Genomic DNA, 72,089 nt, shown 5'->3' with positions numbered 1-72,089 from the left:
TCATTTTTCTATCGTTTTATTTCATTCATTTCTTATGCTGGTAAGAAATATCCCTAATATAACTTAATTCATTTAAGGTTTAAAGGGAAAATATCAAAATGTATTTAGAATTTAGCGTAATCAATAGGTAGCGTAGGTGACGGGATACTAATTCATGCTTTTCACATTCAAATTTCGTTGAAAATTCTCCGACGATTCCGCTCTCTCCAGGTTGCAACACTGCGAACCAAAGTCGCCACAGACAATGGAGTGGGGAAATGTGATGTGAGGTGCGCAAACAATGGATTGCAGCGTCTTGTTTTTAAACTTGTCAAGTTATACTAGGGGGCTCTGTATACTGGGTTCTACTCGTAACGGTGTTTTCACATGTTGACTCCCATGCTAGCCATTCATGAAAGTCTGTGCTCTTAGTAGGTCATTCCTAATCAGTGACATGAATAGATATTGATATTTTTTAACATTAAAATTCAAGAACCTATTTTCTAATGAATAATTTCTTCCTTTGTAGTTTATATTAGGTGTAGTTATGTAATAATTATAATAATTGCAAAATTATCATCATTGAAAAAAAGAGAACCAATTGCACGAGTTTTACACATATTTTATCATTCTCTAAACCTCAAAATAAAATGTTAATATTGAATCAATACTTTTTCTTGTTCACATCACATCACCATCACCTCCAAATTAGCCGCGATTGAAGGGTGTTTGAAGATCTACACATCGTTTTATCTAGTCTGATAGATAGTATGGTCATTGTTAAGAGGTAAAAGAAAGGTAAAGTGCTTCCCAGGCTTAGCACTACGCCATGAAGGCGTATAGGGGGTGTGGGGGTAACGCCCCACTGTTAAGAGACTAAACAAAATGCATAACTAATAATTATATATATATATATATATATATATATATATATATATATATATATATATATATATATATATATATAATCTGATTCTAATTAATTACTTATTTGCCACATACGACAGATGAAATCGACATAGGAATTCGAAGCCGAATTTATTGTGCTAAGAAAATGAGTCGACCGACGTTTAACAATCATTACGTACTTAAACTTTTCCAGGCAGTCATAACCGAGATATACTATAAAACAACGTCTCGATTATAATTCTGTTGGTTAAAGTTGGATAATTTTTCGTAAGTAACGAAAACGCTTTGTTCGATTCCGAATAGAACCGTTCAATAAACAAATTGATAGATTGATCGAGTTCGTGTTTTAAGTCCACTTTACATACAGTATAGTTAATCGGGACTAGACCTACAGTTTAAACTGGAATCCGAACCGTTTTATGACTCAACTGGTTATCGAACCCTCCGGGACCCCTTGATTACAAAGCGACGACGTTACCACTACGCCAAAAGGGAGTACCAGTAACCAACACACACACACACACACACACATATATATATATATATATATATATATATATATATATATTATGAGTACAAAGAAGAGTAACAGTGTAAAATTTATTTTCTTTGCTCTATTAGACACCCGATATTAACACACTTTCAAACAACATCTTGTACATATGAAGCAAATTAAAAGTGATATATGAGGGCATAGGAGTGAGCACGGGGGTTGCCAGTGGTGCATGAACAACTCCAAATGTGTCCACAAAAAATTAAGAATGTAGAATCAACCATTATAATAATAATGAAAACTATGTCTCCAAATTTTAATGGTCAGATCTTTCTAAAGTTAAAGCCAGAATTTGAGACGACTTGCAGCCAAAGCTATCCTCTTCTCTAAATTTAAGCTGCTCTTGCCTATCGTCTTCTCTACTCTGCTTCATAAATAATAAAAGTGTCGCGAGGCTAACGCTCTCTTTATTCTCGTCAGTTAATTTTTGAACACCCTGTGCACTTTTACTTTTCCTTTTCTGACAGCGTGTAGCATATCTTGGAAGAAAAACATTCTTCTATGCAACTCAAATTTCGTAAATTCTTCTTCGCTCATTCCCGCGCAAGATTTATGGTACAACTTTTTACAAAATCTACATTCTATTGTCCCCTCATAACAAAGTTATTTGCCGCAGCATTCAAGTATTTTATTCCAGCCTATTTCGGCTGTTTCGTCCTGAGAAGGAGAGATCGACGTTCGAACCATGTTTGTACCACTGACCTACTTATCGCTATCTCGCTAATCCCTTAATCCCTTATAGCTGCAACGGAAAAGTCTGCTACCCCTATCAAACAGTACAGTTTTTTTTCCCACTTTCTTATGTGAAACACAAATATTTTACACACAAATAATCCTATCAACTTATTATTAACAAGATTTCTTAAGACCCCTTGATTACAAGGCGACGACGCTACCACTGAACCATCGGGGAGACGGTATTGTGCCAGAATATTTTAAATAGCAGGTATTAATTGTATTTTTGACTGTAAACACGAGAATCTAATAAAAATGTTCCTACATTTTCATCACGTTTTAATGAAGTCAAAAATACAATGTTCAAACTTTCTTGTAATACTTTTCTAGATATCCAAGTTACAAGATGTTGTAATTTCTCAATTATAACTTTGTTGCAACATTAATATATTTCTGTCATTCTAGTCATCATTTCTCAGCTAGGGTGTAGTAAACGTTCATGCAACTTCCCACTCTTTAAAATTATGCACTTTTTGCATGGGGTCCGCCATCATAAATTAGGAAAAGAAACGGATGACACGCTCACTCAACAAGAGGCCTTGCATCAGTGGTGCTTTCAAATCTGGACCGAATAACAATTACAAGAGTCAGAACGAGTTTACGCCATAGATTGAGCTGATGCACTCGTATCCGGACTGAGATTTTCTGTGTCTTCTACAGATGACTGCAGGCATAGCAGCTTCGTCGACGGACAATATTTTCCAAATAACTGCCCTAAATCAAGAAATGTTCCAAAATGGTGGTATATTAAGTGAGATATAATATGTGCACCTTACAACTACATCCATGCAACACTGTAATGCACTTTACTTTACCCTTGCATGTTTCACATTCATATTATTTATTAGTATTTTTTGTGTTAAGAACTCTACACCTTTCCAACGACATTAAAGTCTAAAGTCTTAAAATACCACCATAAAATAGAGATTGTTCATTGTATGCTCGAAGGCTTGTGGCACTACGTCGCTGTGTATTAGTAGCGACATGTTTTGAGCTGCCATTGGTTGAAAATGTTCCGTGTGTACGTCGATCCAAATTGTCTCTTTCAAGGTTAGTTGGTAAAACTACACACAATAATAAAACTAGACCGTATATAATGGAGACAGTTAGCTTCTTGTGCTTTTGTATTTGAGTCTATGTTCTGCCAAGACGATACCGTCTACTTTTTATAAGTAATTAATTGAAAGCATTTCTTGTGACTAAGAAATGTCTCCCTATGTTGCTAATATCGGACTCTTGAGATAACAGAGCAGAATAATGGTGTGTTCGTCTCTACCTCACTTTGGTGAAGCCACTTGTTTTATTGCGACATGTTATGAGTGTCTTTTAGTCGACATTCGAAAAAAATGTAACTCAGCATCAGATTAGGGTTGTGCTGTCACGGACACTTCTGGGTAGTAATGATTCCATTGAAAGTCAATAGTGTTGCTACAACACAGAAGTGTCCGTGACTCTACGATATGATTATTTACCAATAATATACTTCTCCCAACTCGGCCTCGAGAACGTTGGTTCTTTTCTCTTTCTTAATCGTGGTTGCGTATTGCAAGGGTGACGTGTTTGTGATATGGAGGTAGCAAGGTGATAAAAAGGGTTATTTTTTATCCTGCGTTTGAGACTGGGTAACTACATGAAGACGTACGATATTTAAATTTCTTGACTGTATGCTTGCTTTTGGTGCAGGTGGAACTCGTTTGTTTGAGTTGGTGTTTTAAGTCCGCTATATGTACATTAAGGCTAATCGGGACTGGACCTACAGTTTAAAGTGGAATCCAAACCACGAAGTGCCTCCACCAGGTATCGAACCTGGGACCCCTTGATTACAAGGCGACGAAGCAACCACTATGCCATTTTTTTTTAAAGAATACCCCTAACCGGAAGTATCCCCCTTTTTTCATTATATTCTCAAGATTTTCATTTCTCGGTTATTCTCAATTTTCATTTTTTCTCATTTGGACAAACACAAATACCCATGCCTTACCCGGGACTCGAACCCGGAACCCCTGGCGTCGTAGCGCGCTGTGATAACCACTCCGCCAAGGAGGTCGACTGGGCCATCGGGGAGGCCTTAGGTGTACTCGTACCCCTCCTACTTGACTAAGAGATGAACTACCGAAGTAAGAAAGAACTGGGCGTCCGGTAAAAAAGGCGCGAAAACGAAATGCTTGTGGTCTAGGTGATAGGACGCAAAGATACACCAGCAAACTTCACGGGTGACGTGGAAGTAGAGGTCAGGTGATGAACAGTTACTGTGATTGGGTGGTTGCAAGGAATGAGATTTATAAAACTTTTTATTGTTCGCTCTATTCGCGAAACAAACATTTCTGTACGCCTCACAACAAGTTTATACGTCAATCATTCATTATTACAATTATGCCCTATCTCAGGGGATCCCAAACTTTGTAGTTTTAAATTTTTTCCGCGACGCACAAGTCAGAATGTAGGCATAGGCCTATCTAAAACTTGCAACGCTAAGTTAGTGTTGTTAGGTTGCTTACCTTATGTTAAAAAATAAGCACATATTTCATATTCAGAAACAGTGTTTATGTAAAAAGGACTAAATAAGGAAATGTTTGGAACAATCATATCTAAAACCATCAGTACACTAACAAGTAAGTGACATTTCAGTGAAATTATCGCACCCCGGGGCGCCAAGGAACACACTTTGGGAACCACTACCCTATTCAATATTGAATCAGTTTGTGAAGAAAGGTTTAATTAAAATGTCCATTAAGACTCACACCATTATATGCTTGGATAGTTTTACCGTACTGGACTTGTGGTAAATTAGCACTTAATTCATATTACAAATAAATTAAATAAGTTACTTTTCCTTTGCTCCTTTTGTTCAAATGTACAGTCTACATGGAACAGCCATCTGAAGCACCACCCTCCTCCCCCAATCTAATAACTCCAAGAGAAATAACTTTTTTGTCGACTATAGTCTGCAAATTCTGTTCTCAACCGGAGATATAAAATCGTAACAATTCTGTTGCGAGTGACCCTTCACAACGATGAGGAAAGTGAGATCCTACTTCCAGCGAATAATTCGTTTGGGCCGCTTCAGTAGATTATAGTGCACGCTGAGTGTGCACAAAAAATATAGTTTCAAATATAATGAGTGGCTTCGCAAATGATCTGCGGAGACTGTATTTGTATAAGCATTCTCTTCCTTCCCTGAGGAGAATTGAATAAAACAATGGCTTGGTGTAGCTTTCAGAGGCGAGCGGCACTTGACACGCTTAACTTGCAAACCAGCATTTAGAAAGCGACAGGACAAGTTGCATGTGTCGCTCTGATTAGGCAGTTTTCTCAATACCGTGCTCTTGTTAGCTCATGCGCGGTGAATGTTTGAATTTAAACTAACTGTGCTAGTGTCGCTTGCAGCTTCTGTGTGAATTCTCCGTGTCGCTTGTCGCCTGTCACTTGTCGTCTGTCGTTTGCAGCTTTTTTGCTTTGTAAGGGAGATTTCACACGAAAGCGACAACCAACACGTGCCCTTTGGATGCGAACCAGCAGTAATGAATTGAACCCTTCGAACAGAAGCGACACGACAGGATGCAAGTGTCGCTTGTAGCTTGCGTGTCGCTCTGATTGCCCAGTCTTGTTAATACCGTGCATCATGTCGCTTCGTACTTTTGTTCGCGCATGCGCGGTGAATGTTTTGCCTTATATTGAATGGTCTAATGTCTCTTGTCGCTTGTCGCTTTGGTATAAAATCTCCATGTCGCTAGTCGCCTGCCGTTTATGCCGTTTAAGCAGATTCCAGACCGAAGCGAAAGCGACAAGCGACAAGCCTCGGTAATCAATGCAACGTTTTGAACTGATACAGCACGGTAAGCTGCAAATATTGCATGTCGCTTGGTTGTGTCAGTCAAACTGGCTACTTTATCAACGTTGTGCATCGTGACGCCTCCACTTGTTGTCGTGCAGGGGCGGTGAATGTTTTAGTCTACAAGACAAAAGGGACCCGTGTCTCTTATCGATGTGGAAGCACACTGTCGCTTGTCGCCTCGATCAGAATTCTTCCCCTGGCCCCTTCAAGGAGACTTCAGATCGAAGCGACAAGTGGCAGGCGACAATCGACAGGCAACACTAACATGGACGTCAGCAGGATTTTTTCCAGGGAGGGGCAAGGAATATATTTTTTTCCAGGGGGCAACTAAGCCACATTTTCCCCAATGTTCTCTCAAAAAATATTGCTTAAATTTGAATTTATCAAGTTCGTGCATTAATTAACACATATTATTGTGGCTGAAATGAAATTATATGTGTGAAATATATAATTTTTGGTTGATTTTCATTTTCCAGGGGGGCACGCCCCCCTTGCCATCCCCCTTCCGGACGCCCATGAACACTGGCAACTTCAATCTAAAGCAAGAAATTCAAAGCTAATGCGCGAAAATCCTAATGCATCGAGCCGAAAGCGACATGTGCAGCTTCCCTGTCGCACCGATGTGAAAGGTCGAATATATTACTGAGGGTTCAATTCAAGCGATACGTATCTCTTGTCGCTTGTTACCTATTGCTTTTCGCTTGGTAGCGTGCCAATAAAGTTCACACCGTTGCGGCATGATAGGCCGCACAAGTCTGCTTTGATTTCTGAAATCTTCAAACAACACAAAAAAGTATGCAAAGTAAAAAGTAAGAGTCAGCAATTAAGGTAAATGTGATTATTTTCTCAATTCCACACTGGGGCAAAAAACCCTTAAGTACGCCACTGACTGCGGAGCAGTTAATCGCTTCCTAACTCCGCCGCGAAAGGAACTCTTTCTTTTTCCCCTCCCCCTTCCGAATGCTCTGCGCCGAGACAGATACGACGCTGTAAAGCGCGTTTCACAACTTATTGCCCAATTCGGTATGGAACGTAGCTGCTTACACACAGGAGGAAATCATGTGACCTACAAGAATTGTGATTGGTTGGACGGGTTTTGCAATATTGATTGGTACCCACAAAGGATGCAATTGTATTAAAAATTACAACACGTAACTTAGACAGGTGATATTGGTACCAGGTTCCCACAAGAATAGTAACCATTTTTTCGTGAGGAAAACTGCATAAATGATAATTTTCAAAAACCACGGTGGTATTTGTAATCACATGCATGGTCTCGACATTTTAAAATGACCTTCATTATGCTAATTTATCAAATTATAGTGGTTCCCACAACATATGTACACTCACTCGGGCCTTATAAGACCACGTTTACACGTAGGTGTGTGTGTGTGGGTGGGTGTGGGTGGGTGTGGATTTTACGAGGATTTTGGCTTAATTTCAAGTGTATTCAAAACAATATCAAAAGGGGCATATTTTTAACAAGCTTATGAACAACAATCTGGCTGATGCAACTTTTGTAAGTGTGGGCAAATCAATCTGAGGGGGCTCATCATTTGTACACTGTAGTTTCGGGAAATTCCCGAGGGCATTTTTACAAAAATCTTGGATTAGACAGGGTTCCACACTTGAGCAAAAAGCTCATATGGGCATGTTGAGCTAGTTTTAAGTGTAGCCAAATCTGCCTGAGAGGGGCTCATCATTTGTTGTCCTTATAATAACACCAATACTACTACTGAGAGTGTAGTGCACCGAAAGCTCTTTTACACACGGAGTTTACGTGTTCTCTCCAGGTAAGATTATTGTTTAGCGTAATTTCCAGATTTTTAACCGTGGTAGAGAGAGGCAAGTGTTTATCGTTGACCGTAAGATTAGGGAAATTTAATTCGTCAATTCTGTTCAGAATCTTTGGGGAGCCTACGAGCATACACTGGGTTTTGGTCGGGTTGGCGTGCAAGCCGTGGTCTACAGACCATTTGTTGATTTTTTTCAGGTCGTTGTTTACACGTTCGGTTGCATTCAATATTTCTTGAGTAGGGAAAGAAAAGTATAATTGAAAGTCGTCGGCGTAGATGTGATACCTACAGTGATTAAGCACCGACGGGAGGTCGTTAATATACAGTGTAAACAGGAGGGGGCCCAGTACGGTGCCTTGAGGGACGCCACAGGGGAAGCTTTTCCAGGATGATCTTTGATGTGGGTCGACGACACATTGTTGACGTCCAGACAGGTAGGAACGGAACCAGTTAACCGTAGAGTTCGAGAAGCTGAATAGGGATGATAGTTTTGTGAGTAAAATTTCGTGATCAATGGTTTGGAAAGCTTTGGTAAAATCGAGAAGAACAAGGATTGTAAGTTGTCGATTGTCCATGGCTAACCTCATGTCGTCGGTTACGTTGACGAGAGCCGTGCATGTACTGTGGTTGCTACGGAACCCAGATTGAAAGTGGTGTATTAGGTTATTTTGTGCTAGGAAGTCACGGGTTTGACCACTAATATGATGTTCTAGAGCCTTAGACAGAGCTGGGAGGATGCTGATTGGTCTAAAATTGTTTAAATTGATTTCGTTGCTTGTTTTAGGTATAGGGCGTACCAGTGCGAGTTTCCAAAGCGACGGAAATGTGTCAGAAAGCAAGGAGAAATTGAATATGTTCGTGATGGGAATAAGGACATGGTGGAGGATTTTTTTTGATCATGAGAATGGAAACTTCATCTACTCCTACGGCCGACGATTTTATCTTAAGTAAAGATTTTCTAACGTCTTCCTGTGAAATCCAGGAAAAGGAAAATTTTGAAGCATTTGTGGAGTGCGTTGCGATGTTCCGAATAGTTTCACGTTTAACACTATTTTCAATAGTCGGGAGGTCACAAAAATGATTATTCAGTACATCTGGTGCAAACTTAGGAATGTAGTCGTCCTTTTTCTGTTTCCCAACACCTAGAATTTTCAACTTTTTCCATAGAACGTCCGGTTTATTTTGGTGGCAATTCGTATGCGAATCGGCGTTTGGCTTTTCTTACCTCCTGATTGCAGCGGTTCCTCAGGGTTCTATAATTTTCGAAGCTGCATGTGCTAGAGTCACCTTTTTTTACGTCATTTCTGTATTTGGTGTAAGCTCTGTCTCTCAGGACCATAAGTCGACGTACGTCGTCCGTCAGCCAGGGGGCGCGGGGACGTGAGACCCGTTTCTTTCTGGGGGAGCATGTTTATTGAACAGTTCAAGAATAAATGTATTTAACAGGTGAACTTGCTCGTTCACTGTTGGTAACGTGCTAATTACGTGCCACGAAACGAGTGCAGCGTCTTCGTTCAAGCGGGTTTCGTCAACGTTCTTTATGTCCCTGTAAGATACTTGTTTAGGCTTAAATTTTGGAGCGCGGATGTTATATGATACGTGAATTAAATCATGATAGGAAATCCCAGGTACCGGAATTTGGCCATGGCTCGTTACGCGATTTTCGTCCGAGACCAGAATGACGTCAAGCCAGGAGTCTGAAGTGGCCGTGTGGTGGGTTGGATTTAGGTGACAGATTGTAAGATTTAAGGCCGAGAACGTATCGCGGAAACGCATAACCTCCTCTTTGGTGGTACACAGGTCGACATTCATGTCTCCCAAAACAATTGCGTGAGAATATTTTGGTAGAAATGTTGCGATATCGTTTTGGAAGTTTTCGAGGCGAGTGGTAGGTGGTCGATAGACTACGGCAAGGAGGAGTTTCTGTTGACAGACGGTAGTTTCCATAATTATATATTCGGAAGTTCGGTCGTAGTCGCCGGGTGATTCCGAAAGGATTTTGGCAGGAATATCTTCGCGTAGATAAATTGCCACTCCCCCGCCCCTCTTCCCGATCCTGTCTCTTCTGAACAGACGAAAACCTGGAAGGTGCATCATTTCACTCGAAAGGCTCTCCTTCAGCCACGTTTCCGGCACGAGCAGAGCATGCACGTGTTTGTTTATTTCGGCAATATTTTGGACTTCAAGGAGATGCGCGAGAATGCTTTGTGCATTGACGTGGATGACGTTGAGACTGCCCGAGGGGAGGTTCAGCTGCGGTCCAGGAGGTGGGTCGCCCATTTGTGACACCGGGGTTGGGGAGCGAAGGTCGTTGTCGCTTGCTGGGGAAATGCAGATATTTCTTAATTGACTGAAATATGCCGACATCGGTGTTGTCGGGAGGTTGCCGGCGGGCAAACAGTTTGAGGGGTTGGGAAGCGAGTTTACGGTCTGTCGCTGGGAGGGGGTAGGGGCGAGGTTATTGGCAACTGAAGAGGAGGGGGGCAGGTTTTCAAGTTATACAGAAGCACCGGGTGGGGGCGTTGCCAGATTTACATCCACCAGAATATCAGTTTGAGCCATAGGGAATGAGAAGATAATAAATAAATAAAATTAACATTTGTCGCTACGTCTACTGAACACAAATTATTGGAAATTGGAGATTCACTTACCAAGCCAGCAGAAGTGATGTATTTAGAACCTGCAGGACACCGAAAACTGGATTCTATATATTTACGCACGCATATGCACACGCACACACACACACAAACACAAACACAAACAGGCACGAGCATAACGGTTCAAGTAGTAACATAAATACCAATAACTAACATAATGCAGTCACAAACACTAATACACAAAAATAACTGAGTTTACGCAATAACGTGGCGGAATTTGATGCGCCCTCAGTAGGCAAAATAAACGTTCTGAGTGGCTGTTTATTCCCTGCACGTCCTCTTTTTCCCCTCGCCTTCACTCCACTTTGTGTAGTTCCTCCAGCGTGGTGACGGAGATCTTCCGATTGTTCTTTAGTATGACAATTCTGCCATCCTGAGTCCACACGTTCCTGGAGCCATGCTGCTCCTTGGCCTTCTGCAGCACTTTCTGCCTGTCTGCAGTCAGGGATTCGGTGATGAGAACTCTCGTTCCCTTCAGCGCCTTATTGTTCTTCCAGATGGCGTACCTGGTTCGGTAGCTGCAAAGCCGAAAGATGATGGGCCTCTTACCAGTTTTGACCGCATCCGCCGTTGTTCTCCTCCGGGGGCCGATGCGGTGGGAGCGCTCGATGTGGTCCAGGGTTACGTGCTGCAGGTGGAGGTGTTTGTGCATCGTCTGGAGGACAAGCTCGTCCGTGTCCTCGTTGGCCGTCTCAGGAATGCCGTGGAACAGCAGGCAGTTCCTCCTGGAATACATTTCCATGTCGTCGATCAATGTCAAGTTTCTTTCTGTGGTTTTCTGGAGTTCCTGGATATCCAGCCTGACAGACTTCAGCGTGTCCACCGCCTCCCGTTTAAATTCTAGGAAGGGCGCGCTGAGATCCTGCAACGCCGCCTGGGAGCCCTTCTCCGTGCTTTCAGCGGGTGGTTGCTGACCGGTGACGTTCAGAAGTTGGCTCTCGAAGGCCCGAAGCCTCTCCTCCACGCTTTCCACGCGGCTGGCAACTACGTTGATCAAAGCTTTAGGCATAATTATGCGATTTAGTAAGATTCCTTAGCTGTTAGATCACCACCGAGGTGCTGGAAGTGATGCTTTCCTATGCTGACACTAGTTTGTTCTGGTAGTAATGTATGAGTAATGTATGCGCCAGCGAGACTGGGGGGAAAATCGGGAGCTCTTGCTACACGTCCGCTACTCGTCCGCCATTTTCTGATATTCAAAGATGTAAAATACTATTAGTCACTTCCTAATTTTAATATCGTAAACATATTAGTTTAACGATATGTTTAAATTAATATTTGTGCAAATGTTATTACACTAAAATATTAGAAATCTAAAATAATATACGTGTGGAATACTTGTGGATTAATGAACAATATAAAAATGTTTGCCTATTTTCTAAGCTATAAATCAGTACGACTAACACATTTTTTACGAATTTTACCTTGAATACTGTAGATATGTGGAACACAATTGCACATCTTCTTGTATAAATCCACCTTACATTGCAACCTACAAGAACTGTAGCTGTAAGTCGGAGCCACGTCCAAATGCACTTCGTCCTTGAACACACAATTCCTTTGTTTTATCGATAATGCTTTTACATCTGGCTTACTGACTGTAACATCTAACGTATAATAATGTGATGTAGCTTCAAATTTATGAGTAGTAAATTCCATGTCTTTATCTGATGGATACTCATATGGTGAAGCAAAAAACACCTGCAAGAAAGTAATCCTAAAATGAGTGCCGGATTGATGAAAAATTGAAGTAAGTGATGATGAGTATTTTTGGCATGTTGCGTACACACAGTAAGCGATGCAAAATAGCTTTTCAAGAGTACATTAAGACATGAATAATAATTCCACTCACTAATGATGACTTTTATTCTACAACTAAGAATCAGGTTCAAGCCTTGACCCAGCCTAGGCACATGTTCCTAGCTCGACAGCAGTAGAGATAATGATATGTTTGAAAACATTTATTTTGTAATTATTCATTTTTCCCTGATTTCAGCTAAATTTCCAAGGGAAAAATATCCCAAAAATCCAAATTCCACTATTTTTTAGCATAAAAAATAATTGTTTTTTAATCAAAGTTCAACTACTCATTTTTATAGGGCAAAATTCACTTCACGAGTCTAAATCAGTATATCCTTAAGCATACATTTACAATTATCCAGATTTTAAAAGAGAAATACATGTGTTGATAGTGCTTTTGAGTTATTTGCAGTGCAGTATATGTAATTATTTCGCAAATGTATATTCTGAATAATTTACGTCTGAAATGCATATGTGTATTTTTAGAAGAAAAGCTATATATAAAAATATATATGTACGCACTTTGGTGTGTAAAATACTAATAACATATAAATTTATAATTAATTTTTATTAAGTATAAATTGTTCTTACATTATTTTGAAAAAAAGATGTGTAAAACGTAACATTTTTAAAAACAATTAAATATATAAAATCTAAAAACATTTATTTTAAAAATTTTAAATATATGAAACCTAACATTTTAAAAATATATATATCATTATTTATATACACAAATTATATAAAAAATGAATAACAAAAAAATTTAATTAAACCACAAACAAAAATTCTTGTATACCAAAAAATATACCACATCAGACATAAACGATGATGATGCCTCAGATATTCCAAATTTTGTAGCTAAACTCAGACAAAAAATTATAGATACAATTCAAAATAAACTTAAAATATGTTCTCTCAAAATATATTTTAATCTATTCTCAATGTCTACAGGGTGTTTCGTAAGTTCGTTTACAACGCTTGGGACGTGATTGAGCGAGTGAAAATAAAGTGGGCAGTTCATGTAATGAAATTCGGGAAACGGCTTTGTTGCCTAGTTATTGACGTTTGAAAACGTAGGAAAATGATTTTCCGAAGTGAATAATGGAAAAACGGGTGGAGAGAAGTCATCGGTGTTGGGTGTTCCATTAAGAAATAGGGTACGCTCTTGTCAAAAAATCACCGAGCAATGTTGTGCAATGTCGGAGAAAGTGATTCCCCAAAGGACTCGAACGAAGATGTTGCCTGGAGTGGGGTGGGTGTGCGTTCTGCGTGAGCTGGTATCTACGAAATTTGGATAGCATCAAAAAACAAAGAAAATTTCCTGAGCGAAGGGCACGATGACGTAAAAACGAAAAAAATGAACTGTCATAGATTGCATACCCTGAAAAGCAGATGGGTGTCCGTGTGCTCTGACGTTAAATACCACATTTCCCGCTAGGGGCGTCAAAGTGTCGGTTTCCTCATGTAGGAGCGCACGTGTCTGTGCCATTCGTGCTTCAGGTGCTGTGCCAGCAGCAGGTTGTTAAACATTCAAGGTTGAATGGAAAGACGTGAGGTTTTTGGACCGTAGTGTTGGGCAAACATTTGACCTAGCAGTGTTACGTGTTTGTTCTTAGCCACAGCACATCGTGTTCTGTGAAGTATACTAATGTTAACTGCCATAAACACTTGTAGCCCGGTGTAAGGGATGGCTGCATACACGTCCCAAGAGCTGGGGTACATGCATCTGATTTATGGGGAGGTTGGAGGTAATAGCCGAGCTGCAAGGCGTCTGTATGGTGCACCTTTTCCAAATAGGGTGTTAAAATCACACATCTTACTTCAAACTGTAGACACTTGACTTCGAGTAACAGGATCGGTGTTGCCACATCGTCGAGAAGTTGGACGACCGCGAAGTGTGCGAACACGACGGTTTGTGGAAGATGTGCTAACTGCAGTGATGGATCATCCAGGCACCAGTACGCGCGCACTAGCCCACGAACGAAACACCTCCCATGTGAATGTGTGGCGAGTCCCGCCAGAAGAGAGATTGCACCCGTACAAATTGCAGAAAGTGTTAGAACTTTTACCTCAGGACTTTTGCCAATGGTTGTTCATCAAATTGAAATTATCCCCTATTTTCAGAATACGGTACTATAGACTGATGAGGCTATCTTAACGAAAACTGGTGTGTTCAATAGTAAAAAGAGTCATGTGTGGGAACATGACAATCCACATGCACAGCTAGTGGCACTTCACCAGCATAGATATCGTAACGAACTGTTGCTCGTTGTGATCTTACCAGAATCCTAACCATTATGCTTGGGTGATGTAGCTTCGTCATTCATTCATCCTCACTGGTGAGCACTCGCCCTTTGGGAGATAACTCGATGGTAATAGGCGAGAGGTTACTTTCACACTTGAAATTGCACAACACTAAGAACTTGGATTTTATGTATTCCAGTTTAGATCAACATGGTTAGAGAAGGATATTACCTGTCTATTCGAAGCTGAAGAAATCCTCGAAGAAAACTCCTAGAAATGCTCTATCCATACTCGCTCAAGCTCCCCGATCTTTCTCCTTCCTCGTACCCAAAGCAAAAGACCCCAAGTCGCCCGTTACACTCTAACTTATTCTTTCTTCCATCACCTGGCTATTGCTCTCCGATAACCGTTGATCAGCAACTTCCTTTCAATCAACCAGGAAGATAGATTTGATACTGACTTAGCATTCTTTGAATGCTTGAGAGAGTAACGGCCGACGAAGGAGGTTATTGCTTTTGGCTTGCTACTTTTCTCTAATCAGGGGAACCTGTTATGATACCTCCCTCGGGAAGAAAATTCCCAAATTGAAATTTATATTTCAAATACCCATGTTGATCTAAACTTAGAAGTTGGAGTTTTTTTATTAAAACTTAGAGAAGGAAATAAAACACAAATAAAATAAACCATATTTTCCCTGCCAAAACCCAAAAATGAACGAAATTAAAATTGAATGATTATATCAAGTGCAGATGCTGCAACAGGCCATAAGTAATGTGATAAGTCTTAACTGTTTATGTACTTAGCCGTAAAAACAAGGTAAGCAAAACAAACACACTTGTTTTTCGAAGAGATAAAAAAATGTTTTGGTAAGCGTAAGAAATATTGTCTGCGCGTAAGCAGTCTGTCGGTGTCATAATCACTGAAGGGCGGAGCCCAACATCTATGTTGTAATGGCCGCCGTGGCTATCACTTGATACACAAAGGTGGACATAATTCGAGGGCGTTGCTAGGTACACAAAGATGGCCACTAGTCACATGACTGTGTCCAAGAATGTCGATGTCGCACGTGTTTCGGGATGGCGCGCCGAAGGCAAGCGGCCTGTTTAAACAATTACGGGTTGTGAAAGTAGTGCAGGTTGGGGAGTTGAACGTCCTCTATTGGGGCTCAGGGGGCTCATGCCTTAATGGATTTGTCTCGTAAGGCAAGAGCCCCCTGGTCTGGCAGTGTTGCCAGCTGCTTACTCGAAAAAATCACCAAGGTTTTTTTTTGGGTCTAACCTGGCCTAAAGCAAGGAGCTGGCAACCTTGCTTGAGGCTTGTTTTACAGTGCATAAAGCAAGGTTGCCAACCTACTGGTACTTTTGCCATGGTTTTTTACAAAAAAAAGAGAGAGGAGAGAAGAGAGGGAGGGAAGAGTTAAACGGCCGACAGCCTACCTACAGCTTATTTTGTCTAACCTAGCCTAAAGCAAGGGGCTGGCAACTTTGCTTGAGGTTTGCTTTACAGTGCATAAAGCAATGTTGCCAACCTACATATACAGGGCAAGGAGAGTCGGCACTGCCGTAAAAGAGAGAGATGGATGGGTGGGAACACTACACGGGTTCAACGTCATCAAGTAAAAATCGCCTTAATGGTTTTTTCTTGTAAGGCACGATCTCTATTTTCTCGCGGTGTTACCAACTCCTACCTACATTTTTTTTTTAGTTGGCAAGGGCTAGAGAGAGAGAAAAACTTATAGCTGGGAACAGTAACGAGCGAATGCGCCATATCGTAATTTTCCAACTCCCCGGGGGCCAATGTTTGTATATCGCAACCTTTGTAAACCTCTCTCTCTCGGGGAGGGGTGATGTGCCACATACACGCACACACACACACACGCACGCACGCACACACATACACACGCGCATGTGCGCGCGCATATGTATTGTAACACAAACAAACAAACAAAATAATAATTGTTGTTTTTAGGAGGCCTGGCCCCTATAACCTCGCCAGGGTGCGTGGTGCCCAACCAAAAATGTAAAAGTTTTCTAATGGCTGCGGTTATAGATTACCGCACCTCTGTAGAGTTTCACGTGTTTTTTTTTTCCCCCCAAACTTCCATGAAACCCTACAGAGGACCTCCGTAATGCATGCAACGTGTACTAACGACTCTAGTGTTATTTGATGTTGTGATATTTTTGGATATAGAGTTTTATTATGAGATAGATAAAAAATGATTATGTTTATTATAATATTTTCTTGATGAAGATGGAGAATGTATGTGTGTGTTACAAATAAAGTTGCATGCTTTTTTCTAGTGTGTGTATGTGTTTTTGATGTTTCGACAGCATCTGAAACGATAAAAAAAAAATTATTGTTAATTTTCACGTGTAAAAACAACAACAAATTTTTTTGTGCAAATTTTCTGATTGTCTCTCGTGCTATAGTGCAAAAAAGATATTGTGACTGATAACTAATGAAATTAACATTTGTAAGTGATCTGAACTAGTGAAATTCGTATTGTGCCATTGTAACTGATTGTGCTAGTGCAGAAAATTTCTTATTGTGCAAGAAAATAGATGTTAAAAAACTTGTTAAAACTGCTCTGTGACCCTCTCGTTCTTCACGTCGTAGGCGAAGGACTTCTCTGCAATCAGGATGACACTGCATAGGGTATCCTCGGGCAAGGCATCGTGGAACTCGCAGACGACCTTGATGTTGGTTCGATCGTTGACCACAACCTTCTTTCTCTTAGATGTGTTGATGACGGTCATGGGTCTCCGTGCTTTGAACTCGCTGGGCGTGTAGTACATGTCCACGCTTCCCTCGGTCACGCGTTTGTAAGCCGAGAACGCTTCGTAAAGTTTGAGGTAATCGTTTTTGGTCACGTCGAGGTTGTAATTCTCGCGCGGGAACACTTCGTTGCGTCCATTTTTGAGATAAACGTTCTTGATCTTGCAGTCGTCGAACTTGCTGGAATCTTTCTCCTGATTGTTATCGCGCCCGGTCTGAAAAAGCACTACGACGAAATCTGGCATGTCGAACTGTATGTTGTTGAACTGCGTCGTCACGTCGAATTCCATGTGACTTCCCGATGCCATCTTCTGTACGCACTGGTAACCGTGAAAATGAATCGGTACCTGCGGACTTTTCAAGATCTCCGCTTTGTACTTGAGGGCGTAGTTCGTTTCGTATTCCACCACCGGCATTCTCAATTCCATGCTCCGGATGACGCACTTGGCCGCTTCGGGTAAAGTGTTGGCTATCGGCGTGGTGCCGTCCGGACCCAAAGTAGCGTATCGCATCAGTGCGTCGTTGTCGTTGGCCGCTCTTCGAAACGTGATCCTCAGTCCTCCCTTCCACATGATCTCCTTGTAGTCCGAGAAGAATCCTGGAAGCAGACGCATGGGAAAGAGCACCGTGTGACTTTTCGTCGATATTTTGGTCCCGGCTTCGAATCCTCCCGCCTGGTAGTACGCTGCGTCCGTTTTGGATAATTTCAATGTTCCCACTGCCGTCGACGTGATGCCTGGATAATCTATTCTGTCGATGACGGTGTTGTGTTTCCTCACCTCCACCTGGGAGAACAGGTGAGGCACGAAGTTGTCCACGAGTATCAAGTTTGCTGCTGCGGGAAACGCGTCTCCGCTTTCCTTCTTCACCACGTCGAATTGAAGGTAGAGGTCCGCTCTGTGAGGATGAACGAATCCGTCGCCTACGTCCACGTCGTATTCGATCTCTCTGTTCGCCTCGTTCAGATTGGCGAACGTGCGACGGTTGGGAGGGAAAGATTGCAATTCGTAACTTTCGATTTGCTCCATTTTACATGTATGGTTATTTATTATACGTTGATCTCCACGATGGCCGTCGTAGTGGCACCTGCGAAATCCACCACGTCTCCTTTCTCGTTCGTCACCACCAACTCTATGTCGTCTATGCGGTTGCGACATACTGGAAAATAGATCGGCGAAGAGGGCGTGTAGATGATCGGTTCCATGAACTCGGAACTTGGTTTGAAAGTGGCTATGATTCCCGTCTGCTTGTGACTTCCTAACAATCCGTCCGAAGATTTCGTGATCATACCTTCGGCCACGTTACAGTGTACGTTCAGAGTCTCTATGGCCAAAAATTTAGGAATGTTGGTTGCTACGTGCTTGATGCCAGCTTCGAGTTTGGTGTTGTTCTCGAAACCTAAAAGTTCTCCCATGGTGCCCAGGTCCACGGTCTCCGTAGCGGATAGGATTTCCACTCTGTGCGTGACCGAATTTTGAGAAAGGTATGTGCCTTTGGGTAATTGAGCTTGCAAAGTGGAAAGATTGTATTGTCCTGGCGTGACGACGATGTGTTCGCTTCCGACGCTAATTTTGTTGTTGTGCTGCGTGACGTTGGTTATGAGGTACATGCTGTAGAATGCACGCAGAGCCACGGATTTAGGATAGACGATGTCGTCGTGCAGCGTGAGTTTCAAGATTGAAGATTCGCTCGTGAGATGGAACACGCCCATCCTAGTGATGCTGTTTGAGGTTCCACAGTGCTTTCTGGAAATCCTCGATCGTAGGGTTATTTATTTTAGAGAGAAACGCGAGCACGGAAAGGCAGAGATGGCCGCAGTTCACGTCTCCGAAATTTTGAATGCGTTCGTCGTTGTAGTATATAGAGGTTTTGTTCGTTTTCAGATAATGAATTAAATTTGTAGGTGGAACGCCTCCGAAAGAATCGAAAACGAATGCTTTATCATCATTTTTGTGGTAACATATCCAATGCGTGCCTGGATTTTCTTGACCGTCCAAGTTGACTACTCCGCATTCTCTTCTTTTGATGGTTGAAGGTAACGAGTCGGACATGAAAACTCCTCTGAAGTGTTTGATTTGTAACGGTTCGATCAGAGATTCAATGTCTCGGTTGGTGAGTGCATCTGTTTCTTTTTTTTAAACTTTCTCATCACGCCCTTCCCCTTTTTCTCCATGGCCAGGTTGTGACGTTTCTGTTCTTCCAATTCCGCCTTGTTCTTCTTCGAGTCGATGACGGTTTTCGCGATGGCGGCACTTCCGCCGGCCAAACTTCCAACGGCCCCCAATGCTGCCAGGATGGCCGGGATGCTGAATATGAAACCTCCGATCTTTTGCTGTTTCCGCGAACGCTGCAATCTTTTCAATTGAGGTGTGCTGAGCAGCAATTTCATTCCGTGTCCTTTCGACAAGCAAGAACGTTTCTTCTCGCGTTGTTTCTTGGTGAGTAACCCATCGAGAGCACCTAGATTTTTTAGATTGGAGTATGGTATCTGGTACACGACACCCTTGGGCTTCATGTTGATGCTCTATGTGTTATTTTCACGGTATGTTATTTATATATATATTCTGAGATTTTTTCTTGTGTAGTTTTTTTACGGTATGTTATTTATATATTTTCAAGGCCTCGCAGTCGTTACACAAATTCTATTACGTGCTTCGTTTTCTTGCCAAGAAGTTCCTTTGTCCCCTTGTACACGATTCGAGTTTTGTTCTCGATTAAAATAGATAGCTTCTCGTCGGATAACATGTTAGCGTATCGATCTGGTAAAAATAGACTGTATTGTGCGTTGAGCAACAGGCGTACCTTGGGACCATACTGGGTAGAAACGATTGAACCGGAAGTTATCGTGTAAGGTTTGTCGACTTCCAATTCCTGAATTTTTACATACTCGACTGACAAATTTAGCATTTGTTTTAATGCTTGGAGATCACTTATTTTTTCGGTCGTCATATCAAAGAAAAATTTCAAAGTGTTAGAGAGAAATTTAATTGTTTTTTCACGATGTGTGTTATTTATATATACCGAAGATTATTTTTTTTCACGATGTGTGTTATTTATATATCAAGTTTTTTTTTCACGATTTGTATCGAAGATTTTTTTAACAGAGGAAGAAAGTCCGTGCTTCGGAGAACGCGAGGATATGTGTAGTGATATCTTCCTTCTCCTGCATAGACTTGTACCAATCATCAGTATACCATCTTCTTCCCTGCATCGCCTCGTACAGTTCGTCCGACCTATCGTCCAATTTTTGCCCTGCAGCCAAAAGCAGAATGTTGAGATCACCGCACCTCAGGCCGCTGATCTCCCGAAGAAGGTCCTTGAGAACCATTTCACAAGGGATGCGAAATTCCGGCATTGTTCTTGCTATGTTTACAAGTTTATTAACATCTCCGTTAACTACCTTTTTGAATATTTTAGATAGTAGCTAGGGTTGCAAATTAGTTATGCAATCCATGTTGTTTTTTTACTATATGTTATTTATATACCCCACCCCAATTTTTGTTTCGTGTTCATGGCGATGGTGGTGCCTAGTGCGGCGACCCGTTCACCCAACGATGCGTCTCTACTCACGAATCTTTCGAAAGCTGCGTGCTCTAACTTTCTGTCTGCTTCGTGACGTGCATCCAGATCCGTCTGCGTGGTGTTGTAGGCGATGTCGTGATCTTTGCATGCGGCGTCCAACGGATTCACACCCTTGTCTCCTCTCTCCAATCTTTTCTCGAGTTTGGTACCCGGTCCGCAGTACTGGTAGCCAGGTAGATGCATCTCGAAAGGTAACTTGTTGATGATGTCGTTCACGAGTCCTTTTCCTTCGGCCACGTTCCAGAATTTCGGAGGCAGCGTGTTGATGATTTTGATCAGGTAACCTATGCCCTTGTCGTCGTTCACGATGAAGTTGGAAAGTTTCGTGCTGATCATGTCCACGATGCCAACCTTCTCGTTGTAGAAATTACGGTTACCTGCATTCTCTTCGCCGGCTATCACCAACAATCGATCCACGAGTTTCCTAACGTCGTCCACCCAAACAAATTCTTTGGGTAACGTGTTGTAGCGTTTGACGCCGCTGCCCGTTTTGACCTGGTTCCAAATCGGTTTGATGAGATTCCTGTACTTCTCGCCGCTGCTCGATTTCACCCTATTCTGCGAGGCGTCGTTGTTCTGGTACAAGGCATCCGTCATGATCAGAATTTCCTTGTAACTCTGGTAATCTTCGTCGGTGTAATCTTTCGGCTGCTTTTTGGCGACGAGTTCCCACAGTCCCACCGTACCCGGATACCTGTTCCAACTATCCTTGTCGCCTAAATTGACTTTAATGTCGTCGCCTTCGAAGGTCACCTTCGATTTCCCAATCTTCCACACCACACCACCACCCTCGCTGGTTTCCATGCTGGGATACAATCCGAACACTTCATCCTTGTCGAATTTCCCCGTGCTCAGGTAGTCTCGTGCCAAAGGTCCCAACTCGATTTTATCCGAAGACGACGACGTGCTGCCTATGGCCCGACGTCGTGCCGGTGCATCCTTCAGTTCGAACGGCGTCGAAGGAATGCTCGAAATGGGTGTGGGTACAGCGTAACTTTTAGCTGCGAGCGGTACGAGTTCATTAATCAAATTTTTATTTTGTTCCGTGACACTTTTAATTTCTTTACCTAGACTGCTGATGGCATCGATCACAGGTTGATCCTGACGTTTCTTCTCTTCGTAGAATCCTCGATTCTCGGATTTCCAACCTTTGAAGCGTTTCGCGAGGTAATCGCGAAGCTTGAGATTTTCGTCTTCGATTTTTCGTTTCGTCATGACGTTATTTATATACGTCGTTTCTCACAACGTTGCAACGTTTAGAAAATCGTTGATTTTGTTTCTGTATTTTCCCTCGTTGGGTTTTCTCGTCATGGCGATCGTCGCGAATCCGAAATCGTCACCGTTCCAGCAAGTAGAGCAGCCTTCCGAAAATTGATTGTAGTTCATGTCTCCGCCTACGTAGTCATCGTACGCGTGCTTGAGGTTGGTGTGATCTTGACGAAACAAACATATGAAATTAGCGTTGTCGCGCACTAACTGTTTTGGAATTTTGGAAAACGTTTGAGCTAGGTAAAAACAATCCATTCCTTTGTGACGACCTTGCGTGAAAAAGTTGCGAATTTCATTTTGATTTTCCAGGATGGCGTCGTCGAACACAACAACTGAATTTTCACGACAATCGTCGAGTGGTTTTATTTCCGAGGCGAACGTTGCAATGTCCAGACCATCGTACAGTTTCATCAGTTGCTGGTATTTGGATTGCTCCAAACTTTTCGAGAACACGTACAGGTGCCTGTTCTTCCAATCTAACCAATTCGGTGCGAGGAGAAAATTGTCCACGAGCAGTGTCGTTTTCCCACACCCCGAAGGACCTACGATCAGACAGCGAATGCTGTCGGGAAGCAACTCACCGTTCTTTTTCTTCGTTTGACTTTCCGGATCCGGTAGACGCTTCACCACGTTCCACGTACTCACAAGATCACTTCGTCCGCGTCGATCCAACTCTTTTCCGGAAGCCCCAGCCATTTGACAAACAGTTTGTCACCTTTCCTACGCAACACTTTCTCGATGAGGTACGTGTCGGGGTGTTTCGTTTTAGAGAGTTCCTCTTCGTAAAATCTTCCTTTCAAAATCTCGCCGCTACTATCTTTTATTATATACGTGTGTCGGTTTCCGGGTAAAACTCGAACCACCGTAAAGAGTTCCGTGCTCCAATTTTTTGTGAATCCCTTCTCGAAGGTGCGTTTGAATTTGCTGATCCTCACCCGGTCTCCAATTTTGTATTTAGCTTTTTTTGTCGTGGGTGTGTACTTTGGACAGTAAACGGTAGAAATTAAACGCTGCTCGTCGGACTTGGTAACGTCGGCTGGCTTCATGCCTATCGTTCTGTGTACCGTATCATTATAGGTGTCGACGAGTTCCGGCAGGATGTCGACCCATTTGTAATTTCCCCGAAGCGTGAATCGTTTCCACATGTGTGTTTTCAAGGTTCGATTGAATCTTTCCACGATGCTGGCTTTGATGTGACTGAAGCTCGAATAATGTCGAATCTTGTGTTTTTGAATAAACTTTTGGAATACGGCGTTGTAAAATTCTTTACCGTTGTCTGTTTGCAGAAACCGTGGTCGTCTGCCACCACTTTCGCGAAAAATTGTCTTGAATGCTTCCGTGACGCACGTTCCCGTTTTGGCTTTCAAAGGTAGAGCCCATGCGAATTTCGAAAACGTGTCTATGACGGTGAGGAGGTACTTGTTGCCCTTGTTCCATTTATGTATGTTTTTCAAATTGCCGCTACTCATCTCCACGAGGTCACTTTGCCAGAGGTCGTCGATGCCCTTGGTTACCACAGCCAAACGTTCGTAGTTGCGGCGTGCAGGTTTATGCAATTCTTCGACGATGGCTTGCCTAGACATTTTTTTTAGAGATTACGTTTCAAGAGAAGCACAAGCGTGATGGGATTCAAAGAGGGTGGCACTTCGCTCGTGTTTTGAATGATCAGCTTATCGCCGGCACTCACGTCGAAAACGGTAAGATCTTCGTCTTCGTGTATTTCATATATGTTGCGCGTTTCGTTCCAACGCGCCAGAGGAATGTTTCCTGCTTTCTGGACACCACGATTCGATATCAAAGTCATGGTGGGAACGCTAGCTTTTCTGCCGTGAGACCAGTACGAAAATTCGTTTATCTGAATCGTGCCATCGAGGAGAAACTTGTAGTACGGATGATAAGGATGCAACATGTACAGTTTGTTACCTTCGACGAACGTGGAGATTCTCTGTTGATTGGGTACGCTGTTGATTTCGATGGCTTGCAGAGAATGCAGTTTAGCGAATTTAGTGTCGACGCCGAGCAGATTACTGTGAACTTGTCCGAGTTTATTTTCGATGGGCAGCAAATGCTCGACTATGGTATCCGTTACGGCAGAAAACGACGGTTTGATTTTCACTTCCACGTTCAACTGCTTGTAGTTTTCGTTGAGTTCTTGCAACTTGGCACCGAAAGAGGCCAGCGTCGATTCCTGCGTGGATTCCAGCACTCCAACTTGATCTCTGATGTTGACGACGATGTTCTGAAGGTTCTCGACTTGATTCAATTTCGAGCTCTTCTCGGTAAGATCGTTCACGATGCTTCGCATCTCTGTAAACTGCGTGTGAAGGTCGGCGACGCTCTGCGAAGTGGGCAGCGTCGACACCAGCGAACTGATTTCGTCTCGAATCTGTTCCACGTTCGCCGTTTCCGTTTCCAGTCGTTTCAGCATTCGAGATATGTTCCTTTTCAAAGTGTGCAATTCTTTGGAGGTGGGGAGATTGGCCACTTTACTCTCGAGATCGCTCAACGAACTTTTGATGTCGCCCGAATCGGATAGTGCCGTCACCGCCGTTTTCAATTTTTCCAAATCTTCGCTCGAAGGCACGCTCGTCCGTAACGATTCCAAGTCACCCTGTATGTTGTCGAGTACGTGATGAAAATGAGCGAGATTCGTTTCGACGTTCAAATTTTCTAAATATTCGATCTTCTGCTGAACCGTGCTCAACGTGTCTTGAATGCTCGTCAACGCTCTCGCTTCAGCGTGAATATTTTTAATTTCTTCGTTGATCAATTCCAAGGACGCCTGAAGCGTGGCGATGGTGGTTTGAATGTGTTCGAAATCTCGATAGGCCTCCAATTGAATTTTTATGTTCGCGACGCTTTTACCGATGACCTGCAGTTCGTCCGACGATGGTAGGTTCGTCATTGTATCTTCCAAAGTCTGCAACTTGGATTTAATTTCTTCCAACGTGGCGGTGAATTCTTCTTGTAATTTGGAAACGACGACATGCAAGCGTTCTGCGTCTATATCGTTCACGACGGTTTGAAGTTCAGAGAAATTCTTTTCTATTGCGGAAGTTCGTTCTTCGATTTCGAGTTTCAATTTTTCCAAATCTTCATTTTTCGATTGAAATTGCTGTAATTTGGCCAAATCATTTTGAAGCGAATCCACGCTCAACTGTATATTTTGAACGCTGTCGTAAGAAGGTACGTCGACATAATTTTTTATGAGCGTTTTCAGTTCGGAATCGATTTTCAGAATGGGGTCGAGACATTGCGTTTGGAGCGTAGCGATTTCCGACTCTAAACTTTTGTTTAAGGTTTCCTGCAAAGCGATCAAATCGGTCCTCAACTTCTTAACTCGAATGTCCAACATGAGAATCTCTTCTGCGTGGTCTACACGCTTGGTGTTGCCGAAAATATCGTTAGGCATTTTGTTAACGGTTATTTATAATAGGATAGACGATTCGTAATTCTACGAAGAGAGGAATAAGTTTGTCGTAATCTCCGAGGAGTTCCACGTAAAAATAATCTCCTGCAGACACATCGTACGTAATGTTAGAAAGCATCTTGTCGTGCTTGATTCGAAAAATGTTCTTGCCGGTAGAAATTATGGTTTCGCCTGCGTTTTCCGGATTCACGGCGATTTGAAGTTTCCCGTCGATCGGAATTTCGTAGAAATGTAAATTGTTATTAAAAACATAAAACATCTTGCCCACATCGTCATTCAGTTTCGTCCAAATGCTGTTGAGGTGAATGATCAACAGACCGTTGAGTTTAGGTAACACGGAAGGTAAGACTTCATGATCTGGTATGGTTTCCATAATGATCTGTTTTTTGAAACCGAACAAATTCATAGGCATGCTGGTTATTTAAGAATACGGTCAAAGTTTTTTGTAATGACAGTCAAAGTGTTTTTTTTTTGTTTTGTTTTGTTTTTATGAATCTTCTGTTGAAGATGGACATATGTTGCAGGTTTTGCTTTCTGCTAAGCGATAGTGCCCCCACGGCAATGTGTGAATACCACACTTGAGGACGCACCTCTTATCGTCGTTGGGATCCAGGGCAATTTTTCTAACTTTGTTTGTGGTCAACACATGGTCGACGCTCTGGATGCGCTGTTCTTCTCTTAGAACCGACGACCTGGTCTTGAGGCAATCGAAGAAGTCCTCGAATGTGAGATCCTCCCGAACCACCTGTCTGCCGACACCCTTGGCCTTCTTGGTAACGCTGCCCTCGGCTTTGATGGCATAGGCCTTGGCGCGAAGACCTGCAAACTCAAGAATTACATCACCGTCCTTCTCGTCTTTGAGTTTGCCAGGCACTTTTTTGTTTCGGGGCAGGATGCCGTACTGGTTCGGCTGGGGATAGCCCGAGGTGTCGAAGAGGTTAACCAAAGATGGAGCTGTGGCTATATCCCCGTACGCATCGTCCGTGCGAACGTGGTACACCAAGCTGTCCGTGTCCGTGTAGAGAAGCGAGATGTTGTGGCTATAATCTGGACGTAATATGTCGTAGTACGTCTCGAACATGTGCAGCTTGCTCAGGTCTAATACTGAGGCACCAACATAAATTGGCTTGTCGAGTTTTACCTCACCCTTCCTCATATGCACCAGAGCAAGCTGCTCGTTATAAATGGTCCTCGATTTGAATAACGGGTTCGCTACGAGCCTGCGACATTGTGCTTTCCTCGTTACCAATTTTATGTCCATGCGATTCCGTACATTCTCCATAGTTTTGCCAAACACCGCATTGTTCATAAGCTTGAAGAAATCCTTATCAAGCTCGGACGTGGCTGCGGTGCGGTGTTTGGTGTTGACTTCAATATATGGCTTCAACCATGGAGAATGCTCGAACTTGAGGATGCGGTGAACTGCGCAGACCGTGACCCCTCGCTGCATCAACCACCGGAGATTCTGGTAGTGCAGGACATAACGCTCTTTGGGCTCGAAATCCATGACGAGCTTCTTCTGGTTGGAATCGGGTGGACACTTGAACTCGGGTGCAGGGGGAAGATCGCAGAACAAATCCTGCAGCTTCTCGGAGAACTCAAGATCCACCTCGGCGAAGAACCCATGTTCCGAATCGTCGAAGCTTTCGACGTCGAAGTTGGAAGAGTCAGCCCACTCGAAGCCTCTAAAAGGGAGTGGCTGCATCATGGAGTGTCCGTAGAGGTTATTGACGTCCGTGTACATGATGTAGCTGGACGGTTGTGAGGGGTCGTAGCCGGTGGCCATGTGGTGATTGTTGGCGCGCGAGTGTCGCTGCGACACCTGGACCATTCCACCCCGCACGGCGCGTTCCACAAACAGCATCATGTCCACGTTCGAAAGAAGCTCCAGCTTGATCTTCGTCACCAGAAACATGGCTGACCACGCCAGTCCGGGGAGACTGTAGAAGTAGGCGGGGTCCAGCTTGTAGATCTTCATTGCGGTCGCACGGAACGTCTGGAACACGTCGGCGAGGAGCGTCACGTCAAGTCTGAGGTAGGCGTCGTGGTAGTCCCCGAGAGTTCGACAGCCCAGCTCGCGCCACATGGACTGGGCGTGGTGATATTCCTCGTCGGTGATGTTCGACCCTCGCAGCTGACTGTAGAACTTCGCCTGGGGAGGTAGCGTCGTCTCCGCGAACTTGGAAGGGTCTGTGATGTATTCGTAGGGATAGACCCCCTTACGCTTGAAGAGGCCGACGTCCAAGTTCGGAAAATTTCCGGAGGTAATAAGCATTTGCTCGTCGCTAAGCTTCCCTGCGAGAGCATCGAGGCTGGCCGGAAGGAACCTCAGGGAGTCGAGGAAGCGAAGCTCGACGGTAGAGTGTGATCCTGAAATTCGCACCCACTTGCTCACACTGATGTAACGCTCCTCGTTCTGCGCCAGGACGTTGATTCGCATGTCGTCGTACCCAAGATGCTTGACGAGGTGGTGGAAGTCGTATCCCGAGCCATTGTGAAAAAATACAGGGATAAATCGCGGGTCCCGGGCCATGAGGTTGCATCCGTTGCACCAAGGACCAACATACCTACCGTTAAAGTGATCATGGTGTTGGACTTTACGGTTGTTGGTGGTGTACTCCTTGACGCAGACAGGGCAAGCGATGGCCTCGTCGTGTCTACGTTGATCGTCGGGGGACAGTGGGAGTATAGATTTGGGGGCCAACAGTACCTTCCCTATCTCGTTGGCCTCGACAACCATCCTCTCGAGGAAGTGTTTGGCTGCGTCGGGACCGCGATACACGTAGGGCTCGGGGGCAATGTGCTGGTCACGTCGCACCACAACGTATGCATAACTCGAAGCCTCGTGGAGTTGGTAAGGGGTGGTGGAAGAAACTTCAGGGTCGGGATCGCAAGTGGACAGGGGTTTGAGGAAGGCTTCGAAATCCGCGATGATGATAGCGGGATGCTCCACCATGGCACCGTGCATGCGGAAACGCTCCACGGCACCAGGTTTGGGCAAGACTGCCACACCCGGCTCGTTGGCATTGCAGTAGATCTTGTGGCTGGCAAGCTTCTCTGCAGCGATGTTGGGACCTCTGATGTGCTGGTAGTCCTGCTGTTCTCGATTGTCAAAAGTTGACAAGCACCTGCGACAAACTTCTATGCTACCATGATGCTTGCTTGTTTGGCTCGACACCAACCGGGAGAGCGAGCGAATAAGAGTGTAGTGGTGATGGGTCTCGTCCTTGATAAGTAGGAGATGGATTTCCTGCGCACCATCAACGTTTACGTCGCTCACCCGGATGGGGTACACCGCATTTTCGTCAGTGAGACCGTAAACATTGATGGCCAACCGAGGGTTGTGTGTACGGGCCTCAAACTTTCGAATATCCGGGACCTCTACCGGGTAGTCGATCCCAGCCATCGCAACTTCCAGCTCAGCCTCATAGGGTAGGTAGTGGCCAACACGTTTTGGATTATTTTTTGGCTCAACTGGGTGCAACGCTGCAAGCACCGACCAGAGAAAGCACTTGGCGTCACTGTTTTGAATGTTCAGGACAGCCTTCTTTGCCGCAATGGTAGGTGGTAAGGGGACGTAGCTGGAGGCGGAGAGAGGTATGAACTTGCAAAGTTTGACGCACAGTTCGTGAGGCTCGCCACACAGCGAACCCCCCGAGCCTTTAGTTTGATGTTCTTCTTGTTTTGCCACCAGCTCATCGGCAAACTTGTCGTAAATTTCCCCAATGCTGTCACCATCCGCCAGATGCAGCGTTTTTGCTTTCGTTGCATGAAAGAAAGTGTATCTTTCATCGGTCGGCTTCTTGTATGTGCAACATAGCGTACCGTAGAATTTAGTGGAGTGCATTGCAAGCGCATCACCGAGGATGGAAATAATTTTGGCTCGCACGTTCTCCAAAAAGCTACGCACGTCGCATGAGCCCTCCGAAGTGATGACAAAATCTTCTAACAACCGCTGGAAAGCAGACTGGTTAGCTTTCGCCACAGGCTTGACGCGTTTGGCGGATGGTGGCGAGTCGGCTTCCGCTTTCCTCTTGGTCGAGCTGGTCGACGGTTGGGGGACAGGTGTTCCGACGACAACTTTGCATGATGTTATATGCCTCTTCAAATTATTAATAGTAATATGTATACCGCACCTGGGACATGGTTCGGTGGCAGCCAAATGCTTGCCTGGCACGCAGGTGCGACAATGTCTTGCAAAACGTTTGCTTGATATGGTTCTCTTGCACACAGGACAACTTTTCATGGAGCGCATCTTGTTGAAAATATTTGTGGGTATGTTATTATATATATATAGTGGAGTGCCACAAAATAAATACTGTGCAATAATTCACAATGGTGTTGGGTTTGATGGGAGTGTGCTATTTATGCTACTTCTTGCTTCTTAATGAATCCTGTAAATAATTGAAAAAAAAATAATTAAGCTTGTGTATAGAAAACACAAAAATATTATGTGTGCATAATTCTACCAAACAATCTTTTTTTTTCTAACCCTCAGCCCTCTTGGCGTATGAAGTATAAATCATAATTTCAGAAAACATAGTTATTTTCCGCTCGCCATTTTAAAAATCAAACCATAAGCATTATTTATGTTTATAGTATTCGTCGAGCAATAGCAGATAGAGCAAGAATCGTTTTCCTACAACCCATTGTTGATGAATTACAAAACATCTTAGAAATTGCATCTTGAAATTTTAATCCAAAATAACTCGAAAACAGCAGGCAGTAGTCATCACCCCTCCAATAAGTTGTAGAGTACTTCTAATTTTGTATCGAATGCTATTAAAATTTTCGAATTAGGGCAAAAACTAAGCCTGCAAATCAAGTTTCTCAAAAAAATAAAAAATTGTCTGTATTTCCGAAACTTGAGGGGGTAGAATCGATTTTATTTGCTAGTCGAATAGTTCTCGTCGAATCCTATCCAACAAACCTAAAATCATCATCCTAGCTCAATTAGGAGCCGAGAAAATCAATATCTTGGAAAACGTCTTAAGATTTTTGTCTTAAGAAAATTTTCTTGACAGACCGGAAGTAACATCTTGAGATACCGGAAGTCGACTTTCTTAAAGATTAAGATATTTGTCTTAAGACATTTTGCAAGACATTGATTTTCTCGGCTCCTATGGGGCCTAGAACCATGTAACTTTGATCTATGTATATACCAACACTTGCCCGACCCTGTGGCCGAGTGGTTAGCACATCACGCTGTGACGCCAAGGGTCCCGGGTTCGAATCCCAGTCGGGCTTGGTTGTTTGTGAATGTCCATTTCATCACTCATCCCCAATCTTCGCAAATTAGCTAAGAGGCACAAAATGCGAAGTTAAAATAAACTAAATCAATCAATCATTAAGTTCGTGTTGTAATCATGAAATTAAATTTTAATTAATTTCTTCCTATCCATCTCTCAAATCTATATAGCCTGTTCATATTTGGCATGTCGACCATTTTGTTTACGTAGCAAAAAAAATCTCAATGCTCGTTGTAGCCATAAGTATATTTGGATATAATTGTCGGATTTTATTTAACATTAGGTTTAAAAATCAATAAGCCTGCATAAAAAAAAAACTAAATATTTTAAATAAATTAGATTCGAATAACTATGTACTTCCATTAGTTTTTGCAATGGTGTAGTGGTAGCATTGTAATCAAAAGTTCGATATCCGCACAAGTGGTTTTTGAAACTGTAGGTCCAGTCCCGATTAACCTTACTGTACATAAAATAGACTTAAAACATCAAATCTATCAGTACTTCCACTAGCCTCTGCAATGGTACTGTAATAGTTTTGTAATTGAAAGTTTGATATCCGCACAAGTGGTTTTTGAAACTGTAGGTCCAGTCCCGATTAACCTTACGTGCATAAAATAAACTTAAAACATCAAATCTATCAGTATTTCCACTAGCCTCTGCAATAGTACTGTAATAGTTTTGTAATTGAAAGTTTAATATCCGTATAAGTGGTTTTTGAAACTGTAGGTCCAGTCCCGATTAACCATACTGTACATAAAATAGACTTAAAACATCAAATCCAACCCAGTGTACACGCGTCAATACTATCCACTATAAGTAAACTAACATGATCATAACTAACAGTTATGTTATTCGCAATGAAGAATAGTTTTTTTTTAAGCGCATGTTATATATGCTCATATTTTTTTGTTTAGTATAATTTTGTTGTTTAATGAAGACAACACTTTCTGTTCACTGACACCACTTGCAATTATTATTAACACACACACATGTAAAAAATAATAAAAAAAAAACAAAACTTACCTACAAAAAGCTGCTAGCAATTTAACACACACGAAACAGTAGTATAATTGCGTAAATTTTAGTTTTATAGCTGGTCAAGCTACTTGTGTGTATATAACTTATGCTGATATGGTACTCACCTGACAGACCAAACTAATTCGGTTTCTATTACACTTGATATTCCACTTGATATAGCAAACACTTTTATACGACTATCTAGTAGCAATACTCGACTGCAACTGATGTGCGCGAGGTTTCTAATAGAAACTTATACCTGCCGGCAGCTAAACTTTCAAGGTTGGTTCGAGCTATGCGTGAACCCCCTTTCCTAGAAAAAATATCGTTGACGCCCAGCTGTATTCTACCGGAAACAAGTAGAACTTGTTTCGTACAGAATTTATGACAGCTGTGTGAGTGATTGCTTCCTGTAGTCACCCAGTAGATTTGAATCTTGTGTGCCCTTTAGTGCAATCCAGGAAAAAAATATCGTTGAGTTTATCGCACAGTCTGGGTGCGACTGCAGGAAGCTGTCAATCACATAGCCGTCGCAAAAGCTGAGAATTTGCACAGTTTCCGGCAGTAACAAATAATCTTGATTTTTGTCGAGTAATGATACCATCAACTCGATGGACAGCTTCCTGCAGTCACACCCCAGGCGATTGACAGCTTCCTGTTGTGTGATTGATGGTTTCCCATAGTTACCCGCCCAAGTTTCCACACAACACAGTTGAGTTGACCACAGATTTTCAGCTTATCCTGTCAGTCACCCCCAACAGTCGATGAAAATTGTAGATAAGCTGTGATTGATGGCTTCCCGCAGTCACCCACCCAAAGTTTTTACATGGTTGAGTTGACTACAGATTTTCAGCTTGCCCTTCAGTCACTTCAGTAGATGAAAATACAGAAATAAAGAGAAGTACGTACGTATGTGTGTGGCGCATCGTTGCCGCGAGAGAGGTTTGCAAAAATCATGATATACATTGGCGCTCGGGACTTGGAAATAATACGTATTCGCTCACCACTGTTGCCAGCTTAGTCTCTCTCTTTATCTTACAGCAACATTGGCATCTCTATTTTTTTAGTTATAAGCGAGTTGCCAACACACTCTAGTTAATAATACTACATATTATACACACACACACGCACACACATACTGCGCTACCATCCATCCATCCATCTCTCTCTTTTACGGCAGTGCCGACTCTCCTTGCCCTTTATATGTAGGTTGGCAACATTGCTTTATGCACTGTAAAGCAAACCTCAAGCAAAGTTGCCAGCCCCTTGCTTTAGGCTAGGTTAGACAAAATAAGCTGTAGGTAGGCTGTCGGCCGTTTAACTCTTCCCTCCCTCTCTTCTCTCCTCTCTCTTTTTTTTGTAAAAAACCATGGCAAAAGTACCAGTAGGTTGGCAACCTTGCTTTATGCACTGTAAAACAAGCCTCAAGCAAGGTTGCCAGCTCCTTGCTTTAGGCCAGGTTAGACCCAAAAAAAAACCTTGGTGATTTTTTCGAGTAAGCAGCTGGCAACACTGCCAGACCAGGGGGCTCTTGCCTTACGAGACAAATCCATTAAGGCATGAGCCCCCTGAGCCCCAATAGAGGACGTTCAACTCCCCAACCTGCACTACTTGTGAAGAACTGTATTTCATAACATTGAAACAATGTGACGAGTGGGGAACCTGTTACGATATGTAGTGAATGTGTTGTGCGGGATACTGCATGACCATTTGATTGGAACTTACATTCTCCCTGTTCGTCTATGTGGACCCACTTATCAAGAATTTCTCAGTGAGGTTTTGCCTGAACTACTAGAGGACGTGCCCTTGACACTGAGACAAGGACTGTGGTTTCAACATGACGTTGCACCCCCACATTTCGATCGGAATGTGCGCTATTTCCTCAATACCGTATTCCATAACCAGTGCATTGCCAGGGGACGGGCTGTGCCATGGCCACATCGATTGACTGATATTACGCCCCTGGATTTCTTCTTCTGAAGAGAGATGAAACACCTCGCTTACGAAACACCTGTCGTGTCAGCCGAAGACCTCGTTCCCCGTATCAATGTAGCTGCAGCATCGATAGCAGAAAGGACGGGGTTGTTGGATCGCACTAGACAATCCTTGATTCACCGTTGTTGCCTCTGCTTGGAAGTACATGGTGGACACTTTGAAAACAGTCTATGATGAGGTTCCCTTCACATCTCCATTAAGCATACTGTGTGCCCTTCAGGGTATGCAACCTATGACAGTTCATTTTTTCGTTTTTACGTAATGGTGCCCATCGCTCAGGAAATTTTCTTTGTTTTTTGGTGATATTCAACACATACCAATTTTCGTTGATACCAGCTCACGCAGAACGCACACCCACCCCACTCCCGTCAACATCTTCGTTTGCGTCCTTTGTTGAATCCCTTTCTCCGACATTGCACAACATTGACGCGTGTGACTTTTTTGACAAGAGCGTACCCAATTTCTTAGTGGAACACCCAACACCGACGACTTCTCTCCACCCGTTTTGCCACTATTCACTTCGGAAAATCATTTTCCTACGTTTTCAAACGTCAATAACTCGGCAACAAAGCCATTTCCCGAATTTCGTTACATGAACTGTCCACTTTAAAAGAACAATACATTCATCGTACCCGTGTGTGAATTTTACACCATAATCATATTCTTTATTTGTATGATATTTAAAATAAAATTTGTGAACAACTTAAAATAAAACAGGTACAGTTCCTGGGGTGAGGTTCGGGTTGGTCACTTTGTTACACAAACAATAAACTTGAATTAAAAATAGCAGAATATGTCTCTCTTGGGGGTGGATCTAGTTATATTGAATTACCCAACCAGATGAAAAACAAGAATTCTGTAATAAATATTCAAAATAATGACAATAAATGTGTTTTATAGTGTGTCATAGCCTATTTTCATCTAGTATCTGACAATAAACATCGTGTCTCCAATTACAATTATTCTGAATATATAGCAGAGTTTAAAAAACATATGTCAGGCATAAAATATCCAGTAGATAACTCAGGAATCAATCAATTTAAAAAAAAAATAATATGAAGAATACTACAATCAAACAATATCTGTGCATGTTTATGGTGTCAATAAAAAAGATGAAATTTGTATACTGCGTCACCATCTACAAGCAGATGGTGCACACATTATTAGATTATTATATGTTACAGAATGAAACAAAAAAACACATTATTGTCACATACAGAATCTACCACGATTGGTGAGAAAACAAAAAACATCATATACATCTATAATAGAAATATGTGAGAGATGCCTGTCAAAATGTGATGGAAGAGGTGGGAAAACATGTGAACAGAGATTAGAGGAACATACTAAATATTGTTCCCTCTACCCTCCTGTGACTTATGATACTTCAGGCAAAAGTGTAAAATTTAGTAATTATAAATAATTGGTACAACATCCATTTGTATTTTTTGCCGATTTCGAAACAATACAAGAACCAATAGCAACATGCATCCCAGATTAGAATGCATCAAGTACAACACATACACCTAAACATAAAACATGTGGTTTTGCATTAAAACTCACAAAGACTTATGAAAGAAACAGTCCACCTTCATATATTTATCGAGGTGAAGATGCAGCCCAAAAGTTTATTCAAAAACGTCGAGAGTGATTTGAAACTCGTGCTCTAATCTTACATAATACAAAACTAATGAACGCTCTTACACCACAACAACACTGGGAACATGATAATAGTTTAAGTTGTAAATACTGTAAAAATTATTTTAACTCCGGTTATCCAAAAGTTCAACACCACAACCACAGATACTGAGAAAACTTGTAATTCACGTAATTTGCAAATACAAAAACCTAACTTCAATTCAGTATTTATTCACAATATGCAAAATCTTGATGCACATTTATTTATCAAAGGATTGGGATATGATGCAGAGAATATCAATATTATACCACGCAGTAAAGATAAATATATTGCTATAGTGAAAATTATCAAATTGGAAAATTGAAATAAAGTAGTTCTTAGATTCCTGAATTCATATCAATTTTTATCTAGCAGTTTGGCTACTCTGATGAGTCAATTAACCGATGATGATACAAATAATTTTTTGGTGAGGATAAGATAGAATGGTTGAATAAAAGGTGGTCTTCCAACATAATTTCATAGATGATTTGAAAAAAAAAATGAGACACAGTTACCATCAAGAGATAAATTTTATAACAAACTTCAAGATGAAGAATGTAGTGAGGAAGATTATTAATATGCACAGAGAATCCGCAAAACACTAAATTGCAAAACAATTGGGATTATCATGACAAATACTTGATTGTGGATACTCTACAGTTAGCTGATGTGTTCGAAAATTTTCGAGATCGTTGTTTCGAGAAATATAATTTGGATCCTGTATTTATGTACACAACACCTGATTTATCCTTGCAGGCTTTGCTTTTATATACAAAAAGTTGAAATTGGTATTATTGGTGATATTGACCAGATCATGTTTATTGAATCTGCTAAACGTGGTGGTATAACCAATTGCTCCTTGAGGTATGCTAAAGGTAACAATGTATATTTACCTAGCTACAATCATTTACAATCATCTAAATACATATTTTACATGGCCATTAACAATTTATATGGTTATGCGATGATTCAATCACTGTAAATTGGTAATCACGAATGGATGAGCGAGAAAGAACTTGAAGACAGGGATTTCCTAAATTGGTCTGAAAATCATACAGAGAATTGTTTCTTGAAAGTTGATTTAGAATATTAACCTGATATCCATGACGATCACCACTGATTACCTATGGCACCAGTTTCTCAGAAGGTCCCAGGTACAGAGGAAACAAAATTGGTGATATCTGTTAATATATATATATATATATATATATATATATATATATATATATATCATGTTCACTATCGATTGTTGCAATATAACTTGAAGCAAGGTTTGCAACTTACCATTCATCAAGGGTTAAAATTTTAAACAAAAGTTAAAATCTTATATTGAAAAATTACAGATAATCGAATACAAACAAATTCAAAAGTTGAACAAAATCTTTATAAATTAATGAATAAATCAATATATGGAAAATTTTTACAAGACAATATAAAGCGAGTAATATGTAATTTGGCATTTGATCCAAAAATATTTCTAAAACTTGATGCTGATCCTAGATTAACGCGTTTTACAGAAATGGTTCACAGCAATCTAACTCTTATTGAAAGAAGAAACACTAATGTAAAGTTTAATATGCCGATAGTTGTAGCTACTGCAGTTCTTGAATTGGCTAAATTAAAAATATATAAATCTCACGAAATTATGAAACTTAGATAGAAAGATAAAATTGAAATAGCATACATTGTACATATAGTTTTATATATGAAATAGAAACACTTGATTTATACAGTGATTTGCTTTCTATAAAATAATATTTTGATTTTAGTAATTATCCAGAACAATATCGATTACACAATCTCGAAAACCACATGATCCCTGGGAAAATTAAAGATGAGGCAGCAGGGTCTATAATAAAAGAATTTGCTGGTCTAAGACCAAAAAGGTATTTCCTTAATATTGTTGGCAAAAATGAAATTAAAAGCGCTAAGGGTGTAAGTCGAGCATGTACAAGAAAACTTACAATCTAAGATTGTAAAGAATATTTATTTAAACAGAAAACAAAAATATGTCTTCAAGTCAACTGACTAGCAACTTGGATGGCGTGCATACAATAATTAGAAACAAAATAGCCCTCAATGGGGATGATAATAAATTGAAAATTTTAGATTGAAATGTCCATACTAGAGAATATGGACATTATAACACTAGTAAACAATGTGATAAATGTTCAAAATTATTTTTAAATACTTTTAAAATTATTCTAGTATCTATTAAATATATATATATTAGTAATAAATACTGTAAAAATTAAAATTGTTCTATCACTCTCTCATTCTTTAAATCATATATATATATATGATTTCTCTACAATTAAAATTGCATTGCATATGGTATTTTCAGGTAAAGTTTCATGAAACTCACATATTAACTTAATATCTGTTCGATCATTAATAACTACCAATTTTCTTTCTCATGCATTTAATAAAAACAATGGTCTGTGAAATATAAACTCATCTGGATTATAATACATATCGATGTTTCATTCAGTTACCCTCTTAAATGCACTAAATGATTCATATACCTTCAAATAATCTTGAACTGCAATGTTGAAATTGTACTTTTCACGTGGAAATACCTCATTTCGCCAATTCTTTAGATACACCTTTTTAATTTTAAAATGATCAAACTGGCTGTGATCTTTTTCCTCATTGTCATCTCTCCCTGTCTGAAACAATACAGCTACAAACTCTGGCATATCGTTTTGTAGACATTGAAATTTATTAGTAATATCGAATTCAAAGAACTTACCCTCCACTGGCCTCTTTATATATTGATATGTATAAAATTGTATTGGAATTTGAGGATTTTTCAATATGTTGGCTTTGTATTTGAGAGCATAATTCGATTCATATTCAACTATAGGCATACGTAACTCCATAGATTGAATCACACATTTTGGAGCTTCTTGCAAACTTGCATCATTGGCTGTTCCATCTGGATTCAAAGTTTTGTATCTCCTTATGGAATTATGATCATTGGGTGATCTGCGAAATATGATACTTAAACCACCTTTCCACATAATTTCCTTATAATCAGAAAAAAAACAAATAGCAATCTCATAGGGAACAGTACTGTGTGATTTTTTGTTTAATTTTTGTTCCAGCCTCAAATCCACCAACTTAATAACATACATTCTCTGATTTGGATAATTTTTATGTCCCCAGTATAGTGGACGTAATTCCAGGATAAATTCTGTCAATGACTGTACCATGCTTAATAAATGAATAAAACCGTCCCCTATTGTAATGTTAAATTGAATATCTTTATTCGGTTCATTGAGGTAAGCAAATGTCCTCTTGTTTGGAGGAAATGACTGCAACTCATAACTCTCAATATTTTCCATTGGTATTTATTTATTAATTTTAAATATTAATTTCTATTATTGCCGTGGTATTAGCACCGGCAAAATCTATGATCTCATTTTTCTCATTTGTAATTGTTATCTCTATGTAATTAGCTTTATCAAGAGAAACAGGGAAATAGACTGGTGGGATTGGGGAATAGATGATAGGTTCAATAAATTCTGAATTTGGCTTAAATGTAGCAATGACACCTGTCTCCTTGTGGCTACCAACTGAATTTTCTTCAGCTTTGATAATCATTCGTTTAGCAATGTAGCAATGAATATTCAATGTTTCTATAGCTAAGCATTTTGGTATAAATATACCTATGTGCCTAATACATCACCCCCACTCACGACCGGATCAAGAATGTATGGGGCGTTACCCCCACATCCCCTATACGCCTTCATGGCGAGGTGCTATGCACAGGGGAACACTTTACTTTTTTTTATGTGCCTAATACCTGCTTCTAATTTGCTATTGTTGGGGAAACCTAGAAATTCGCCCATGGTAGATAGGTCCACTGTTTCTTTCGTAGATACGATCTCCACTCTGTGTGTTACAGAGTTTTGAGATAGCAATACAGTGTTAGGAAGTTCAGATTGTAAAGTAGATAAATTATATTGTCCAGGAGAAATTGTTGTAGGTAGTTACATTTGATATCAGATACATACAGTAGAAGGTTCTCAAAGCTATGGATTTTGGATAGATAATATCATCCTGGAGATGTAGTTTCAAGACTGAAGTCTCAATGGAGATATGAAAAATTCCCATATTTAATTTTCCACACTGCTTTTTGAAAATCTTGTAATTTGGTGTTATGTTCTTTTATTTAATATTCTAAGCATCGTAATGCAAACATGACCACATAAAATGTTATCGAAATCATAGATACGTTCGTCCTTGTAATAAATCTTAACATGTTTTAAATAATGAATTAATTCTGTACCCCTCCGAAACAATCGAAAATAAAAGCATTGTTATTTTGTTAATAATAGCATATCCAGTTGGTACCAATGTTTTCCGACTTATCCAAATTCACCACTCCACTTTCTCGTGAGAAAGGGGGACTATTTTAGGGAGAAAATCAGACATGAAAACCTCCCTGAAATGAAGAATGTTAAATAAGATTCAATGTCTTGGTTTGTGAGCGCCTTGTTTTAATTTTCTGAGTGCTCTGAACTTCATGCCACTGCCTAAATTTCCTTCTATGTCAAGATAATTACGCTTCTGATATTCTAGTTCTTCCTTATTTTTTGTATTGATTACAGTTATTGCAATAGCCGCGCTACCCCCAGCTAAACTTCCCACTGGCCCTAAAGCCGCCAGGATGGCTGGAATGCTGATTATAAATCCTCCACTATGTGTTCTAGTATTTTGCAAACGTTTAAGTTGTGGTGTACTAATTAAAAATTTTATTCCATTTCCTTTCGCTACAAATTCTCTCTTCTTTTCCAGGATATTTATATTTATATATATATATATATATATATATTGATGCGTTCACTGGTTTCAATTACTTAAACTACGGGGATCGTTACTGTCAACGCTTTAGGGGTCAGATGGTAGAGCTAGGTTACGTTTATGGTCCCCATACAATCTCGATGACAGGCTTCTGACAGGGAGTGGAATGATGTCAAGGGATGCAGACGACGTTCATCTTACCTCTCGGCCAAGCTGTTGAGTGTGGACGTCAGGCGACAGAGCACGGAGTCCTGAGTTCGACGGCCCACGGTCTTCTTGCCCGTGGCTGGCGACGAAGCACTCGTTGTTCTTGGAGTATCGGCCCTAGGAAAGGCGCCGGGACGATGGTCTGTCCGACGGCTACAAGTTGTAAGCCGTGGTGCCGAAGATAGTCAACTCGCGAATGTACTGAGGTTGCCTTAGGCGAAAGCTTCGTCTCGGTTTCCCGAGCCGGGCTGAGACCTGGAAGGTGTCGAGGTCTTCGCCTGTGTTTCTTCTGAAGGTCCTTGAATTCTGAGACTTGACTGAGACGACTGAGCCCACTGAGCCCACTGAGCCTCGAATTCTGGTGCTTAGGTCTTTTAAGCTGCTGGCAAATACTTCCTAGCTGCGTGGACAGCACTTCCGTATTTGCCAGCTGATGGCGGGCTTGAACCCGGTAGTATCGAAGAATGCCGTGTCTTCTGACGTCATGTGTTTCCGCTATTTGTGGAATGTTACCTTGTGTTGTAAATTGTCGCTTGACCGAGCACTGATGTCTGGCGAGAGATTTTAACTTTTTTTACAGAGTCTCCCTTGAATCGTTCCACATTCCCCTGCTCGTAGAGTATCCACAGGCTTGTGGTTAACCATCACCTTGAGAAAGATTATATGAGGTTAGTTTATTTGATCCAAAAAAAAAGTTACAAAATATTGTGAAGTAAGGTACCCGTTGACCGATGGATTACATAATTGATTATCCCTTCACCTGTTGATATGCACAAAAGAAATTAAAGCTTATATGGCAGTGTTCATGCATTCTTTTGTACATTAGCAAGTAAACAGATATACACCCCAGAAATTACTGTTTTTTTGTTTGTTTTTGTTGGCAGCGTCCATGTACTAGTAGTGTTCCTGACCTTGTGGCACTGAGTATATTTGTGTTGTTATTTTTGTGGTATTTACCTTATTATTACTACCCTAATTCATGAATAAAATATTTTTTACATAATTTTTGCAGTATTATTTGTTTAGAATACTGTCACTTGTTTAGACTGAATGTCGTGAGGTGGAAGTCGTTAAACTTAAAATAATTGTTTAAAGCTTAATTGCATAACGACTTGTGATTTTTTTTCTTTTCAGTTGTTGTTGACACACTGTGAATCGAAGCACTTATACACTGTTTTGAAGCACTTGTCGACTGTTTGTTCGGAGCACTTAAACACTGGTGTTTGTATGCCATGGTGTGGCATAAGATACCCTTAAGTGTGTCGCCAAGGGTGACGACACGTGGCTCCGTTTCGATGCACTGATTGAAACACAGGGTGGCAGGGGAGGCTAGAGTCCTGCCGTCGAAGATGTTGGTACTCCTCTGGGCTGCTTCCGGATGGAATGACGTCTGTCCCTTAGCCGAGAGTTGGGGTGATTATAGAAGGAGAGTGTGGGAAATATATTCTTGCGAGTAGATAGACTGTGGGGGAGGAGTGCGTTTCACTTTGAGGGTTTGGATTTGCGGAGCTGCTGATGGGATTGGGTGAGCTTGATGTGTGGGGACTGCCATAGAGATTGTTTGGGGCGGAGGGGGAGGTCGTACTAATGGGCGAGATAACGACGGCAAAGGTGCACTTATAGTCGGAATTTCGTAGTCGTTAACCTTTCGAATGGGTTTTCTACAAGTTCTGATTTTGTAATACAATTAAACGAGGATTATACAGAGCCTTAGAATAACGAATAAGGCAATTGATAAATATGACGCAACATGACTTGGGGATTGGAGGAGAACACGGGGTGAGAGAGCAATAGCTTTCTTGGGATAAAAGTAACGGAATTGAACGAAATATTAGTTTTAGCAATGTGGGATGTGTCGTTGCAGAATAATTAATGTTCACTGCCACATTCTTATTTATTTATTAATGATTAAGTTTATGCATTATTGATATTTGTGCAAAATGTTGGTGTTGTTAATACTAATGTTATTATTTCTCACTTTTGATTTGTTATTATTGTTAATAAAGAATAGTTTGAAACGAGAAGAAACTAGTATTCCTGAGCCAACAATTCTAGCTTCCTAACATGAATGCGCTTCTTTATTTATGCTTTGTGAGCTTTGTTATATTCTTCAGCCCAAAATGTGTCATACACACAGCAATTCTGGGCTGTCAGCATAATCTACTGACACAGTGAAGTGCTGACTTTCATTGGATTGATGAGTTTTGCTTGAGTCTATGCTTTTCCATACATGGTTCCCAAGGACACACGAATTCTGTGGAGTAAGCATATACGCGATGCACGCTGTTTCAACTAATTCGTATGAATCACTAGTCTGAAACAATTCATCGTGCTTTCTGTGTTGTTGGTGTTATGTCTTGTGCGCGTGTAAAAATTACTGTTTCTTGTAGCCATGCTATGCTCGGAAAAGTTTGCTATTCTTTTCGCTTCGTTATTCAGATTTGTGAGAAAAAAAAATCAATCTGGCAACACTGGAGTTGTTGTGCTATTTCTAATATTTGTTCACATTAAAATAAATGCAGTGGTGAACGTATGGGAGAGCCATGGATAAGAGAAAGGAGAATTAGTGCAGTGATTGGGTGTTTAGTGAGTTTTGCAGGAGCATGGGGGGGGGCGACATTGGAGGATTTGCCTGGTGAGTACACAACGAAAATTAGTTTTTCTTCTCTTTTAATCTGCAGTACTGTGAGAGGGATCTGTCTGTTCATCTGTGTCGGAGAGATCGCCCTCAAAGCGAGGCTTTAGTCTAGCTATTGAGAAAGTATCGACTTTCTCTCTATTTCGACCATCTTTGAATAAAACCTTGTAAGAATCCGCGTCCATTTTCTCTACTATTTTACCTCTAAACTTGTAATAGATGGCAAAAGCGCGGGGGGTGTTTGGGGCAGGTGTATTTTCGAGGATCCAAACATCTTGTCCTATCGCATATTCGGTTTTTTGAGTAATACTATCCGAACACTTCTTTTGCTGTAGAAAGCGCTTCTTTAAATTGCCGTGAGCCAACTTGCGAATGTCTTTTAACTGTTCCAGCCGCTTTTCATTTGTAGGGGCCGTTGCTTGTGGGGGGATGGGATGACTGCGTCTATCAGCAGACGTGGTTCGAACTCGTGTAACAAATAAAATGCACTTTGGCGTGCAGAATCATGGAAGCTTATGTTGTGAGCTTGTACGGCAGATTGCAAATAATCTTGCCATTTACCTTTTGTTGTGAGAACGTAGGGCTTAATGATATTCTTAAGGTAATTGAAGGATGCTTCCACTAAGCCGTTTGTGTAATGAGCCGCAGTATTTACGTATTTTAGCTGGATGCCAGTTAACTGAGCTAGCTCATGCATTAGATTTGAGGTATTTGAAGACGATTTATCAAGAACGATCGTAGCTGGGAGACCAAACCTGAGGAAAACACAATGAAAAAGTGCGTCAGCAAATGATTTGGCATCGTGATTCGGAATGGTGGTCGCCACGACGTACCTTGTACAACTATCCACTACAGATAAAAAATACTTGTGACCTTTAGTATTTGACGCAAGGGGGCCGCAAACATCTAAATGAATCTTCTTGAACGGAACTTCTTCCGGTTCGGAATGCTGTAATGTGTGTTGCCTAGCGCCAGGATGACGCTTAGCTATTTGGCATGGCACACACTTTTTCACTTGGTCGTACACAAAGCGTTTCATGTCTGGTATGTAATACCGAGATACAAGGTGCCTGTAAGTTTTATTTGCTCCCTGATGAGCGTTCATGTTCTGATTAGCGTGCACAAGTTCGAAAACTTCTTTGCGGTTCGCTTTGGGTACGCAAACCTGTTTCTTGTAACCGTTTGCGAATCTGGTAAGCCTATGGAGCAGACCGTTCTCAAGAGTGAAAGAATACGCTGTTTTTTCATACTTAGGGTTAGCTGAGGGGCCGTCTTCTAATATTTTAATTATGTTGCCAAAGTAGGGGTCTTGTCTTTGTGCGGTAGCCATGTCAAAAGACTGGGCTTGGATGGGAAATACCTGGCGCGCCATGTCTTCGGTATCGGAATCAAGTTCATCGTCGCGATTATCCGTATTTACAGGCTGGCGACTTAAGCAGTCGGCCAGTGCATTATTAGCCGACGAAATGTGCTGAATATCAAAGTCGAACTCTTGAAAAAAAATGGCCTTCCTTGCTAGCAACGAATTTTCAGCTTTGGTTGTTTTCAAATAAGACAGTGCATGATTATCCGTAAAAACCGTGAATTTAGAGTTTATGAGAAAATATCTAAAAGTCTTTAGCACATATTGCGCTGCTGTGATCTCGAGTGTGAACACATCATATTTCTTCTCGGTGTCTGTAAGACAGCGACTACAGTAAGCTATTACAGAACGCGTACCGTCTTTTTCTTCCTGGAGGAGGGCCCCGGCGATGCCCACGTATGACGCATCCACGAATACGAGCGTTTCCTTCCGTGAGTCGTAGCTTTTAAGAACGGGCGCAGTTGTTATCATGTTCATGCTTTTTCAGCAAGCGAAATAAACATTCCGCGGGGACATGGAAACCGGATAAGAACTTCCGCATGAAGTTAATAAGCCCGAAGAAACTTTTTAGATTCTTCTTCGACTTCGGCTGGGGGAAGTCTGTGATAGCCTTGATAATGTGATCAGATATTCGGGTGCCCTTTTGAGAGACAAGGTGGCCCAAAATGGGGACCTCGTTATACAAATATTTGCATTTCTTAGTTCCTAACTTGAGATTAGCTTCTCGTAGTTTGCGAAATACCTTCTCCAGAACGTGTAGCATTTCTGTTATTGTGTCGGCACTGCAAATAATATCATCTGTGTAACATGATACTTCTGAAGCTGGAATTTCACATAGTACCTTGTGCATGAAAAAATTCATTACTGCAGATGAAGTCTTCATTCCCATAATTAACCGATTATAGTGAAATGAACCAATGCCTTCGACAGAGAATGCTGTTAACTCCTTGGAACGTTGCGAGAGTGGTATCTGAAAGAAAGCTGCACGTAAATCAAGCACACTATACCATTTTTTCCGCCTATGGCAGCTAAAATTTGCGCTGTTGTGGGCTGAGTTAGGCCTAGGGGTTTTAACGCAACATTAAAAGCACGAAGATCGGAAACAAAACGGTAAGAATTATCGCGTTTTTTCACTAAAAGTACGGGGTGTCTGTAGTTCGAACCCTGTGACTCACTTAGAACACCGTCTTTGAAAAGTTTAGCCATCTCATCTTTCATTGTTTCTTGCAAATTAAAAGGAATTCTATACTGTTTGCTTATAATGGGCTTGTCGTGCGTTAACTCGATGTCATATTCGTAAGCGTTCGTGACACTAGGTGGGTCACCTTCCCATGACATAATATCAGAATAATTGTACACTTTTTGCCTGTCTTCCTGTGATAGGTCTGGATTTACGTCTATCAGTTTGGGATCAAACTTAAGCTGGCTCGGTGAAGGATTTGCGTTGTTTGTGCATGTAAATGAAAAGTCACGATTAGCCTCAAAAGTGTCAAAATTCATGATGTCCGTGACATCTGTTACTATGTTACATGATGCGATTTCGCCTATCTGTGTACCCGCTTTTAAAGTAACAGGCACATCACTTGGGTTAATGACAAGTAAAATTCCTGACTGGGGTTTTAATGTACAGTGAGGTACACAAGTACCATGAGTAAGCAGTGTTTCAACAGAGGGGGTCAGTAATACGGGCTCGTTTTCATTGTTTCGTTGGAACGAAACTGGCACGTAGTTCTTTGTACGCGGACATAATGTGATATTTTCTGAAATAACGGCTTTTGTACATCTAATTTGAATTCTGTTTATGACTTCATTCGACACTGTATGTGACGAGTGTTTCTTTTTGATATTCCAAAGTGGAATGTGTCCCAGATTTGTGATGGAAATAGTTTTTTCTTTTAATGAAATGTTGCATTTCTGAGCTGTTAAAAAATCATTTCCTAAGATGCAAGTCATGCTATTTGATTCGATTATTCTAAATGCGTGAGAGTATTTAAATTTACCTATTCTCAGTTGTAAAACCGCTATTTCAGATAAATTCACCTGATATCCAGTTACACCTTTTATTGTAGTTTTTGCTTGAATTATTTTTGCACCTGACGGTACAATACTCTTGCTACAGATGTATATTTGTGAACCTGTATCGATCATGAGCTCGATTGATTTATTGTTAAAGGTGGCCTTTAAATAAGGTAAACTGTCTTTTTCTACCAATGTTTCTTATGTTGAACGGTACGAGATCGGGTTGGCGCTTGACTCGTACCCCTATTTAGTTTAAAGAATCCTCTGGTTTATAAAAACAAGAATTTGATTCGTGGTTTCTTAATCCACAGTATTCACAAGGGTTTGGATACAATGGACGGGGATTTGCGTTTCGGTTACCCCCGCGTCCTCTTGAATTCGAACAGGTTGACCTAGACGTTCCTCTAAAATACCTATTTCCGCTAATATAACCATTTGCTTGAGGCTGATAAGAATTGTTCCCCTGCTCTAAATTGTTTTGGTGGGGAGGGGATCCTCTACAATCTATACATTTAAGACGCCTGGGTAAGTCAATACGGCAATGGTTAGAGATACGCATCGCCCCGAACTGACGTGAAATGCAATCGTCGTGGGTCTGAACGCAGCTGGGCGATGCTGCCGCTTGCTGGGTGCAGTTTCAACTAGATGCTATTCACTTCGATGTGCTTGCAGCGAGAGCCGAGCTCTGAACTGTTGGAGCTAAGTTTGTCGTGTATTGAGAACCGAGGGCGTGGTTTGTGGAAATGCTTTGTGGTGTGACGTATGCCGCGTAATGAGATTGTTGTTGAGGGGGCAAGGAAGGAGGAGGCGTGAGTGTTGCGTATATACTGGGAGCAATGTTCGCTGCAGGCGCGGGTGCCGTATGAGATTGCATTGAAGCCTGGTATTGTAAATTCTGCAATGCAGCAGCTTGGTTTACAAGATTTAATGCTTGAGTTTGCTCATAATTTTTCCTAGCTTGAATAAGTGATTCCTGTCGCTCGCTATTTTGCAAAAATGTTATAAGCTCGGAGGTGGATTCAAATTGTTGATGGCCAATCGCCTGAATATACTTACTGAGCAGACCAGAGATGAGAAATGACATTATTTGTTCATTGGTGGCTTGGGGAAAAAATCTTAAAATTAATGTTTTTTTTCTAACAATGTAGTCAAAAACTGACTGTCCCAGGGACTGTTTGGTTTCCATAAGAATTTGAGTGGGTTGGGCGGGAGAATAACTGCCGCGAAATAACGTTATCATCTCATCTTTGATCTGCTTTACAGTCAATGTGGCAAATGTGGGCCGAATTTTGATATCGTTAAAGTACATTAGGGCCACATCTGAGAGAAAAAGGGGTAGCATTTCTTTGCACTGGTTATTTGTCCACGTGAGGGCAGTAGCCACACTGTCAAATTTTGAGAAGAACTCCTCAACTCGTGAGGGATCTTGCCCGGAGAAAGAGGGTGGGTAGAGGTTAGTGGGTAGGTGTATTTGCGGTATGTGATCTAGGTAACTCGGGGTACTGGTGAAAGGAATCTTCTTTTTCCGTCTGGGAGTTTCCAGACCGCTTAGAAACAGGGGGTATGAAGCTGTTGCCTTAGTTAGGGGCGGGCTGGTGGGTTTACGTATTTCTGAAGCTAGTTTCAAAATTTCATCGAGTGACTGATCTAATACGTCATGTAGTGATGTGTTTATTCGTTACTTGTAACTGAATAGGAATGAGGTTTATGTTGTTTTGGTTGGATAATTGATTTACATGCTCTTAGCAAAATTTTAGACTTTTGACGTTAATGATATCGTTTTCGCACCCGAAATTACAGCATAAGTGCATCTCTGTCATCCGCTGATAACTAATATGAATGAAGAAGTTAATGTGGGCTGTATTGGCATGTACGGTGGAATGCAAAAGTTATGCTAAGGTTTCGCACTTTCGCCATGAATTTAAAAGCAATTTGTATGGGAGCGAATAAAATTGTTGTTGCGCCTATTGCAACTATACCATGATTCGAAACAGGGGGGGGGAGTTAAATGTTACGTGCAACTTGTACGGGAGTGTACAAAATTACAAGGTAGCCCAAAGCAACTCCACCATGATGCGTTCACTGGTTTCAATTACTAAAACTACGGGGATCGTTACTGTGAACGCTTTAGGGGTCAGATGGTAGAGCTAGGTTACGTTTATGGTCCCCATACAATCTCATTGACAGGCTTCTGGCAGGGAGTGGAATGATGTCAAGGGATGTAGACGACTTATATCTTACCTCTCGGCCAAGCGGTTGAGTGTGGACGTCAGGCGACAGAGCACGGAGTCCTCAGTTCGACGGCCCGCGGTCTTCTTGCCCGTGGCTGGCGACGAAGCACACGTTGGTCTTGGAATATCGGCCCTAGGAAAGGCGCCGGGACGATGGTCTGTCCTACAAGTTGTAGGCCATGGTGCCGAAGATAGTCAACTCGCGAATGTACTGCGGTTGCCTTAGGCGAAAGCTTCGTCTCGGTTTCCCGAGCCGGGCTGAGACCTGGAAGGTGTCGAGGTCTTCGCCTGGGTTTCTTCTGAAGGTCCTTGAATTCTGAGACTTGACTGAGCCGACTGAGCCCACTGAGCCTTCTGAGAGTCGAATTCTTGTGCTTAGGTCTTTTAAGCTGCTGGCAAATACTTCCTAGCTGCGTGGACAGCACTTCCGTATTTGCCAGCTGATGGCGGGCTTGAACCCGGTAGTATCGAAGAATGCCGTGTCTCCTGACGTCATGTGTTTCCGCTATTTGTGGAATGTTACCTTGTGTTGTAAATTGTCGCTTGACCGAGCACTGATGTCTGGCGAGAGATTTTACTTTTTTTTACAGAGTCTCCCTTGAATCGTTCCACAATATATATATATATATATATATATATATATATATATTACATACCCCATCTTAACTTTCGTTTTGTATTCATAACAATGGTTGTACCTAATGCTGTTATTTGTTCACCCATAGAAGCATCTTTGCTGGTTAATCTTCCAAATGCAGTCTCTTCCAATTTTTGATCAGCTACATGACAACCATCCAGATCTGCGTGTGTGTTGTATGCAATGTCACGTTCTTGAGAAGCTGCATCTAGATGATTGATCTCCCTGTCCCCCTTTTTAATCCTTTCTCAAGTTTTGTCCCAGGACCACAGTATTGGTAACCAGGTACTTTTAACTGAAATGGGAACTTATTAATAATATCATTTACCAAACCTCCACACTTTGATACATTCCAGAATTTTTGGAGGTAAAGTATTAATAATTTTAATTAAGTATCCTATACCTTTGGGAACTTTTGCAATAAAATGATCTAGTTTATTGCTAATCATGTCTACAATACCCACTTTATCGTTGTAAAAGTTTATGTTTCTAGCTTTTTCCTCCCCTGCTAACCAGCAATATATATATGAGTTTCCTCACATCATTTACCCACACAAATTATTTAGGTAAAGTATATTGTATTGTTTGATACCACTTCCAGTTTTTAGTTGGTTCCAGATAGGTTTAATAATATTCTTGTATTAGTCCCCGATGCTCGATTTAACTCTATTCTGACTGGCATCGTTATTTTGATATAAGGAATCAGATAGTATCAACATATCTGTGTAACTCTGATAATCTTCTTCAGTAAAATTCTCTGGTTGTTTCTTGGTGATGAGCTCCCATAATCCAGTAGTGCCAGGATATCTAGATCAACTGTTTTTCCACCTAAATTAATTTTCATGTTGTCCCCTTTGAATGTTGGTCTAGATTTTCCAATCATCCAAACCACACCCTCGTTTGACTCCATGGTCGGATACAATCCAAACACTTCATATTTTTCAAATTTTCATATATTTGTTGAATATGTTTCTTAAAACCAACTCATTCATGGGCATTATTTCTTTTGTGTTTTTATTATCGAATTTGGTATCAAATAATAAAGAACATCAAAACATAATCAATGCAAAAAACCACACATTTCTAAGTTTCTTGTTTCTCAAGATATAAGTGATTTAATAACTTAAAAGATCAAAAAAGAAGATACGGCAGTCCATCGCATATTGCTTCTCTTCATAGCATGGAAGAGCAGATAATAATCTTTTCATGTTACATATTCTCCATATTCCAAGTTTAACTTGTTTGCATTCATTACACACTACCATGTTCAGAGTTATCTTCAATCTCTTTGCATGTCACGCGAAACAATGTACTATTATCTTACTCCCTATTAGTGAGGAAAACTAAGGAAAGTTTACTGCAACAAATATTGATTAGAATGCAGTATTCGCTGCAGTTATTTTTTTAGACTTACTTGCACGCCATAAACTTGGTTGACACTTCTCAGTAAAGGAATGTTCACTTGTTAACTATTGATTGCACAAACCTGCGTCAGAAAGTTGGTTGACCCCATGCGGGACAGACGTATATTTCTTAGTAATGATTTTAACCTTCTTTCATGACATCATAATCAGCCAATCAGAGAGATTTTTTAAACGAGGAAATACCCATTGTTTTATTGTGTCCCTGAGTATAAAGGTGTTTGCATGTGCCTATCACGGTTATTTCATTTGGTATGAACTCGTGAGCAGATATGCTTTCTAAAACTAAAAAAATGCATTTTAAAAATTATATGTGCTAGAGACAGTTCGGAACTTTAACAACTTGCTCCATCAGTGCAAATTGAGTCTCCATCAGAGCTTTTGGCAGCATAGCATTAGGCTAAAAGTTTTTTTTTAATTGTGAAATTGTAACTTTAGTACAATTGAAATATTGAAATATTATATTACCAGCTTCAACTTGTAATAATTTCAAGATTCTACAATATTTTCTTAATCTTACAATTTTAAAAAACCTCTTCAAGGTAGCTTTGATACATACTGGCACTTACATTTGATATTTTGAAAGTGAAACAATTTTGATGCACTTTTGAATTGTAAAGTTCACTCTTTGATGGTGGTTTTGTGTGTGTGATTGAAATTTACCAGCTTTAACTTGTAATAATTTCAAGATTCCTCACGATTTTCTTCAAGATTTTCTTAATCTTTCAATTTAAAAAAATAACCTCTTCAAGGTAGCTTTGATATATACTGGCACTTAAATTTGATTTTTTAATCTATTTTTCAAGGTTTATTATTCAATACATATATATATTTATAAAATTAGCTTCATCACTACACACAATTTTGAAATCCGAGGTACATATATATTTTTATATAGCTTTTCTTCTAAAAATACACATATACATTTCAGACGTAAATTAATCAGAATAGACATTTTAGAAATAATGATATATACTGCACTCCAAATAACTCAAAATCACTATCAACATATCTATTTCTCTTTTAAAATCTGGATAATTGTAAATGTATGCTTAAAAATATACTGATTTAGACTCGTAAATTGAATTTCGCCCTATAAAAATGAGTAGTTGAACTTTGATAAAAAACAGAATTATTTTTTATGCTATAAAAATAGTGAAATTTGGATTATGTTGGATATTTTTCCCTTGGAAAATTAGCTGAAATCGGGCAAAATGAATAAATACAAAATAAATGTTTTTAAACATATCTATATCTCTACTGAGACCACGATATTTTCTCTCGTGCTGCTACATTTTTATTAATTTAACTACAGTAGAAAACATATTTTGACGATGTTTTTGTCGATTTTATACTATTGCAAATCTGTGTTTTTCACCTCATACTTGGTACGAGTGCAATAATTTCTTACGAGTTAAATTACGAAACATTACATAATATTGGGATGCCCCATATTAAGTTTTATCTATTGTATTTTTATAAGGGTAAATTATTTCATCATGCTTATGGAACAGGTTATTACATACATTACGCAACATTACAATGGCATCATGTTTATGCAACAGGTTATTACGCAATATTATGATGACTTGTATCTGACGTGGTGTCTTCTGTTTTTCAACATGGTTTTGCGCTTAAGTTAGTTAAAGAGTTTTCGCATTACAGATCAGAATATATCGTGAGAGTAGTTGAAGAGTACGAAGGTGTTGTTGCAGTGCTCCTCATTTTTTGATAAAAGATAAGTTTCTTAACTTATTTTAAAGCTACATACTATTTATTATTGTCTCCGGAAAAATTCTATATAAATAACGTAGCTAAAAATTTTATCGTAATTATTTTTTTTATACTTAGTACAAATACTTATTTTATTTTGAAAGTGATTTAAGTGGTTTTTTCACATAGATTGAATTTTGACTTAATTGTGCTTTTTTTGTATTTTCCCGAGAAAATTCATATATTAATACCTGAGCTGAAAAATTCTATTATAAATATAACCATTGTTTATTTTAAGTTACTTTCTATCAATTATTGTAATTATCCCATTGAATTTTGAGTCGATTGTGCGTCTTATTGTTATTTATTTAATTTTTTTCGATTTTCGTTTTATCTAGAAAAGCATATTTAAAAAATGCTATCTACCAAATTCATCAAATGTGTTATTTGTGGGAAATTAATGTCCAAAACTAATAATAGCAAACATATTGCAAGATATAGCAAAACAGGTTCAACAATAAATCGTTTGTTACCTACTAAACATTGTCCTCAATGCAAAAAAAATAATTAGCGTCGCAAATTTAAGTAAATACCTGAAAATTTCCAAGGTTTCTACCGGACATGGAACATTGAAAAGAAAAATTGATCATCCTGAAACTGAAGCTTCTACTTCCAAACAAATTAAGTTGCCTAATCAAAAGCCGATTAGATTTGCATTCAATGACCAACTCCAGGATTTCTGTTTTACTTCGAACCCACGGTGTGATGTTTCTAGTTTCTTGAGTGAAACTAGAACATCTATTATAAATATTTTAAAAAATAAACTGGAAAACAACTCTATAAAAGTATATGTTGTTCTATTTTCTGAATATGAGAAACCCAATTGAACAACAACTATTTTTTATCACAGAACGAAAAACCCAAGTTTTTTGTTTGGCAGACATTGATAATTTGAACGACTTTTATTCTAAAATTTCCAAAGAACTGGTTAAGAAACACGACGAGTTCGAGGGTGAGGGATCGGGATGGTCTCTATGTGGAAGTCCTCACCAGTTAATTATTCACGTAAGCAAATTCATGCCTTTTGCTGCTTCCAGCTACGTTCCACTTCCAGTAAAAATTCAGCATAAGAGAGCTCCGCTGAACATTCATAACACTGACAATAAGTGTTTTATGTGGTGCATTTTAGCGGCACTTCAAATAATCAGCAACAGGTTTGTCATTATAAAAAATATGTAGACTAGATTGAATATTCTATGTTAAGTATCCAGTATCCTGTTGCTATATCCTACATATCAAAATTTAATAGACAAGCAATCAATGTGTATGCCTATGCAGCAAATATTTTGATATATCCTCTTAGAATAAGTACTGTTGATAATGATAATACTATCGTCATCAATTTGTTCCTTATTAAGGATAATAAAAACTTTCACTATTGCCTAATTCGTAAACTTTCTTGTTTGGTAAGAAGTCAAACAACAAAGCATAAACAGCAGATCGAAGACTGGCGAAGATGCTTAACCATATTTGATGCTGCTCAAAACTTGAAGAACATAAAATATATTGCGGTGATAACAAGCCTGTACGCATGATTATGCCCAAACTGAATGAAGTAGAACAATTTAAGTCATTCAAAGGATTATTAGAACATCCGGTATGCATATTTACAGATTTTGAGTCATTTCTGAAACCGATTAGATATTTTGATCTGAAACAAGATCAACAACACCGTGCCAACTTCATGATGCATCAAGTTTCGGATACATAGTGGTGTGAAAAGACAACGAAAAAAGCAAACCGTATGTATACAGAGGACCTAACGAAGTTAAACATTTTCTTGAAAAAATGGTGGAAGAAACTAAGAAAATTGGCCCGGTGTTACAAAAATCTAAATCTATGTTTTTGCCATCTATTGAAGAAATTCGAGAATTTGATAATACCGTAACTTGTCCAATTTGCAATTTGCAATATACAGAGACTAATAAAAAAGTTTTGCATCACTGCCACTTCTCTGGAAAAATCATCTCGACAATATGTCAATCGTGCAACCTCCAGATTCAGAAACCTAACTATGTTCCTATTTTCTTTCACTGTTTTTCGAATTATGATTTTCATCATCTGATTAGATGTTTGGGTTACGATAAACAAAATATAAATATTCTGCCATAGAACGAGGAGAAATATATTTCTATTAGTAAGTACGTAACTATTCTCGAAACAGGTAAACAAATTGAGATGCGATTATTAGATTCGTATAAATTTCTCTCAGCTAGCCTAGACAATCTAGCTAGCAAACTATCAGATGAGCAAAAATAGGTTCACTCTTAACATGTTCCCGAATATAGATATAAAATTAATTAGACGAAAAGGAGTGCATCCATATGACTATGTTACGGAATCTTCCAAATTTTCGGATTGAAGCCTTCCTCCTAAAGAGATGTTTTACAGTCAACTTATAGAAGACCACATTACAGATAAGGAATACGAATATGCGAAATTAATGTGGAATAAGCTAGAGAGTAAAACATTTGGTGGCTATCACGATTATTATTTAACGTAACTATTCTTGCGGATGTGTTTCATTTTTTTAGAAAAACATCTATGTCTATTTATAGTCTCGATCCAGTACATTTCTACGGTCTGCCTGGTTTAGCCTGGGCACCTATTCTGTTATTAGAACTTATTTCAGATGTAGATATGTTCCTATTTATCGAGAGGAGTATACGAGGAGGTATGGTTCAATGTACAAAAAGGCATGCTAAAACAAATAATATTTACACGACTGAGGGTTCTAATTCTAATTATATTTTCTATGCTGACGTTAATAATCTGTAGGGTTATTCCATGATGGGAAAATTACCATATTGTAGATTTCAGTGGGTTGATCCTACCAAAATAGACATAGTTAATTTTGATGATGAAGAATGTGGATTTTTTGCAGAAGTAGACTTAGAATTCCAGAATGGTTTACATAATTATTTTTCACATTTGCCACCTGCACCCGAATTTCAGCGTGCACCTGGTAAACTTACGTATGTTGACTTTAGAGCCCAAAAATAGATACGTACTTTATTAAAAAAAATGAAGATTCATAACCTTTTGCCGCCCAAGCATCTCGAACTTGATACCCAAATGTAACCCTCACTGTCCCAAGCGTCTAGATCGAGACGCTGTGTCAAGGTCGTAGTTTTTACATTATAACTTTTCAATTTTTTGCTAGAATTTCGATTTTATTTTTTTATATTGTTCCCAACACATGTATTTAACAGAAATTGTTTTTTGCATTTTTCTTGTCTTCATGAAAATTGAGGGGAAAAGGCGGGAAAAGGTACTTCTCTCTTGCGTCTCTTTTCAACGTCAAATTTTTGCCGACAAAGGAAGACCGGCTTTGTTGTTCTAAAGCAATGCTTTTCACCTCCTCCTGCTAAGTGCATTCGAAGGAAGCTTGTTTATCAGTATCCAATGTTAAAATGAAAGTTTTCCGTGAGGGCGCAAGCAGGGGGTGGGGGCGGGGGAAGACTTTTGTTGAATCTGCGTTGTGGGAATGGAATTTCGAAGCGCGCTGAAGGAAACCTTTTGTTTTTTTTTGGCACAAGTGTCCACAAGTGGCAACAAGAGTTACCCAGCATTATCTAAAAATAGAATTTCAAGCAGCTGCAAGAATTGGCGCTCATTTTTCACTACGTTGTAGCTTTTCGTCCGTGAATGTTGTGCGTAGGTGTCGTTTTGTGCCCAAGTGCAAGGACAATTTTTGGGTGAAGTGACAATTTTTTAAAATAATCTTTGGAGCTTTTCTCCCTTCCCCCTCCATATATACGCCAAATTTGCATAAATTTTGCATAAATTTTGCATTTTGACATTTTGTTCGGGGGCGGGGGGAGAGACCCCATTTTTTTAAAAAAAGTATTTTCTGGGGATTTACCCCCTTTTCCCCTCCATATATACGACGAATGGGCATAAATTATATATCGTCTGAATCTGTGATTCATTCTGCGTACAACGGTATATCGTTCATATCTCCAGGGCAAATAGTCTCTGAGCTAAAGTCATTTCAAGGTACCGCTGCATTTTGAAGCTTGAATCAGTGGCGTGCCGACCATTCCTTTTAGGGGTACAACTCAAGTTACATTGGTCATATGATAATAATGCAAAATTTTTGTGTTCCTTACATGTCAGCGATAATTTGTATGTGCATTTATGAACTTTTCATATCCTTTTTTTCTGGGGGCGGCGGGGGAACTCCATTTCTTTTTAAAAAACAGGGGATTTCCCCCTTTCCCCCTCCATATGTGCGCCGATTGTGCATAAATTATATATCGTCAGAATCTGTTATTCGTTCTGCGTACAACGGTATATCGTTCATATCTCCAGGGCAAATAGTCTCTGAGCTAAAGTCACATCAAAGTACCGCTGCATTTTGAAGCTTGAATCAGTGGCGTGCAGACAATTCCTTTTGGGGGTATAACTCCAGTTACATTGGTCATATGATAATAATGCAAATATTTTTGTGTTCCTTACATGTTAGCGATCATTTCCATGTGCATGTCGACACTGTCATGTACTTTTTTGCTTGAGGGGAGGGTGGAAGAAAATTTTTTTCCCGAAATTTTGGAATTTTGAGTGTTAGCCCCCTCCCCCCGCCTCATATACGCCGAATTTGCAAAAAAATCATATAGTCTGATTTTCTGGTTCATTCCACGTACAACGGTATATCACTCATCTCTCTAGGGCAATTAGCCTCCGATCTACACTCATTTAATTGAAACTCTGCATTTTGCTCAAAATCGGCTCGGGACAGAGAGGCTTACATGTGCAAAAGGCCTTGGGCCGCAAAAGATTAATAGGTAAGATGGTTTATGTAAATCATGTTCACAAAATTCTCAAATTCAATCATTCAGAGTGGTTAAAATTATATATTGACACCAATACTCAGCATAGAACTAATGCTACTTGTGATTTTAATAAAGCCTTTTTTAAAATTAATGAATAACTCTGTATAAGGGAAAAAATGAAAAATGTAAGAAAACACATAGACGTAAAATTAGTGCCAGATAGTAATAGTGTAGGAAACTAGGGGCTAAACCCGTATTAAAGTCTAGAAAAATTTACGATGAAAACTTATAATTTTTTATAATTGTAGAGAAAAAAATTAAATTCAATAAACCTATTTATGTTTGTGCAGCAATGCTAGATTTATCTAAACTACATATGTTTGAATTACACTATAATGTAATGTAACCAAACTATAAGAATGGTATTTCTCTTCTCTATATAGATACGGATAATTTTATTTATAATATTCAGACATCTAATTTTTACGAAGATTTGAAAAATCCAAAACTGTCCAAATATTTATATACTTCTAACTATCCTCAGCCAAATTACATCTTACAATAAAAAAGTTCCAGGTATGTTAAAAGATTAAAAAAATGTCGATATTATTTTAGAATTTGTTTGATTAAAAGCAAAAATGTATGCTGTGAAAACGGAAAATGATGTTACTAAAAAAGCTAAGGGAACAAGTAAAGATAACTTAAAAAAAAACTTGTTTCTGAAAACTATGTTCAATGTCTGGAATCGCATAAATCAATATTAAAAATTCGAAGAAGATTTCAAAGTAAGGACCATGTATTAAAAAGTGGTAAAATTCAAATAGTAGCCCAGATTAACACGACGACAAAAGGTGTATTTTGTCTTGTGGCATTCACACACTACCTTGGGGACACTATTCTTTAGAAATTAGTAAGATATGCCCACAATGCACTTAGGGAAAAAATCTCACACCATCGTTTAGAAATTAATGAACATTGTAGGCAATGCAATTTAAATATTAAACTTCAATAACTATAACAACATATTCGGACACACCAAGCATGAAGACCACTTGTAGACTATTTGTCGAAACATTTAAATATTTATTGGAACATTGTAACATGTAACCTGTAACGTCGAGCTCAATGCCATAAATGTAAAATTAAGAATTCATACAAATATTATATTTTTTGTTTGTATTTTTATTTAATTTATTTATATGATATCATTATTTTTTATACATTTTATTGACTCCCTTAAAAAAATCTGAAGTAAATAATAAAATAATACAATTTTATTAAAATTGTTCTATTACTCTATCATTCTTCACATCATAAACATAAGACTTTTCTACTAATAAAATAGCACTGCATGTTTTATTTTCGTGAAATTCACATATCAATTTTATATTAGTTCGATCATTTATAACTACCAATTTCTTTTTGATTCATTTATTAAAAACATTTCTCTGTGAAATATGAACTCATCTGGATTATAATACATGTCTATGTTACCTTCAGTTACTCGTTTAAAAGCACTAAATGCTTCATATAACTTTAAATAATCTTGTTCTGCAATATTTAAATTATAATTTTCACGATAAAATACCTCATTTCTGCCATTCTTCAGGTACACATTATTAACTTTACAATTACCAAACTGGTTGCTATCCTTTTCCTGATTGTCATATCTCCCTGTTTGAAAAAGCACAGCTACAAACTCTGGCATGTCATATTGCAAAGATTGGAACTTATTAGTAAGATTAAATTCGAACCATTTACCCTCCACTGACCTCTGAATGAATTGATATGTATAAAACTCAATCGACATTTTGGGATATTTCAAAATGTTGACTTTGTATTTGAGAGCATAATTCGATTCATATTCAACTATAGGTCATTCGTAACTCTATAGACTGGATCACACATTTCGCAGCTTCGGGTAAACTAGCCTCATTAGCTGTTCCATCTGCATTCAAAGTTTGTATCTCATGATAGCATTATGATCATTGGGTGCTCTGCGAAATATGATACTCAAACCACCTTTCCACATAATTTCTTTGTAATCAGAGAAAAATCCAAATAGCAATCTCATGGAGAACAGAACTGTGTGACTTTTTGCTTGAATTTTTGTTCCAGCTTCGAACCCACTAACTTTATAATATGCACTCTCGGATTTGGACAGTTTCAATGTCCCGACTCAAGTGGATGTAATTCCAGGACAATCAATCCTGTCAATCACTGTACCATGTTTCCTGACTTCAATTTGAGAGAATAAGAAAGAAACAAAAATATCTACAAGTTTTACATTAGCCCCTGGGAGGGGATATTCTTCACCATTACTTTGTTTTACAATATCAAATTTTATTAACAGATCAGATCTATGTGGATAAAATAATCCGTTCATCACCGTAATGTCATACTGTATCTCTTTATTGGGCTGATTCAAATTTGCAAATATCCTCCTGTTTGGAGGGAAGGACTGTAAATGATAACTCTCAATATTTTCCATCTTGGTATTTATTAATATGTTTTAAATATTAATTTCTATTATCGCAGTGCTATTAGCACCGTAAAATCGATGATTTCATTTTTCTGATTCGTAATTGTTATTTCTATGTAATTAAATTTATCAATAGAAACTGGGAAATAGATTGGTGGGATTGTGTATTAGAAGATAGGTTCCATAAATTCTGAATTCGGTTTAAGTGTAGCAATGATACCTGTATATTTGTGGCTATCAATCGAATTTTCTTCTGCTTTGATAATCATACCTTTGGGAATGTTACAGTGAATATTTAATGTCTCAATAGCTCAGAATTTTGGTATAAATTTACCTACGTGCCTAACACATGGTTCTAATTTGCTATTGTTCTCAAATCTTAAAAGCTCTCCCATGGTAGATAAGTCCACTGTTCATTAGTAGTTACAATCTCTCCTCTGAGTGTAACAGAATTTTGAGAATGCAAGACAGTGGTTGGTAGCTCAAATTGTAAAGTAAATAAGTTATACTGTCCAGGAGGAATTACTATTTGTTCATAACTACTAATATATGATTGTTGTAGGTAGTTACATTCGGTATCAGATACATACTGTAGAATGCTCTTAGAGCTATGGATTTTGTATAGACAATATCATCGTGAAGATGTAGTTTCAAAACTGATGTCTCGCTGGCGAGATGAAAAATTCCCATATTTAATATATAATACGACTTTTTGAAAATCTTTTAATTTGATGTTTGGTATTTTATTTAAAATTCTGAGCATCGTAATGCAAACATGGCCACATATAATTAGATCAAAATTTTGAATACGATCGTCGTTGTAATAAATTTTAACATGTTTCAAGTAACAAATTCATGCTGTAGGGAGTACCCCTCCAAAAGAATCGAAAATAAAAGCATTGTCATTTTGTTTACAATAGCATATGCAGTGAGTACCAACGTTTTCGGACTTGTCCAAATTCACCACGCCACATTCTCGAGAGTAAGGACTAGAATTAGGGAGAGAATCAGACATGAAAACTTCCCTGAAGTGTTTAATTTTAAATATTTTAATTAAAGATTCAATGTCTTGTTTGGTAAGAGCTTCTTTTTGTTTTAAATTTCTGAGTGGTCTAGACTTCACACCTTTGCATTTTGTTTCTCCATGGCAAGATTATGACGCTTTTGCTCTTCTAGTTCTGCCTTATTTTTTCGAATCGATTACAGTTTTGGCTATAGCAGCACTACCACCAGCTAAGCACCCAAATGCCCCCAATGCAGCCAGGATAGCTGGAATGCTGAATATAAATCCTCCACTTTCCGTTTTCTTTCTTGTATTTTGCAATCGTATTAATTGTGGCAGTAGTGTATTTTGGCCGGTTCTAAGTCATACTTGGTACGAGTGCTTTTTTCCCTCTTTTTTTATCAATTGAATATCAGTTTTTGACATATTTTGACAATTTTTTTGTCGATGTTTTAGCGTTTAGCGATGTTTTAGTGAAATTTCCCTTTTTTCCCACCTCGTACTTGGTACGAATGCCACGATCTTACGTGATATAACTTAACCTATCTTACGATTTTTTTACGATCTTTAGTGATCCTATTTTTTTTATTTACGCACCGAACTAACTTACATTGGACTCCGTTTATTTCAGTATTTTAAAGTTTTTTCACATATTTTTTATATACCCTAAAAATGTGTTGAATTTTTTTTAGTATGTGGCAATTTTTTTAACGAATTTTTTAAAACTGTTCCGTGACCCTGTCGTTCTTCACGTCGTGGACCAAGGACTTCTCTGCGACCAGGTTGACGCTGCACAGAGTATCCTCGGGCAACGGACTGTTGAACTCGCAGACGACCTTGATGTTGGTGCGATCGTTGACCACCACATGCTTCCCCTTCGTGGTGTTGATGACGGACATGGGTCTGTGGGTTTTGAATTCGCTGGGCGTGTAGTACATGTCCACGCTTCCCTCCGTCACGCGCTTGTAAGCAGAGAACGCTTCGTAAAGTTTGAGGTAATCGTCTTTGGTTATGTCGAGGTTGTAATTCTCGCGCGGGAACACTTCGTTCCTACCGTTCTTGAGATAAACGTTCTTGATCTTGCAGTCGTCGAACTTGCTCGAATCTTTTTCCTGATTCTTATCTCGCCCGGTCTGAAAGAGCACTACGACAAAATCTGGCATGTCGAACTGTATGTTGTTGAACTGCGTCGTCACGTCGAATTCCATGTGACTTCCCGACGCCAAATTCTGCACGCACTGGTAACCGTGAAAGTGAATCGGCACCTGCGGACTTTTCAAGATCTCCGCTTTGTACTTGAGGGCGTAGTTCCTTTCGTATTCCACGATCGGCATTCTCAACTCCATATCTCCGGATGACGCATTTGGCTGCTTCGGGTAAAGTGTTGGCTATCGGCGTGCCGTCGGCGTTCAAGTTGGTGTATCGCATCAGTGCGTCGTTGTTGTTGGCCGCTCTTCGAAAAGTGACGCGCAATCCTCCCTTCCACATGATCTCCTTGTAGTCCGAGAAGAATCCGGAAAGCAGACGCATGGGAAAGAGCACCGTGTGATTTCTCGTTGATATTTTCGTCCCCGCATCGAACCCTCCCGCCTGGTAGTACGCCACGTACCTTTTGGATAATTTCAATGTTCCCACTGCCGTCGACGTGATGCCTGGATAATCTATTCTGTCGATGACGGTGTTGTGTTTCCTCACCTCCACCTGCGAGAACAGGTGAGGCACGAAGTTGTCCACGAGTATCAAATTTGCTGCTGGGGGAAACGCGTCTCCGCTTTCTTTCTTCACCACGTCGAATTGAAGGTAGAGGTCCGCTCTGTGAGGATGAACGAACCCGTCCCCTACGTCCACGTCGTATTCGATCTCCCTGTTCGCTTCGTTCAAATTTGCGAACATAGGTTCTATTCATACTTTTTCTCACGTATAGGTGTACGTGATGAATCCGCAAACAGATTTTTCCCAAGTCTTACCGTTTCCAAGATAACCCCACTTCCGGTCGCCATTTTCGATTTCCAATCATAGGTTCTATTCATACTTTTTCTCACGTATAGGTGTACATGATGAATCCCCAAACAGATTTTTCACAAGTCATGAATTGGAGGGTTCTATGACCCTGTTTGTCAAAAATTCGAGATATTTACAATTTAAGATTTTTTAACGCTGGGCTTGGAAAATTTTCGATTGATGAAAAATTGGTTCCATGACGACCTATGTTTATTTTGGTATGGGAGGACAGAGGACACCGAGACTCGACCGACACACTAAGCCCGACCTTTCTACGACTATTCTTTCAAAAGTTACGAGTGACCAAAGTTTTTGATAGGTGGTGGGCTAACTTCTTACCCCTTGACCCCAGGACCACCAAAACTTGGTATACGTATTCTACACCTCCAAAATCGACAGGGGGCATCTAACGATGCCGTATGGGGGTGTTTTTCGATATATTTTTTCGATAACTCTTGCCATTTTCGAGATATTTGCAATTTAAGATTTTTTTAACGCTGGACTTAGAACATTTTTGATTGGTTCCATGACGACCTATGTTTATTTTGGTATGGGAGGACAGAGGACACCTAGACGATGCTAACGCAAGAAATCCCAGCTCACTATGATCATCCTTTCGAAAGTTACGAGCGATGAAGAAAAAAAATATTTTGGCAATTGGCCCACTCTTGACTCAGGACCTCTAAAAATTTTGTACACGTACTCTGCATCACCAATATCGACAAAAGGGTCAACGGGGAGGATTTTTGCGCTATCTCTCTCTTACTGTTTTTCGAGACATTTGCAATTTAACGCAGGACTTGGAAAAAATTTTCGATTGATGAAAAATTGGTTCCATGACAACCTATGTTTATTTTGGTATGGGAGGACAGAGGACACCGAGACTTGACCGACACACTAAACCCGACCTCTCTACGCGTACTCTACGTCACCAAAAAAATCTCCAAGTTTTGTGAACTAAGTGATGCTTTGTTTGTGTGTAAAAAAAATGCAATGCTTTTTGCACCTGGTTATCATCACCTAACATGTTATTAATTGTTTTTTAAAATTAATTACAACTGAAAACTAATAATTAATATTCTCTAAAATTACTAATTAATAGTACACAAGTAATTGATATATTTTTTTTGTTCTTGTTGCTAGTGTTGGGTAATTATAGTTGTTGCAAAATATTAGCTCTCGCGTATGACAGTTTCTGAGTTTTGTTGGGTATATATAGACGAATCGAAATTTTACTTGTTATGTTAAATTGTATGTTAGGGTACATGGTAGGAGAAATCATTGTATATTAGAGCGCTCTTTTAATGATTTGCCTATAACTGCATACAGGCAGCCGTAAATTTAGCATAACATATCCTAAACCTGTTTCTTCTAGCATGTGCGACGTTTGTTGTGGTGGGATCATTGGAGGAAATGTGATTCTCCCAGTATGTCATCTGACTTACTAGCATATGCGATACGAAGAACAGGTGTGTATGTGGCTTATTAGGATTAGGCTCATGGTAATGAGGTCCTTGTAGCTGAAACATTGTCTGGATATTTTGCATTTTTCTTTTTATTACGTGCTAAACTACACGAGAGCCTCTACGTGCTTTAGAGTAGAAGGGTAATTGGAGTGTTTCTAAACAGAAAAGTATGAGCCCTTCGATTTACTATGGCGAGGCTCACGATCTTACGTGATACAACTTAACCTAACAATTAATAAATGAGGCTCACAATCTTACGTGACACAACTTAACCTAACAATTAATGGACTTGGAAAAAGAACATTGGCGAGCGTAACATGGCGATGACGTGGAGCCTACAATACAAGTTATTACATAACATTGTGATGACTCATATTAAGCACCCCTTAATTGTATTACTTATAAGGGTATACTATTGCACAACGTTTTTGCAACAAGTTATTACGTAATATTGTGATGACTCATATCTAATGCTCTTTGTTGTATTAACCATAAGGGTGTAATAGAATCAGCAGTTAAATAAAGTATAAATCAAGAAAAAGTAAGCCATGGTTCGCAAAACCAAATAGAAAAGACTTAGGTGGTTAAAGAACACCATGTTTAGAAGATTACTTGAAAAGTTAAATTAACGAAATTGAAATAAAAGTATCAGAGGTGCAAATGAATTGAGAAAGATTAGTCATACTGTGCATAAAGTGGACTTAAAACACCAACTCATCAACAACAACAACATTCAATGATGATAATGTTTATGAATCTGTTCGGATTGAGAAAAGTAAAAATTATCATGGAAGAGCCACCTTCTTTTGAATATCCCCTTTCCTCTGTTCATATTTTCCGTCCTTGATTTCTATTATGTTTCCCGCTCGTCAGAGTCAAGCGTTCTTTTTTTATCACAGCTCTTCGTTTTCATTTTTCTTTCAACGTACAAATTCATGTCATCATGTCGTGGAAATTCTTCTCCTTTTTGCATTGCATAATTGAAGATTTGAAATAACACAGGATGATGAAAATGCTATTGGCAAACTTACGAAGAGAATAAATTTGTAAGAATTCCCTTGTCAATATGAATGCCTTATTACTAACTTTGTTTTTGTTCAATACGTGAAACCATATTACATTGAATATTAACTAATTAATTAATTCTCTACCCTTCTTGAACCCGAAAGTTCGATTTGTCCTTATCCTGAGCAAGATCTATATATATATTTTTAATTTTTTTTAGTTCCTTAGATATGAAACGAAGAGACAAAAGTTTTATGAAGAGAAAAGTAACATGAATTAAGCCTTCTTTTCATTTCCTCTTTAATATCAGTTTCATTGTTAGTATTACTCCTAAGTATTTGGATTTTGAAAACTGGTTCAAACAAGTTGTTATCACTTGGTTTCGGCCTGTAAGCACATATCTTTAGATTTCTCATTGCTATCTTCTAAAACCTATCTCTTAAGCTGCTTTTTGAAAAAAAAATATTTTTAGCATTATTCTTAATTGTATTTACATCATTCACCAGTAAGTCTACATCATCTGCATATGCTAACAGTACTTCGTTCGTTTCTTTTACCTTCCTAAAAGCATATTCTAAGGCAAAATTAAAAAGAGCATCTTCTTTTTTTTTAATCCATCATGAAATGTACATTTTTGTCAGACATATTAACGAGTTTCTTCTCGACTAATTTATCTCTTTGGCATCTTTAACTTCAATCAAGATAGGTTCTGCTGTGCGTACTAATTTATTTCTGATTTATCTCCTACATGAACATTTAAAACGTCATTAAAGTAGTTCTTCCATCTATTTAAAATAGTCAGCCATTTTTTTATGAAGTTTACTTTAGGTTGCCACCCTTTTCTCAATTCTTTTGCACCTCTGATACTTTTATTTCAATTTCGTTAATTTAACTTTTCAAGTAATCTTCTAAACATGGTGTTCTTTAACCACCTAAGTCTATTTCTATTAGGTTTTGCGAACCATGGCTTACTTTTTCTTGATTTATACTTTATTTAACTGCTGATTCTATTACACCCTTATGGTTAATACAACAAAGAGCATTAGATATGAGTCATCACAATATTACGTAATAACTTGTTGCAAAAACGTTGTGCAATAGTATACCCTTATAAGTAATACAATTAAGGGGTGCTTAATATGAGTCATCACAATGTTATGTAATAACTTGTATTGTAGGCTCCACGTCATCGCCATGTTACGCTCGCCAATGTTCTTTTTCCAAGTCCATTAATTGTTAGGTTAAGTTGTGTCACGTAAGATTGTGAGCCTCATTTATTAATTGTTAGGTTAAGTTGTATCACGTAAGATCGTGAGCCTCGCCATAGTAAATCGAAGGACTCATACTTTTCTGTTTAGAAACGCTCCAATTACCATTCTACTCTAAAGCACGTAGAGGCTCTCGTGTAGTTTAGCACGTAATAAAAAAAATGCAAAATATCTCGACAACGTTTCAGCTACTAGGACCTCATTACCATGAGCCTAATCCTAATAAGCCACATACACACCTGTTCTTCGTATCGCATATGCTAGTAAGTCAGATGACATATTGGGAGAATCACATTTCCTCCAATGATCCCACCACAACAAACGTCGCACATGCTAGAAGAAACAGGATCAGGATATGTTATAGTAGTGGGTTTTGTGGTACGGACGGCGCGAGAAAGGAAGAGCATCCCCTCAAGCAGCTTTGCTACACTTAAAACTTGCATAACATGAGCATATGAGTTTTTGAGCAAGTGTGGAATCTTGTCTAATTCAAGATTTTTGTAAAAATGCCCTCGGGAATTTTTCAGAAACGAAGAGCTTCCTCAGATTGATTTGTTTATACTTAAAACTTGCTCAACATGTTCATTTGTTTAAGTGTAGCACCTGCCTAACCCAAAGAGTTTTGTAATTTGGAAAGTATTAACTCTCCTCAAGCAGATTTACAAAAATTGCATTAGTTTGTCTATAAACTTGTATCCATACCTACCTATACATATTTACTTCAGGTTTAAGTTCAATTGGATTTGATTATCTAATATTAAAACAATGCAATATGCAGAGCCTACCTCTAGAATTGGTCCGTGTTTGCATGTTTCCCCTCTGCGTTAGTGTGTGGAATTCCCGAGACGGTAGTATTGATTTTTTTCCTCAGCGCATGTATTTACAGAATTTCCCGATTATTGCATCAGCCAGTTATGTGAGAGTGACTGAGGGGGGCAGATGTGTTGATACAGTGCTTCTCATACTTACTGGTTTAAATTCATATTGAACAATATAAAATCTGTTATTTGTTGTAATCCACTCATATTTAGAGTCAAGCTTATATTTGTCCCAGCCTGTTATACATAACAAGGTTATTGCTATTCAAGATATGCATGTTCGTGCAGGTATTTGCGCCGGGTCAGTGTGAATGATTTTCCACTTGTGGGCTATTGGTTTTACATTTGAATCCCAGGAAATTTTATATAAATACCAAAGCCAGAAATATTAAGTGTATACACACCTACACACATACACGCACATACAAATCACAGTGCTGAACCCAACTGATATTTTTTATCCAGTATAAAGTTTTGAATTGAAACCCAGGAAATTGTATATAATAAACAACAACAAAAATGCCGAATCAAAAATATTGTAATCAATGCAATAAAAATATATTTAGCTCTAATTGGGCCAGACATCAAAAAATTTGTAATCCGGACAAATACAAAACTCCCACAAAAATTTGCCCCAAATGCAATAGAAAATACAACATGGAATATTTCATATATAAACATAAAGATACTTGCTCTGCACAGTCATCAACATCTGGTCTGAAAAGAAAGCACGAAGCACCTCTTAATGCCAGAGCAGCAAAACAGCCACGCCATGAACCTATCCGTAGCAGTTTTAACGGCCAATTAAGGGATCACCGGTTTGTATCAGAGCCAAGATGTGGCATTGAGAATTTCTTGAACAGTATAAATTCTGATCTGCAGGCAATTCTTAATGCACAAAATGGCTCTTATAAGCTATCCCTCAAATTGTTTGTACAATATAAGAAACCAAACGGCACAAAATTTACACAGCCCCACATAACAGAAACTGTACCTGTATATTCAAATGCAAATTCAGACACAATAATAAGCAGCTTGATAAATCAATTAAATATCAAACACTCTGAATTTGCGGCAAAAGAGTCCGGATGGAGCCTATGCGGTTCATCACACAAGCTCTATGTTAATATTTCTGAATTCAGCCCATTACAAGGTTCCACTTATGTGCCATTGCCTGCCAATATCAAAAACAAAAGAGCCGTGGTCAATATAAAAAATGCCGACCAGAAATGCTTTTTGTGGTGTATATTAGCTGCTTTGTATCCAGTTTCAAGGGATCCTCAGAGAATAACTTATTACAAACAACATGAACATCTTTTTGACGATGTAATGGAGGGTTTGGAATATCCAATGTCAGTTCAGAATATTGATAAATTTGAAAAAAAGGCCAGGCATATCAATGGCAAACAATTATCTATTAATGTATTTATTTGTTCCACTGGTAATTGTCCGATAGCACCTCTCAGAATCAGTACAATTGATGATGAATCTGCTATTCCAATTGATCTGCTCTTAATTGAAGGAGATAATACATGCCATTATACTCTGATACATAATCTTGAAGCTTTAGTCAGAACACAACTAGACAAAACTCATAAAATATTCAAGTTGTGCAGAAGATGTTTAACTGTATTTGATGGTAGAAAAATGGTGAATGGTGTTTGTGAAGAGAATGCAGAAATTGCAAAAAACAAGTTAATTGAGCATCTGAAATACTGTGGCAACCATAAACCTGTTCATATGGTGATGCCCAATCCAAGTGAAAATTGCAAATTCAAAAAGTTTGAAGCCTTGTTGGAACACCCAGCATATATTGTCTGTGATTTCGAATCGAACCTCAAACCTATTGCATTCTGTAGCCCAGATCCAGAAGAATCCTCAATTACACCATACCAGCAACATGAACCTTCCAGCTTTTGTTGTGTGGTTATACGGGATGGTGTAGCTAGTAAAGAATATTCATACAAGGGACCAAATGCCATCAAAATATTTGCAGATATAATAGAAAATGTGTGCCGTGACATAGCATCTAACATCTTATTAATATCAAAGCCTATGTTGCCTTTAACAGAGGAACAGATTGAAGATTTCAACAATGCAGAAAAATGCCCGGTATGTGATTGTGAATTTTCAGATACAAATATCAAGGTGAAACACCATTCTCATACAGATGGTCGATATAAACAGGCCCTGTGTAATAGCTGTAATATTCAGATCAAGAGACCAAGATTTATCCCCATATTTTGCCATGGAGCATCCAATTATGATTTCCATCATCTGATCAGGTACGAGGGGTTTGACAAGCAGAATTTAAATATTTTAGCTGAAAATGATGAAAAATATATATCTATTAGCAAGATAATTAAAGTTGATGGTGTTCCTATTCACATAAGATTTCTTGATTCTTACAGATTTTTACCTGCTAGCCTGGCTACACTGGCCACTCAATTATCTGATGATGACTTGAAAATCACACGTGCATTGTTTCCAAATCAGGACCTGAAATTAATTAGGCGGAAGGGTGTATATCCATATGATTATGTCACAGATTTTTCTAAATTTGATGAGTGTTCCCTGCCACCACAAGAAGAGTTTTACAGCAGAATCAGACGATCTGGAATCACTGATGAAGATTATCACCATGCTCAGTTGATGTGGAAGAGTTTAAAATGCAAGACATTTGGTGATTATCACATGGCTTATTTGAAACTTGATGTCACCCTCTTAGCTGATGTAATACAAGCATTCAGAAAATCTTCCATGCAAAATTATAAACTGGACCCAGTGTATTTTTACAGTGCCCCGGGCCTAGCATGGGCCGCAACGTTTTTGAACACGAAAATGCAATTGGATCTGATCCCAGATCAAGATATGTATCTGTTTATGGAGAAATGTATAAGAGGAGGGATGGTGCAATGTTCCCAGAGATATGCCAGAGCAAATAACAAATACATGCCTGATTATGATCCAACACGGCCATCAAATTATATACTTTATGTGGATGCAAACAACCTCTATGGTCACGCCATGATGCAAAAACTGCCATATGCAGAGCTTGAGTGGGTTGAAGATTTCAATATTGAAGATCTTCAGAATTTTGATGACAGTGAACATGGTCTCATCTTTGAGGTTGATCTGGTATTTCCAGATTATTTGCACAATAAATTTTCTGATCTGCCCCCAATTTCCGAGGTTCAGTGCTCACCTGGCTCTAAACAGAAGAAGCTCATGATGACACTGGAGCCGAAACAGGGTTATGTCATATATTATAAAAACCTCCAGTTCCTGATGAAACATGGTGTCCAAGTGACCAAAGTTGGCAAAGTCTTGAGGTTCAGGCACTCAGAATGGTTGAAACCATACATTGATACAAATACGGAGCTTCGAACATCTGCAAAGAGCCAATTTGATAAGAGCTTGTTTAAATTGATGGTGAATTCAGTGTATGGCAAAACAATTGAAAATGTCAGGAAACATACCGATGTTAAAATAATTACTGACCCCAGCCTGAGCAAAAAATTGGTTGCAAAGCCCAACTTCAATTACAGAAGAATTTATGATGAGCACATGGCACTTTTCAACATGATGAAAACAAAAATCAAATTTGATAAACCTATTTATGAAGGGGCTGTGATATTGGAATCGTCCAAATTACATATGTTAACATTGTATTATGATGTGCTGAAACCTTTTTATGGTGATCGTGTAAAATTATTGTACATGGACACGGATAGTTTTATTCTTGAAATTCAAACAGAAGATGTTTATCAAGATATGTCACAGCCTGAATTGTTTCAATATTTTGATACCAGTGAACATACAAGAATTCAACCCCACAACAAAAAGGTGCCTGGCAAGTTAAAAGATGAGACACTTGGTGATGTTATTGTGGAATTTGCTGGGTTAAGTGCCAAGATGTACAGTTTTAAAACATGTAGTGCTGTTGTCAAAAAGGCCAAGGGCATTGGCAGAGTGATTGTGGAAAAAGATCTCCAATTTGAAGATTATAAAAATTGCATCAAATCACAGAGTTCAATCAGAACATCAGAAAATAGAATTCAGAGTGAGAATCACTTGTTGACTTCAAATATTGTAACAAAAGTGGCCCTGGACCCACATGATGATAAGAGATGCATTTTATCATGTGGCACACATACTTTACCTTGGGGGTATTGTGATTTGAAAAGTGGGAAACAATGCCCAATTCCAGAGCATGATTTGAAATAAATAAACATGCCTATGAACTTATTTGGGTTCAAAAAACAGGCTATTATGGACCTGCCAACACCACAACCCTCTCCTGATTTACAATCTGTAATGTCTAAACTGAGTGGCTTGTTAATTATTCATCTGAACAGCATATTTACAGATAATGATGAAGAAACAGGCAAAATATTGTATATATTTAACAATAATTTAAATTATTACCAATTACCTGTAGGTGGGCAATTGCAATTTATTACAACCCCTGAGGGTGATGTTAAAATTTCAGTAGGGAGAAATATTTATAGAATCAAGCACTCAAACATGGTTTCTGGCACTGTATATACTGTTTCTGCTGGTGACTGCTTATATATTGAGGTCCCTGGATCCTATGACAAGCTTATACCCTTTTTTATAGAATTAAGAATCAGATACTCTATAATAAATAACCATTAAAAGAAAATGCC

Source organism: Lepisma saccharinum, unplaced genomic scaffold, assembly GCF_977018435.1.
Source record: "Lepisma saccharinum unplaced genomic scaffold, izLepSacc3.1 HAP1_SCAFFOLD_32, whole genome shotgun sequence".
Classification (NCBI taxonomy): Eukaryota; Metazoa; Arthropoda; class Insecta; order Zygentoma; family Lepismatidae; genus Lepisma; species Lepisma saccharinum.
Note: the sequence above shows the minus strand (reverse complement) of the source record.